A 72,089-nucleotide genomic window follows, 5' to 3' on the forward strand; every position below is an offset into this window, starting at 1 on the left:
CACACACACTCACTCACACACACACATACATCTGTTTTTGTGAATTGTAGGGACTCTCAATAGGCGTAATGGTTTTTATACTGTACAAACCGTATTTTCTATCGCCCTACACCTAAACCTACCCCTTACAGGAAACTTTCTGCATTTTTACTTTTTCAAAAAAACCTCATTCTGTATGATTTATAAGCCTTTTGAAATATGGGGACATGGGGAAATGTCCTCATAAGTCACCTTCTCCTTGTAATATCTGTCATACCCATGTTATTATACAAATTTTTGTCCTCATATGTCACAAAAAAACGCACACACACACACACACACATGCACACACACACTCAAACACTGAACCAATACTGTGTCAGCTCAGTGTAAGTATGTTTGTGTGTGAGAGTACTTGTGTGTGCATATGAGTGTGTGTGTGCGTGTGTGTGTGCCTGCATGTGTGCGAGCGTGTGTGTGTGAGTGAGTGTGTGTGCGTGCATGTGTGTGAGCGTGTGTGTGTGTGAGTGAGTGAGTGTGTGTGAGTGTGCGTGCGTGTGTGTGAGTGAGTGAGAGTGTGTGCATGTGTGTGAGCGTGTGTGTGTGTGTGTGTGTGTGTGCGTGTGTGTGAGTGAGTGAGAGGGTGTGCGTGTGTGCATGTGTGTGTGTGTGTGTGTGTGCGGCTGGAGTTGTTCCCGTCATGAGGTCACAGTGATGTCATCGTCTCAGCTGGACGTGTCATTATAGGCTGGTCTTTCACAGTTTCCGTGCAGAGCTGAAGTCTTGGGACGGTCACTGATGACAGACGAGATCAGATCCATCATGTGCTTTAATGCTGTCTGTGCTGTAATTACAGCTGCTGCTGCACATGTGTTTCAGGAGGCTGCTGGACACTGTTTTATTTATTGCACTAGATGTTAGTTTATAAGTGAACTGCATAGTGATCATCTATAATGTCATCAGGTAATGATTTGGAACACGAACAGAAACTACTTTAGAGTTTAAATTAATAATAATGTTCACAGTTCACAACGTTGCTTAATGGTTACGTGACATGCAAGTAAACCAGTAAATAAATTTATTAATAAAAAAATAAATAGAATTGTTTTTTAATATATTTTTAAATAAAATATATTTTTAGTACATATTTTATTTTGATTTGATTTTTTTTCATTATTAGATGTTACAGACCTGTTTGAGAAACCCTGAAGAATGAATATAACTGTGCTATACTTAGCACACACATTTTAAAAGAACATCCATCAGTGTTGATGCTGAAAGTGTTTATCCATCTGTGTGTGTGTGTGTGTTTTAGGCTGCAGTGGTCAGATGTCTGATGTCTGCTGGAGGAAATGATCCAGACTGGAGCAGAACCAGAACCAGTCAAACACAAGGTACAGACAATTACACACACACACACACACACACACACAGGGGCGTCATGCACTCATTATTTTTGAGGGGGCACGAGTTGGAGGGGGTCGTCATGTGACACACAGCAGCCTCAACAGCATATGCTTTATTTAGTTTTTTCCTTTTTATTCGAAACATTCCCAAATGCATTAACTATATCATGAAATATCTTGATTCTCACCTTTATAGATTGTTAGTTGATCCAGTGGTCGATGGTCCACAAAGTAACCTAATGATGTACATCTAATAACTATGCATAAAAACTTGTCTGTTTACTTAATTAACAGATATGGGTGTCATGCCATAATATATTTTAATACGACTGACTTTATATTTAATGTGAATTTAACATTGAAAGTTAATGTGAATAAAAACATAAAATTAGGCTACTAATCATAACACTTTCATTGTACAGAAAGAGAGCAAAGAACATTTTTACATTTTGGAAGCTGCATTCAAAATGACGCCTCTGCACACACACACACACACACACACACACACACACACACACACACACACACAGACTTTCTTTCATCTAACTTAGTAACTAAGTTTTAAAACACTTGTGTGATTAACTTTTAATCACGTGTGATTAAAATGTCAGGTTTCTACAATGTGACATTAATGAAAATATGGTCAGTCCTGTCTTACTGTCGTTAAGGGTTATAAACAGATGGGAAAAACCTCTACGATGTCAAAATAAAAGTCCTGCAGCCTATAGAGAGCTGTTGCTGTCTGATATAGTCACTGATGATCAAACAGTAGCCTATTAATGTTAGTGTTACTATGGCAAACTTTTAACATTTTTTATAATTAAATTTTAAATTAATTATGTCACACTTCCCGTCATTCATGACTCCAGTAGCCTCATGGGACAGTAAAGTATCCATCAGCAGAGCTAGTGGGCCATCCGGTTTGTTTTATACAGTCCTCACACACACACAAAAGAACACACACACACACACACACACACACACACTGTACAGTAGTGAAGACATTCAGACGCAGCTCTGTCTGTGTGTGTTGTGATGGAGGAGCTCTGCTCACGTTCAGCATGTGCAGAAAACCTGCACATCTCCAGACATTTGTTATCCAGCAGCCTCAGCGGGATGAGCGCCAAACAGTGACACTGACACACTCTCACACACACTCTCTCTCACACATACACACACACACACACACACTGGTGCTCAGGGCTCGCAGTGATCTGAACACTCAGATAAGTTCTGTGCTGCAGCGGGACAGGAGTTTCTCAGTGCATCTGCCTGTGAACACGACATGATCTTCACGTGAGTCTCTTGTGTGTGTGTGTGTGTGTGTGTGTGTGTGTGAGTGTACTTTGGTCTGAACTCTTGTGTTGTTGTTTTACTCTGAAATCTGAAAAGTGTAATTTTACAGGGATGGGCATGGGATGTGTATATGAATTGTATATAATGCAAGAAATCTAAGATCTTATGAATGTTTTTTGTGTCTTGCTGTGGCTCTAAAGTGAGTTTGCCTGTGAAGCACCTGTTGCGGTTAATGCTTGTAGTAATGATGATGATGATGGCGTGTGTGTGTGATGCATCATGCTGAAGCTCTGCTGGAGTCTCATATTTAACACCTTCTGTTCGTCCCTCCGTCTGTCTGTCTGTCTGTCTGTCTGTCTTTCTGTCTGTCTGTCTGTCTGTCTGTCTTTCTGTCTGTCTGTCTGTCTTTCTGTTTGTTTTTCCGTCTCTCTGTCTGTCTCTCCATCTCTCTTTCTGTCCGTCCGTCTGTTTGTATGTCTGTCCGTCTGTCTGTCTCTCCGTCTCTCTGTGTGTCTCTCCGTCTCTCTAACTGTCTCTCCATCTCTCTTTCTGTCTTTCCGTCTGTACGACTGTCTGTCTCTCCATCTCTCTGTCTGTCCGTCCGTCTGTTTGTACGTCTGTCTGTCCATCTGTCTGTCTGTCTGTCTCTCCATCTCTCTGTCTGTCCGTCCGTCTGTTTGTACGTCTGTCTGTCCATCTGTCTGTCTCTCTGTCTCTCCGTCTGTCTCTCCATCTCTCTTGTCTGTCTGTCCATCTGTTTGTACGTCTGTCCATCCGTCTGTCTGTCTGTCTCTCCATCTCTCTGTCTGTCCATCTGTCTGTCTCTCTGTCTCTCCGTCTGTCTCTCCATCGCTCTGTCTGTCTCTCCATCTCTCTGTCTGTCTATCTTGCCGTCCTTCTCTCCGTCTGTCTTTCTGTGGAGAGACAGCGCTCTGTTTTCCATGAGAATGCAGGAATGCTGCTGTCCTGCAGGCAGAAGCTGCTCACTTTGCTTGTGATTTCCTGTAGTGTGACAGAGCTGTGGGAGAGTGTGTGTGTGTGTGTGTGTGTGTTTGTGTGTGTGTGTGTGTGTGTGTGTGTAGGTGTGTTTGTGTTTGTCTGTGTGTGTGTGTGTGTGTGTGTGTGTGAGTGTGTGTACCTACCTAACCATATATAACTGAGCTAAACATAGCAGAACCTCCCCTTTTTATAAGGCTCCGAAAACGTAAATAAAGGTTTTTTGAAAAATGTGAAAATGTGACTTGTAATGTATGTGTGAATATATTACCAGTTGAAAGTTTGAAATAATTGACGTTGTTTACTGTTTTTGAAAGAAGTCTCTTCTGCTCACCAAGGCTACAGTAATATTGTGAAATATTATTATTGCTGATTTGCTGCCCAAGAAATATTTCTGATTATTATTGTGCTGTCCAATAGTTTTTGTGGAAACTGTGATACACTACCATTCAAAATTTATTTATTTACTTTTATATTTTATTAAAGTTCTATTTTGACCCCTATAGTAGGTGTTGTTTTTTTGTACATCATTAATATTTGAAGGAGGGGGCACAACAATACAATTCTGCTTAGGGCACACATTTGGTCAGCAGTGGCCCTGCTTGGGTGTGTGTGTGTTAGTGTGTGTGTGTGTGTGTGTGTGTGTGAATCTGTTCTTGAGTGTGTGTGTGTGTGTGTGTGTATTAGGGCGTCTCTCCTGTGTTCACTGATTTCATCACACTGTAAAGTGTCTCACTGTAACTTCCTCATAGTAACTGATGTTACTCAAGAGTATCTGAGGAACACAAACTGAACACACACACTGAACACACACACACTTGTTCTGAGCTGTTAGGGGCTTCAGTTAGTTCTACTAGTTAAAAAAGCGGCGTGTGTGTGTGTGTGGTGTCAGTCACTATGATCAGGTTGGGTTGTTTGACCCTCGTGTTTGCAGTGCATTATGGGTGTGTGACAGATGAGCACACCCCCGAGGAGAGTGTGTGAGGTCAGAGGTCAGATCTTCATCCGTCTGTCTGTAACACACATCTGTATCCTGACTGTCTGTCTCACAGCACCTGTCTGTCTCTCCGTCTCACACAGTCCAGAAAAACATCATTGTTTCAGTTCAGCTTATCTCTGCTCTCCCAAATATCCTGTTTCTTCGAGCTGCGCGTCCAGAACCAATAGAAAGCTCTTCCTGCTGGGGGCTGACTTCACTTCCAGCTTTAGCACAATCTCATCCGCTCTGACCCGTGCTCGGCAGAACCTCGTAACCACACACACACAAGTGGCGTGAGGACGGCCCGTCCTGCTCCAGCATGGCCAGCACCATCAAGGTAAGAGCGGCTCCTCACACACTCGTTAGTGGAGATCCAAACGAGCGCTGAGAGCTCCTTCACCTGTCTCTGCTCATCTTCTGAGAGTTTGTGTGGAATTTCGCTGTTTGTGGAGATTATTCGGTCAAATCTGTGGCTGGTTGCATGAACTGCTTTGACTATTCGTACAACTTAATGAACTGGTCATAACTTTTACAATGTTTATGTGGGTCTTACAAAGTCTTAATTCACTCTTTTCACCGATTAAGACCTTAAAAGGTCTTATATCAGAGCAGAAAGTCTTAAAGTCGTGGCATGAAATGATGCAAGTACCGGAAAAAATTTCTGTCTAGCTTTCCAGTAGCAAATATCAAAACAATCTTAAATCAAGACACATTTACTGGAGATGCATAAAAACAGTCTTCTTCTGAGAAACTGAACAAAATCAAGTGAGTTTATGATTTAAAACAAGAACAATATCTGTCAGTGGGGAACGAAAACTCGTTTTCACTTTGAATTAAGTCGATTTTTCTGAGCCTTTTGGAAATTTGTTCTTGTTTTAATCATAAACTCCTTCATTTTGATAAATTTCTCAGAGAACAAGACTAAATATCTTCATTTTGCATCTTGATTTAAGGATCTTTAGACATCTGCACTGGAAAACAAGACTGAAATACTGAGGAAGAGCAGGTTTTCTTTTAGGGTTTGTTCAAAAGCTAAAAGCTATTTCCATATTCTAGTGTTTGAGCAGAGCTATTCAGTCTAAAAGCTTTATTTGTTTTTGGGAAGTGAATTACAAAGTAATGGAGGTCTGTTGTAAGTTGTATTTTAAAACTTTGAAGTGTTGCAAATACAAGACATTTAGATTTAGAGACCATATTGATGTAATGTGTTCCCTTCAATTTATTCTTTACTTGGTCTTGAAAAGTTTACCTTCATCAACCCTGTTTTATTCACTTAGATTGGCCAGATTTGAGAACGAAAAATTGCTGAAATGTCATTAGTTTTTTTTACATTTCACTGATTCTTGAGACATGGTACAAAACATGTCCAGCAATTGTTAATTGCAGCTGCTAATAGGTTTAAAAATGTATATATTTTCAAATTCAAAATTAAAATTTTTTGAGATGCACGTGTGTTAACACAATTATCCCCTTCAATTTAATTTGATCATTATTATATCAAATCTATATCACTTATTCTTCTCACTACATCTAAAACAATGTGTCCACAGAGAAGGGTTCAATCATGCATATGCTATAAAATGGATACAAAAGACAACACTTAATATCTCATATCAAAGCAAGGTTGTTTTTCAGTGACACGTGTATGTTTTATAAGGTTTCAAAGTTGTGTCCCCACTTTTTGTCAACACCGTCAGACCGTAATAAAATCAGGGAATATCAGGGGCAGCTGTCCCTCCAAACAAACCTTATTCCACATCCAACCTCTGCAGAGTACATCAGTGTCAGACAGGCTCTGGGCAGTTTTATAGTTGTAGAATGTTTTAAATCCTAATGTTAATATTTCCTGTCACATGATATGTCAACACCATCATTATGTCTTGTTTTCTGTAAAATAATATCAAAATTTTGTTAGTTTTTCCCTAAAACAAGCAAAAATAGCTGCCAATGGGGAAATAAATAAATTTTGTTTAGCCTGTGAATTAAGATTATTTTTCTTACCCCATTGGTGGATATTTTTGCTTGTTTTAAGCAAAAACTATAAAATTTTTTGATAATTACTTCTTTTTTTTTTTTTTTTTAGAAAACAAGACTTAATATAAATTCAAGAATTTTTAGATATTTATACTAGAAAACAAGGCAAAAATACAAAGCAAGAGAATATTTTTTTGCAGTGTAGAGTTAAACAACTAATTGTTTTATTTGTTCTAGTGCTTTCAAACGATTAATCGCGATTAATCAAAATCATTCAAAATAAAAGTTTTTGTTTACATAATATATATATATGTGTATATTTATTATGTATATATAAATACAAACACATGCATGTATATATTTAAGAAAAATATGTTATATATATATATATATATATATATAAAATATATTTATATATATATAAAATAATATAAATGTAAATATTTTCAAAATATATACTGTATGTGTGTATTTACATAATATACACAGTACACACACATATATTGTGTAAACAAGAACTTTTATTTTGGATGCGATTAATCGTGATTAATCGCTTATTTGTTCATATAACTGTTTTTAAAACTGTTACTATAGCAGATGCACAGCAGACATACTGTTCTGAGATGAGAGAAAATAGATCATTGCTGTTCCAAAGATGCATCAAAATACTTAAATGTCAATCTTTCATAAAAAATAACATACTCACCGTTTGTTGTTTTTGTTTTAATACAGTAACCGATTGATTCAATGTATTAGATATTTAAAATGACTACAAATTGAGGTTTTTGTCACCACCGTCAGATGAATATTTGGATATTTCATTGATGTTTTATATTTGTTGAGGAATTGTTGGTCACGTGTGAAAGTGTAATCTGTCTGCTAACATGAGAATGTGTTTTGAAATATTAAAAACATCTTGATTGCTGTTAAAGATAAAGTTGAAATTACATTGCACAGTCCAAGATATAAAACACATTTTGATAAAAAATAGAAAAGTTGGGAGGTTGCATCAAAGCATAGCTCAGTAGCTAAATACATATAAGATACATAAATGTAGTTTCATTTGTACAAGGATATATTTTTAAAATTTGCACCCTGTTTTGTCTCGCTTCTTAAGAATCTGTGATTTATAATTGTATAATCTCAACATTTAAGAACATTTTGAGTCCTTTTTATTATTATTTAGGGATATTAACAATATAATAGAGGAGGATCGAAATTCTTCATTAGGTATTAAAATATATTTTAATGTGCATTACAGCTGTGGTTATTATCGTTTGCAATGGATTATTAAATCTGTAACTTCCAAAGTACATACTATATCAACCTAATGTTGGTGTAAAATGAGCCCTTAGTGTTTGTTTTCTTTTCTTTTTGTACATTGTAAGTGTTACAGACACGGTATGCACATATGTCAGTCTTGAAAGTGTTTCGAGGAAATTTAATAAAAACAATGGTAACACTTTAGAATAAGGTTCCATTTATTAACATTAGTTAATGTATTAACTAACATGAACAATGCATTTATTACACTATTAAACTTTGTTAATGTTAGTTAATGAAAATACAGTTGTTCATTGTTTACTCATGTTAGTTCACACTACATTAACTAATGTTAACAAACACAACTTGTGAATTTAATAATGCATCAGTAAATGCTGAAATTAATATTAACTAAGATTAATAAATGCTGTAGAAGTATTGTTCATTCTTAGTTCATGTTTACTAATGTTGTTAACTAATGTTAATAAATGGAACCTTATTCTAAAGTGTTCCAAAATAATATTACAAGAAAAAAATGGTTATTAATTAAATGGTGGACTGTCTCTTTAAGATCCACTGGGTCAGAATCACACGCTCTCGCTTGTAAACACGCGTGTTTGACTGTAGAGGAGATGTTTCAACATGGAGTCCGTGGAGAGATGATGAGGAGATGATTCACACAGATGTGCTGTGAATGTGAAACTCATCTCTGCTTTGTCTCTGTTTCTCAGGTTTTATTAGAAAGTCAGATTTCAGTATCTATCTGAGTCAAAACAACAGACAGTTCTGTGACCAAACTCTTCTGTCGGTTCACATACGGTGAACACTGTAACTCCATCACACTCATCTTTCCCTTCTGTTTATAATATTATACTGATTCATTCAGAACATTTATTAAGTCATTTCTCACAGAAATAATGACTGAGTTCGAACAGGTTTCCTAATGACTCTTGCCGTCTGTCAGTCAAGTGGATAGTCCCGCCCCCAACCAGCGTTATTTTTTGTTGTGATTTTATCTATGCATGTCTATATAATTTTGTATTCATTTTTATTTCAGTTTTAGCATCAAGCATCGTTAAAATATTTTTTTTCCCAACACATTTTCAAAACTTTGTCGCTTTTTTTCAAAACTTCACACACAAATCCAAGAATTTCACACACAAAATGCCTCATTTCTAAATATCTCAAAATATCACATCTTAAAAGCAAACATTTGTCTTATATTGCATAGTATTATATTTTTGAATATATTATTCAAAAGCTAAAGCTCTTGTTTCATGAGCTCCTGTGTACATTTCTGTACAAGATTGAAAGTGATTGCCAGAGATGTTGAAAAATTCACTGTAAACACGAAAGCAAGATTGAAAGCAATTTTTTTTTTTGCTGTAAGCAGTTGTGGTTGTGAATACAGTATTACACAGTATGAAAGAAAACAAATACTTCAAGCATGTGTAGTGATCGGCTGGTGTTCAGTGAAGCACATGTGAGGAGTTAGTGATGAATGAGTGTGCCATTTGGATTGGTTGTGTTTGGAAAAGGAAAGTGTCAGCTTTCAGAAATTGTGTGGCAAGTAAAGATTTTGTGTGCAAGCAGTTGAAAAAAAAACTTTAAATGAAAATGAGAAATGCTGCCTTGATAAATAGCTGAAATAAAAAAAAACTGCAATACTCTCTTATTTAGAATTTGGTCTTGTTTTCTAGTATAAACATCTAAAAATGATTGAATCAAGATGCATTTACTGTACAAGTAAAATGACTAAGATATGTCTTGTTTTCTGTAAAAAAAAAATGTTTTTTTTTTTGAAAACTCGACTTACTTGTCGAGTAAATGCATCTTGATTCAAGAAAGTTTAGATATTTATACTAGAAAACAAGACCAAAATACTTGGCATTTCAAGTGAGGAACATGTTTTTTATGGTTTTAGTTTTAGTTAAACCAGCTGCAAACTCTCGTCAGCGGTTGAGGGTTTGAACATCGTGAACAATCACACACTTCATCTCTACAGAGGGTGGAGTGTAGGAATGGAAAGAGTGTTTGAGTAGTGTTGCTCAGAGCTTAATGTCGTGTCGCTCCTGCGGCGTTAACGATGGGCGTCTTCCTCCCTCCATTAGAGGCCCTCACGAATGCAGACGGATGGGCTTTTTCCTCTTTTCCATCCCCAGCCCCTGTTATCCCGTGCTGTCAGGAATGCAGGAAATGGTGGCAGAGCACTTCCTGTCTGTGGCTGCATGTGTGAATGACCCAAATGCTCATTGAGCTTCACGTAAACCCATACAAGTCTGCTTTTATTCTTTATAACGTCTCTTTCGTTCACTTTTCTGCTGTTTCTTTCCTTGCCGGTGTTCTTTGGCAGAGGTGTGCAGATTGTCAATCACTGCAGTGCTTCCCTCTGATTGGCTGAGAGCGTGTGGTGGGTGGGACATTGTGTGTGTTCTTGCCGTGTTTTATGATGGAACGCAGGAGCTTGTGTTATTAAGGAGAATCTGGTGGATGAAGCTGATGTTGATTGTGTGTTGGTGGAGGAGGGCTGAGTGTGTTTCTCTCTCAGGTGAAGGTTGCTTTGACCCGTTTGCTCACTAATGGGCTTCACAGCTCTGTTATCAGCGCCCTGCAGATTCATCTGGTTTCCTACATCATTTCCTTTTCCTCCTGCTAATCCCAGAGCTGCTGCGCTCTCTGTCCTCATGATAGTCTCCCTGTTTCTGTGTTTGAATTCAGCTGTAATGTTTAACCCTAAGCTACTGTATCATGTTTGATCATGAATTTCTAAGGTCTCTAAATGATCAACGTGATCAATCTCCTCATGTCTTCTGGTGTCTGATTGATAGTTTAGAGGTTTTTATCCAGTAAAAGCTCCTTTAGTGTAATTGTACACACGTTCAGCTTCTGCTGTCAAATCTTGACTGATTTTGATCAAGTAAACATCACAATAACTGCAGTAATATCTCCAGATGAACACTTACTGGACTGAAGCAGCTCAGCTTTACTTGATTCTTCATCAGTCATTTCTAGAGAAATCAGTGCGTCTCAAATCTGATCATCAGGATCTTTTGAGGAGCGTTTGTTTCCAGAAGCTTTACTTTTGAATTGCATTATATGTTTGGATCATTTCAATCTCATCTTACTGAGACATATTACTGGAGATATAGAGCAATGACTGATATTTAGATCATTTTATGTCATTTTATCTGCTGCACTGTTATAAACATCTCATTGATTTACATCACAAGCAACAGAATTTCATCATATTAGAGGATAATCATATGATTATCAGCATCTGCAGCAAATTCATATTTGTGCTCAGTTTGAGTCTCTGAATAAAATTGTGCACTTTTTTCTTCATATTCTCCCTGTATCAGACTATATGAGCCATAAAAACCTGATGGAGCAAATAATAACACATATGCACATTTTTCTTTTAAGTGTTTCAGCAAAAGGTTCCATTTCAAGTAGTTTTTTCTGATGATTATTTCATGTCAGGCTTGACAGGGTTAATAATGTGGCAGACATGTCACATTTAAAGACACATACGGTTAGTTTAAAGTGTGTTTTTCTATCTTTGTGAGGGTCAAATGTTCAATGTGTTCACAAATATAGTGGAACATCAAACACTTGAGGAGCTGCTGAGTTGTCTCAGTGTCTCGTGATTGCTAGAGTTTAGTTTGGGTTAGTGATGGTTAGTTAGGTGCTGATGGAGGACAGTAGTTATCAAACTTTAGTTCTCACAGCATCTCTATAGTGACCAAATGCAACCAAATATGATTTGCTGTGTTTTTTAAAGTTTCCATTAAAAGAACTGTGTTTTCTAAATGCATGTTATAGATCTTAATGTGATTCATGCACATTTTCCTTTTTTTAATCTAATGTTTAATGGAAAAAATGTCCATGTCCAGCCTTCTCTCCGCTGATGTATGCTGGTCTTGTCCAATCATTTATAGTGGTTTGTGTAAACCCCACCCCTTTCCTGTAATCAGTTACTGTAATTTAATTACATTTCCCTTGAAAAAGTCAAGTAAGGGATTACTCTTATTTTTTCTGTAATTTAATTACAGTTACTTCTTATGTAATTGAACTTAATACTGTGTACTATAGACTGTAGAACATATATATATATATATATATATATATATATATATATATATATATAATACAATAGTGGATTTAACATCAGAATTTAAAGTCTAGGCTTTTATGTACCCTTCTTTTAAACACTTTGGTGAGTTCATAAGAATATTGGTAACACTTGTTGGTTGGTAATTACTTATTGGTCATTAACATGAATATTACTGTTATATTGTCTGTTTATTATTAGCACATATTAATGTCCTAGTCTGCAAGACATTATCCTTAATCCTACCCAATTCTTAAATTACTTTACTAAATATTAATAAGCAGTAATTAGGAGTATTTTGAGGTAACAGTAATTGTTAATAGTTAGTTAATAGTGGAAATTGGACCCTAATCTAAAATGTGACCAGAATATTTATGTAGTTACTTAAAAAAATTAGGCTAATCAGACTGTCAGCCCAAATCCGCAAATTTTGTGCAAATCCGATTGAAATCCGATCATATTTAGATAGTCTGAATGGCAATGAACTACATGAAATCCGTTTCGAGCTACATTCGTATGAGGTTTGGAATCCTATTCAAATCGCATTTCCATAGAAACCAATGCACATTCCGTAAAAACGAAAGAGCGCTTATGGACACACAAATCGGATATGAACAGTTTCGATATGCTGTGTGGACAGTCAGTTATTCAAATCAGATTCCATCCGGATACGCACAAAATCAGATTTGGGCTGACAGTCTGAACGAGGCTTTAAAAGAAGAGACGCCATGTCTATCCTTGTATCATTCATTTGTCGCGGTTGATATAGGATTTAGAACAGATTAATTTGTAGAGTAATCTAATTACACTGTTGAAGATGTAATTAATTACTTTTTTAGTATAATTTACCCAACACTGCTTATAATCCACTACAAGCTCACATTCAGACTCGCTTCCATTTTTGACAGCCACGCCCACATCTCAACATCCAATCAAAAACTGACGGATATAACCAAGCCCCCCGGTCTACATTTCTGTTCTTTTTGACAGTAATTGTACAAACTCTCAGCTCAGAAACGCAAACTCTTTCTGTGTGTGTGTCCTGTAGGAGGCGCTGTCGGTGGTGAGTGGGGATCAGTCTTTATTCGAGTGTTCGTACGGAGAGTCTCATACTAAGACGGACATGACGGCCTCCGCCGCCGGTGAATACGGCCCGAGCAAACTCAGTCCCAGAGTGCATCAGCAGGACTGGCTGGCTCCGCCCACCGGACGCATCACGGTCAAGCTGGAGTACGGCGCCGGAGCACAGGTGAACGGATCCAGGTGAGATGCAGCTCCACAGCAGCAGAGAGTTTAGACCAGGGCTAACTTTCTATTGGCGAAAGAGTAGCGGCTAACTTGGATCACGTGTGCCTTAACTCTTTCCCCGCCAGCGCATGCATACATATGAGATCGGTCGTTTCTGCGTCTTCCTCGTCTGTGTTTTTGATCGGCACTTTCTAAACTCATTCAGGAGATGTGTAATAGCGCCCCCTAGCGTCTACCATTGAAAACACAGAAAATTCTGTGTTTGGTGGGGAAAGAGTTAATAACCAATCACATTACAGCCTTGACGTCATTGAATTTCAGCGATTGAGTGTCGCACAATTTGAGTTTACGGATCATATAGGCATAAAAAAAGTCAAAAAGTCAGTGACTTCTCTTTTAAAACAGCATTTTTGTCATGGTAAACTCTAAAAATAGTTCAATCCAAAAGTATTGTTTAGTGTAAAACATGTTGAAGATTAGCAGATAAGAGCTGTTTCCTCTAAAAAGCGTAGTGAAGTGTAGTGAAGCCTCTCCTCCATTGACATCCATTAAAAAATAACAGCCTCTGGTCTCCTTTCCGTTAGCATTAGCTGTTACGCTTTTTTTTGCTAAAGGTTGCAGGCTTACCTTCTAGTGGCTTTGGGGATAATCACTGGCACGTGACCAATAGGGAAAACTGCATATCACTGTACATTTTGAACTAGTCATTTCTCAGTCACATGTACAAATATATGTGCGAGTGTGCAATATTGACTAATGTGCAAAATACAAATATTATTTTCATCATGAAGCGTCAGTTTTATGTTGAAAGAGAGCAAGGTAAGATGTAAGGTGCAAATAATTTAATATTAGTCAACTGTTTTACGATAGAAATAACTGATACACTGCAAAAACAAATTTGTCTTGTCTAATATAAATATCTAAAAATGCTTGAATCAAGATGCATTTACTGTACAATTAAAATGATTTAAGATAATATGTTAATCTTGTTTCTGTAATAAACAAAAATCAGAATTTTGATCATTTTTCTTTGAAAACAAGACTTAATTTTACTTGTCAAGTAAATGCATCTTGATTCAAGAATGTTTAGATATTTATACTAGAAAACAAGACTAAAATATTAAGTAAGAAAATCATTTTTTGCAGTGTAGCTATATCCAGTGATGCAAACTACTTGACTTTTTTCTCAATTATGGCCATTTTGAGAGAGAAAGAGAGATGAAAGCTGCGTGTTTGAATTTTCTGTGTCTGCGTCTTTCTCTACAAACAATGCAAAGTTAGTTATTTAAAAAAATATGTCAATATATACAGTCAGGTCCATAAATATTGGGACATCGACACAATTCTAACATTTTTGGCTCTATACACCACCACAATGGATTTCAAATGAAACGAACAAGATGTGCTTTAACTGCAGACTGTCAGCTTTAATTTGAGGGTATTTACATCCAAATCAGGTGAACGGTGTAGGAATTACAACAGTTTGCATATGTGCCTCCCACTTGTTAAGGGACCAAAAGTAATGGGACAATTGGCTTCTCAGCTGTTCCATGGCCAGCTGTGTGTTATTCAATCATTATCCCAATTACAATGAGCAGATAAAAGGTCCAGAGTTCATTTCAAGTGTGCTATTTGCATTTGGAATCTGTTGCTGTCAACTGTCAAGATGAGATCCAAAGAGCTGTCACTAGGCAAGCCATCATTAGGCTGAAACAACAAAACAAACCCATCAGAGAGATAGCAAAAACATTAGGCGTGGCCAAAACAACTGTTTGGAACATTCTTAAAAAGAAGGAACGCACCGGTGAGCTCAGCAACACCAAAAGACCCGGAAGACCACGGAAAACAACTGTGGTGGATGACCGAAGAATTCTTTCCCTGGTGAAGAAAACACCCTTCACAACAGTTGGCCAGATCAAGAACACTCTCCAGGAGGTAGGTGTATGTGTGTCAAAGTCAACAATCAAGAGAAGACTTCACCAGAGTGAATACAGAGGGTTCACCACAAGATGTAAACCATTGGTGAGCCTCAAAAACAGGAAGGCCAGATTAGAGTTTGCCAAACGACATCTAAAAAAGCCTTCACAGTTCTGGAACAACATCCTATGGACAGATGAGACCAAGATCAACTTTTACCAGAGTGATGGGAAGAGGAGAGTATGGAGAAGGAAAGGAACTGCTCATGATCCTAAGCATACCACCTCATCAGTGAAGCATGGTGGTGGTAGTGTCATGGCGTGGGCATGTATGGCTGCCAGTGGAACTGGTTCTCTTGTATTTATTGATGATGTGACTGCTGACAAAAGCAGCAGGATGAATTCTGAAGTGTTTCGGGCAATATTATCTGCTCATATTCAGCCAAATGCTTCAGAACTCACTGGATGGCGCTTCACAGTGCAGATGGACAAGTAAGTCGTGACGTATTGTCAAGTATGGTGACCCATACTCGAAATTGGTGCTCTGCGTTTAACCCATCCAAGTGCACACACACAGCAGTGAGTAGTGAACAAATGCACACACACACACACACACACCGTGAACACACACCCGGAGCAGTGGGCAGCCATGCTGCGGCGCCCGGGGAGCAATTGGGGGTTCGGTGCCTTGCTCAAGGGCACCTCAGTCGTGGTATTAATGACCCAAAGCATACTGCAAAAGCAACCAAAGAGTTTTTGAAGGGAAAGAAGTGGACTGTTATGCAATGGCCAAGTCAATCACCTGACCTGAATCCGATTGAGCATGCATTTCACTTGCTGAAGACAAAACTGAAGGGAAAATGCCCCAAGAACAAGCAGGAACTGAAGACGGTTGCAGTAGAGGCCTGGCAGAGCATCACCAGGGATGAAACCCAGCGTCTGGTGATGTCTATGCGTTCCAGACTTCAGGCTGTAATTGACTGCAAAGGATTTGCAACCAAGTATTAAAAAGTGAAAGTTTGATTTATGATTATTATTCTGTCCCATTACTTTTGGTCCCTTAACAAGTGGGAGGCACATATGCAAACTGTTGTAATTCCTACACCGTTCACCTGATTTGGATGTAAATACCCTCAAATTAAAGCTGACAGTCTGCAGTTAAAGCACATCTTGTTCGTTTCATTTGAAATCCATTGTGGTGGTGTATAGAGCCAAAAATGTTAGAATTGTGTCGATGTCCCAATATTAATGGACCTGACTGTAAATATAATGTAGTGATTCAATCGCGAGGCAGACAATTTTCTGAGCTCCTGAATGTTTCTGTGTGTGTGCAGCACAATATCTGATCTCTGGCAATTTAGAAAAAATGCCTCAGAAAATATTTGTATGATAATCAAATACAGATTTTCATCTGAACATTTTAAGATGTTTATGTACAACATGCTTTGAAAGTGGAGTGTAATGGCACAGTGGTTAACCAGAAAAATGGAAAATGGCACTTCATGCCCAAAAGTTTGCTGAGCTCTGGTTTAGACAGACACACAGAAGCGGCTCTGGATCACAGACACACAGAAGCATGTGGCCGTGTGGCGTCTCTCCACTATCAGATTGATTCGGTGGAAAGATGATGATCCAGTGATCTTCTGCCCAGGCTGTTAAACCCAGTCAAACAGTCATTGATCATCATCCTGTTCCTCACCAGATGGAAACCACCCTCAGTTTTCTCAACAAATAAGAGAAAATGAACTGTTTTAGTGTCATTGAGATACTGTTATAGTTTCTATTATTTAAAAAAAAAATTTTTTTTTTAGATTTTTAGTTTCCTTCTTTTAACTGTAGTTAAACTAAGTAGTTTTTGGTATTTTTGTCACTTTTTTATTAGTGTATTTGTAGCTTTTATTAATTTTATTTCAGTTTTAGATAAATGAAATGTTGCTTTGGCAACTATCTACAATATGTTTTTTTATATTTTATTTTATTTTATTTACGATAATATTTATTAGTATCATTGAGATACTGTTATAGTTTTCATATATATTTTTATTTAGTTTTTTTTATATTTTCCATTTCATTTAAAACTTTTTTTTTTAAATAGTTTTGAATGGCTATATAATTTATATATATATTATATATAATTTAATAATAATTTTACTTGAATATTAAATTTTTTCAGGTAACATTTGTTAGTATTGTTGAGATATATTATTTTTGTGTACTACTATACTATATTAGTTTTTTGTTTAATATTTATTTCATTTCAAATATTTATGTATAGTTGTAGTTTTAGTGCTAATAACCCTGTTGAATGAAGGTAATGTAAAACAAGCGCAAGCTGCAGGAATCTGATCAGATGTGTGTGCTGTGTCTGAGCTTCTCCTGCATCAGCAGCGCTGGCCGTGTTTTACAGATGCGTGTGAGTTTAGCGGCTCTTTCCGTCTCCATGAGCCCAACAGTTGGTCGACACATGAGCGAACGCGTCTGAAGCCTCTGGGCTGTTGATGTGGAGTTGATGGCACATTCCAGCAGAATCCCTCACATCTGTGTCCTCGTGTGAGAGTCACAAGCGAAGAGTGAAGAAACGCTCTGGACAGATTCAGTGTTCAGCTCCTCCAATCTTCACTTGCTGTTTTTGTTTCAGCTAATTCAGTGTAACAAAGACTCGGTTTGGGGTCAGTAAGCTGTGTTTGAAAGTCTCTTCTGCTCTTTTTTTTGTGGAAACCGTGATGCATTTTATTTTTCAGGATTCACAGATGAATAGAAAGTATAAAAGAACAGCATTTATTTGAAATAGAAATCTTTTGGAACATTAGAAATGTCTTTACTGGCACTTTTTTTTATCAGTTTAATGCATCTTGGCTGAATAAAAGTATTAATTTCTTAGACATATCCTACTGACCCAAAACTTTTGAATGGTAGTTTATACTTGCTTTACAGTTTGAGAATCTCTCACTGAATTTCATGAATTCTGAGGATTCTGAAGAGCAAAATACTTGAACCCTGAGTTCAGATTGTTGTTCTTGCAAGTACTGATATTTCCTTCAGGAGATGCACATCTGACCTCTGTGTGTGTGTGTGTGTGTGTGAGAGTGTGTGTGAGAGAGTGTGAGAGTGTGTGTGTGTGAGAGAGTGTGTGTGTGTGTGAGAGTGTGTGAGAGTGTGTGTGTGTGTGAGAGTGTGTGTGTGTGTGTGTGAGAGTGTGTGTGTGTGTGTGAGAGTGAGTGTGTGTGTGAGTGAGTGAGAGAGTGAGTGTGTGTGTGTGTGGGTGTGCGCGCACGTTTTTGTGACAAATGAGGACATAAATTTGTATAATCACACAGGTATGACAGGTATTGCAAGGTGAAGGGGACTTTTCAGGACATTGCCCCATGTCCCCACTTTTCAAAATGCTTATAAATCATGTGTGTGTGTGTGTGTGTACGTACTTGTTTATGCTACATTCTAAGGACCAAATGTCCCCACAAGGATAGTGCAACCTGAAATTTTTGACATTGGGAAAAAAAGATTAAAAATAATAAATAATGTTTATCTGAAAGTGCAAGAATGCAAACAAGTTTTCTGTAAGGATTGGATTAGGGGATAGAAATATTGTTTGGTCAGAGTAAAAGTAATAGAATTCTATGGAAAGTCCCCACAATTCACAGAAACAAACGTGTGTGTGTGTGTGTGTGCAGAGCCTCTCCTGATGTGTGTGCTGCGGTGAAGGGGAAGGTTTCTCCAGGGATGTACAGCAGCTTTATGGAGGACAAACACGTGGTGCCGCCCAACATGACCACCAGCGAGCGCAGAGTGATCGTCCCTGCAGGTGACTCTTGTGTTTGTGTGATTGATCACTGATGACGACAGACAGCTCTCGAGTCACAGATTCTGTGTAACTTCCTGCTGCGCTGCTGATACTCACCAACAACATCCTGTTTTCCCCGCTCATGCGGCAGGACAATAGACGCGTGTGCTTACACTGATTCACAGCTACTGCCAGACCATTCGCTGATTCATTAGTCAGTGCTTTTATCTACTAGTGGATTTATGAGTAAAGTACAGTATGAACTGGAATTGGAATTAAAGCAACAGTTCACCCAAAAATGATCATTCTGTTATCATTTACTCTCCCTCATGTTGTTCCAAACCTGTGTGAATTGCTTTCAAAAGAAGATATTGCTGGTAGCCATTAACCTCCATAGTAGGGGGAAAATACTATGAGAGTCAATGGGTACCATCAAGTTTTTGTTTCCCAGCAGTCTTCAAACTATCTTTTGTGTTCAACAGAAGAAAGAAAGTCTTACAGGTTTGGAATAACATGAAAGGAGAGTAAATGATGAACTATCACTTTAAAATGACAGGAAGACGAATTTAATGACACAAAAATGTATAAATAAATAAAAACGTAATTCGACCAGTAAGAAAAAGCTGTCCTGAAATATTTTAAGATGAAATGAATGTTGTAATTATTATATATTATATTTGTATTTTATTTAAAAATGGAAATGTTTTATCTATATTAAGGCTGTCAGTCAATAAAAAAAACTAATCTCGATTAATTGTGATTATTTTCACCTAACATTAAAGTTTTTAAATATACTTCTATATTGCAATAATTTCACATGCAATCTTCAAATTAAATCAAATTCAAATTTTATTTGTCACATACATATACATACGTAGTACGACATGTAGTGAAATGAATTAATGTAGAAACAACATAAAGACAGTATATATATATATATATATATATATATATATATATATATATTTTTTTTTTTTTTTATTTATTTATTTTTTATTTTTTTTATTGTTTAGTGGCATCATTAACGACTGAAGGCGAGTATCACTGATACCAGTATTACAGATGTCCCTATGAAATAAATAAATTAAATGAATTTAACTTAAAACAATCTTCACATAAGCCCATTATAATAAATGTTATATTTACCTGTGCTCTTCAGCAAATAGGAAATATACAGAAAATCTTATCAAAAAAAGTGATCAAAAACTAAATTCTAAATTAAATATAGATGTTATAAATATAGATCTTTTTAGTTTTGTTCTTTGATGAACAGACATCACAGCTGCTGGTCATTAGTTTATTTGGCTGCTGTTATTTTAAGAGCTGCTGCTGCTCAACATGACGAGGATCTGACACGCATCGTATCGTCTCATAACCTTTTATTTATTATTGTGCTTTAATATAAAATTGTATACAGCGCACCGGCGCATTTGTGCATGCAACTGAAGAGCATGCGCTACAAGCACAGTATAAACATATGACACATGACCTAACAACCTCTCATCTGACCGCAGTTCTCTGTTGAACGCTCGTTTAACTCATGCCTGGCGATGAAGTGAATTGTAGTGCGCGTCTGAAAAGTCTCCCGTTTGATATGATCATAAAGACATTCTGCATCTAAATAAACACAATTCTTGTCAAGAAAAAAGGGACAGAAGCAGCAGTTGTGAGTGGTGTGGCCAACCCTATCTTACTTAGTCTTGTTTTCTAGTATAAATATCTAAACATTCTTGAATCAAGATTACTGGACAAGTAAAATTATTCAAGAATTCAAGAAATTCTAATTTTTTTTAGTTTTTCCTTAAAGCAAGCAAAAATATCTGGCAGTGGGGTAAGAAAAATAATCCTAATTCAAAGGCTAAACAAGATGATTTGGAGTAACTGCATTAAATATTTTTTTGGAAAAAAATTTAAAATTTTATTGCATGCGCTAATTTTGACAGCACTAATCTATATGATAATAAATAACAGCGGTGAGTGTAAAGCGAGTGCTGTCTGCAGATCCGAGCCTGTGGTCGGCGGAGCACGTGCGTCAGTGGCTGGAATGGGCCGTGAAGGAGTACGGGCTTCCCGAGGTGGACCTGTCTCTCTTCCACAGCATCGATGGGAAGGAGCTCTGCAAGATGAGCAAAGACGACGTCCAGCGTCTGACCAGCAGCTACACGGCCGACATCCTGCTGTCTCACCTGCACTACCTCAGAGAGAGTGAGTGAGATCAAATCATCGGCTCATCACGCCGCTTCATAACGCTCAGATCACTGACCTCACAGTCACATGACTCACTGCACATTTAACATGCATTAATAATTCTTCTCCCATTGTCTGTCTGAATACTGGATTGTGATTGGCTGGCAGGCATGCATTAAAACCGTTGAATACACAGGTAGTTCCATGTCAGTTTAATCACCGTTCTATATTAATGCGCTGCTTTCATTGACACACACAGAGAGAGAGAGAGAGAGAGATCGCGCTGCACACCTAGAAACATTCAGGAGCACAAAAACTTGTAATTCACACACACAGCTGTCATATCTCTCTCTCTCGATCGATTGATAATTAATTTTAAAAAATGTGATCTTACTGCACTATTTCATCTCTGTGTCTGATTTGAAGTGGGCAAAATGCTAGCACTAACGAGCTGTAACTGATCAAAATAACCGTCTGGTCAAATATTGTGCTGAAAATCATTCACACCGTTAACTTGTCAGTGTTCACGAATGACCATGGTATAAGCGTGATAATGCACAGCAAGCCGTGTTATAGCTGGGCGAGTCTTTTATACACTGCAAAAAATTATTTTCTTCCTTAGTATTTTTGTCTTGTTTTCTAGTATAGATATCTAAACATTCTTGAATCAAGATGCTTGACAAGTAAAATGATTTAAGATATTAAGTCTTGTTTTCTAAAAAAAAAGTGTCTTAGTTTTTGCTTAAAACAAGCAAAAATATCTGCCAATGGGGTTAGAAAAATCATGTTAATTCAAAGGCTAAACAAGATCATTTTTCTTGCCCCTTTGGCAGATGCTTGTTTTAAGGAAAACTAACAAGATTTTGATATTTATACTAGAAAACAAGACAAAATTACTAAGAGAATATGTTTTTGCAGTGTACCTGTCCAGGTCATGCTTCCCCCTAAAATCAAATGAGAAAACTATTTGATCATTTTAATAGTATTTTAATATTAAAATTAAATTCTAATTATTGAAAGTATATCATTTTGAAATAAATGATATTTTGGATGATTTTTTTTTGGATATATTGACACAGAAACACATTCAGCTTCAATTCTTATTGCATGTACAGTGTTTATATTATATCATTGTTGAACTGATTTAAATAAACATGATGAGAATGAGATTTCTGTGCATTACAGTAACTAGAGTTTGATATAAATGTATCACACAATGTAAAACATCTTCATGGTTTAAATGTCAAATATTATCATTTATTTCTTGTTGATGAAGTTGAGATCAGTTTGAGTTCTTAGATATGCATGAGATGGGAGAGAGACAGACGATCCTGTCTGCGGCTCAAACACTGTTTTTATCTGCCTGTCTGCCGTCACACACACACACACACGCTCATGTGCACACACAGCATGCATGCGTCCTTCTGTCTGTCTGTCTGTCTTCATCCGTCTCTCTCTTTCAGTCAGCATCATGTCACAGGATGTTTGAGTTGTTTGATTCTCTTTATTTTTCACGTGTCATGGATGTTTTGTTTCTCAGCTCCACTTCCTCACTTGACTTCAGATGATGTTGACAAAGCCTTGCAAAACTCCCCGCGGTTAATGCATGCGCGCAATACAGGTAAGCAGCCCTGTGGCCCCGCCCCTGACTCCGCCCTGGCCCCGCCCACACCGCTTACACACACACACACACTGTCTGAAGTGCATGCGGCGCAGCGGTTCCCCAGCTCTTCTGCATGTGCTGCTGATGCTGAATGAGATCAGACGTCGCTCACGCTCATCTGTGTCTCAGGAGGAGCCAGCTTCATCTTCCCAAACACCCCCGTCTACCCTCCAGACGGCAGCAGAGGAGCGGGCAGAGCAGACTTGAGTTTCGACGGCCGGCGCTCTGGATGGACTCAGCCGGCGTCTGCAGCTAAAGGTCGGTCAGAAGCCCATGTGCTGCACACGATACGCCGCTGATGCTCACGATTAACCTGAATGTGTGTCTTCATTAGTTTCTCAGAGTCCTGCTGCCATCATGAGCAAAACTGAAGAGCAGAGAGCTCAGTTAGGTGAGGAGCATCATGGGAACTGCACTCACAAACTGACTTTAGTTTCACACTGCAAAAATTATTATCTTACTTTTGTCTTGTTTTCTAGTATAAATATTGAATCAAGATGAATTTACTGTACAAGTAAAATTATTTAAGTCTTGTTTCTGTAAAAAAGTATAAAAATTTTGTTAGTTTTTCCTTAAAACAAGCAAACATATCTGCCAATGGGGCAAGACAAATGATCTTGTTTAGCCTTTGAATTAAGATTATTTTTCTTACCTCATTGGCAGATATGTTTGCTTGTTTTAAGCAAAAACTAACAACATTTTTATACTTTTTTAGACTTAATATCTTAAATCATTTTACTAGTCAAGTAAATGCATCTTGATTCGAGAATGTTTAGATATTTATACTAGAAAACAAGACAAAAATACTAAGTAAGACAATAATTTTTTGCCGTGTATATTCTCTGTTTCCATTTTAATTTTAGAGTTTTTGTCTGTATTGTTTTAATAATTTCTATTTTAGTACATCAAGTCAAACTAAATGAAAATGGGAAATGTATTAATAAATAAATCTGATTTCTTTCCCAGCTGTTTACAGTCACATGTACATAATCACTATGAATTATTTTCACAGCTTGTAGGTTGCTTTGGATAAAAATGTCTGCTAAATGAATAAATGTAGCTTATTGAGCTTAATAACTCTTTTTAACATCATGCACATCCTGCACTTTTTTCCCTCATTCATGCATGTTTATCACACTAAATAGCAGGGGTCATTAGGGAATTATAAAAAATCAATTATTTTGTTGATTTTGCGTTGTACCGCGATCACAAAGAACTGCCCTCCAGTTCAAAATCATAAATGATAAATCTGTATGAAGTTTTGAGTTCTGATCTGAGCTGAGGTCAGTTTAGAGAGAGATCGTATATCATGTCTTGATGTTAGTGCTGTCAAACGATTAATCGTGTCCAAAATAAAAGTTTGTTTACATAATAAATGTGTTTTTATTATGTATATACAATGGTGGCAAAGCTCCTGAGAAACTCTGCTCAAGTGCACCGAGGGCATAACTCAAAGGATGCTCACACCAAATGCTGATTTAATTTAGTTTCTAGAAGTTAACTGATCTATTTATGACATTATTTTTGACAGCATTCTCATTTTACTGCATTATTACACAAGTGTCTAAAACCTTTAACAGCACTGTAGCTTTGCAGGAGGTTTCTTGAAGCGTCTTGGAGACAAAGTTCTTCTGGATTTAGTCTGTCTCAGTTTGTTCTGTTTCTTCATGTCATGATTATTACAATTAATGGCCAAATAAATGTAAACTGATATTTCCTACTGATACACTACAGCAAAAGATAGAAATACCTGACTTAACACCGCTCTTTAGCTGCTGAAAATACTAGTCTTCTAATCATTTTGGCCTCCACTGTATAAATACACACATGCATGTGTATATTTAAGAAAAATGTTATGTTTATTATATATTTATATAATTTATATCATATATACATGTAAATAATTTCAAAATATATACTGTATGTGTGTGTATTTATAGATACATAAAAATATACACAGTTCACACACACATATATTATGTAAACAAATCCTTTTATTGGGATGCGATTAATCGTTTGACAGCATTACTTTATTTTATTCAAATAAAGCATAAATCAGCTGAAATGCATCACTAGGATGGTCTCTCATGTTTGTTTGTCATCTTCTTCTTAGATCCGTATCAGATTTTAGGGCCGACAAGCAGCAGGCTGGCGAATCCAGGTGAGAGTCAAAGTTGTCAAGTGTAAATTTATTAGTTTAAGTGCTTTTCAAGCATTGTTTTAAGCATCATTACAAAAAATTATGCTGTTAATATTTTTAATATCTTCATGCATTATAGTTGCAATTATCAGATTAGAGCTGGACAATAATAGTGTTACATTTTGTTACAATATAAGCAATCAAGCAGGTGAGATACACTATATAGTACATATTGTTTTACGTGAGCGTACTGTATGTATGTACTTACATATCCAAATTTATATAAACAGCTGTTTGATAAATAGGGTTGCCAAGCAATTGATTTCCTTTAATCTAGTTAATTACATGATGGGCCAATTACTTTATCACATCAGTTTGGGCTGAGAAATTACCCCCCAAAAGATAATTTATTCATTATTGTGTTAAATGAGAAAAGCACTGAATAGACAATACAAAGAAGTAGCTTTAGAAAGAAATGTATTGATTCAACAGAAAAAAAAAAAAATTGAATTTTGAAATATATATTTTTTTTTATGAAAAGAGACTATAAATAAGAAACTAAAAGTGCCAGTAGGTGGCGGCAAGAGACTGTTTTAGCTGATTTGTCCAAATGGCTTAAATGAAGCAATGAAGTAAGCAGCTCTTCATGAACGAGTCACTGAAGCACCGACTCACTCGATTCAGTCAAAAACATGGATTCATTCAGTAATAAATCACTGCTGTGTGTTGATCAGAGATGCTCAGCCGTTCTGCTGTGGCTTTGATTTGCAAAATTGACCAAAAACAGACAATGTTGACAAAAACGTGTCTAAAATACAACACAATATGAACTTCTTGTTTACTAAACAGTTGTATGAATCAATGTCACGTTTGCAGTCATGCACTCTTTGTTATTGTCCTCTTGCAGTATTGACCAACTATTCTCCTGATTGACTCTGTAAAGCTGCTTTGACAATCTGTTTTGTATAAAGCGCTGTAGAAATAAAGGTGTCTTGACTTGATATTGAGGCAAAGCAGCACATTGCCATATTACATATTGCATTGTCATTTTGCATATTACATTTAAAAATGAATTTTGCTACCCATATGCTTCCATAACTGTTAGGATTTACTAAAGACGCGCAGTGAAGAATTAGCGCTGAAAAGATGTGGACAGTTAGTTTTGTGCTTGAGCTTATTGAATATGCATTTGTAGGAGTTTCCCTTTCAGATGTAAAATTTATGGGAGGAGAGTATTAAAATGAACACGCAACGCGATTTACTAACATCTGCGCTCGTCAAATTACTGGTATTTGCGCTGTTATTTAACGCCTAAAAAAGCAGGCGCTAATCTGCGTTGCTCACAGTAGATTGCGCTGGTCATTATGGAACTGCTGTGTCTGTGTTCTTTAATGCACTGCAAAAAATTATTCTCTTAGTATTTTTGTCTTGTATTCTAAATATCTACAAATTCTTAAATCAAGATGAATTTACTGTAGAAGTAAATTGACTTCAGATATTATGTCTTGTTTTCTGTAAAAAAAAAAAAAAATACTTAGTTTTTCCTCAAAGCAAGAAAAATAATCTTGTTTAGCCTTTGAATTAAAATGATTTTTCTTATCCCATTTACAGATATTTTTGCTCGTTTTAAGGAAAAACTACAAAAATTGTTTTTTTTTTTTGTTGAGAAAACAAGACTTAATATCTTAAATTTAAAAATTTCTTTAAAAAAAACTAACACTAGCTTCTCTGTTATTTTCCTATTCTATCTGTTTTCTTTTTATTTATTATACAATTTACAAAAAGCAAAAAAGGCATCTAACACTAGCTTGCTCTATTTTTTCTATTCAATCAGTTTTCTTTTTATTTACTATATAAAAATAATTAAAAAAAACTTGCTACGTGTACTGCGTTAAGCTAACTGAGACTTTTAATAGCACTTGCATATCATTGCTTTTTGTCACGCAACGGCAAAGGAAGCGCCGCGAAAAGACGAAGTCAGGGTCCAAGTGCAGGGAAGGTGCTTTCAATTGAAACAAAAGGCCAACACAGCATAAAAAACCAAAACAGTAACGGACTGGGATACAAAAACGGCAACACAGTGCATGTATCCCAGACCTGAGCAAAAACTAGAACTACAACACTGCAACACATTTACAAATAACATTTAACGCAACCAGGCAGAGTGGTAGGAGAGGAGAGACTATATAGTCTGTGGCAATGGGGAACAGCTGCGGCTGTAATGAGTGTAATTGAATGATGCGGCAGGTGTGTGTGATGTGGCAGGTGTGTGTGATGTGGCAGGTGTATGTAATTACGGGAGATGAGTCCGGGAGGATGGGAGATGGCGGCCTCCTGTGGCGACAGGGAGAAGCGCAGGACCCGGACTCGTGACACTTTTCTGTTCATTTTGATTGCTTTCATTGTCCTCGTTTGTCACTTTGGAAAAGCATCTGCTCAATGACTAAATGTAAATGTAAATCATTTTACTTGTCAAGTAAATGCATCTTGATTCAAGAATGTTTAGATAATTACACTAGAAAACAAGTAAAAACATTTTTTGCAGTGTGTGCACATTGAATCACATGCAGAATTTTCCCCTCCCATCTGTGCTTTTATGGTTTTTTTATGGTTCATCTAACGCTAATTTGCCATTTAATAAATCTGGCCCTAAATGGACAGCTCAAGTGGTAATATAGTTGATAGTTGATATGTGTGTGTGTGTTTCAGGTTCTGGTCAGATCCAGCTGTGGCAGTTCCTCCTGGAGCTTCTGTCCGACAGCTCCAACTCATCCTGCATCACGTGGGAAGGAACCAACGGCGAGTTCAAGATGACGGATCCAGACGAGGTGGCGCGGCGCTGGGGCGAGAGGAAGAGCAAGCCCAACATGAACTACGACAAGCTGAGCCGAGCCCTGCGCTACTACTACGACAAGAACATCATGACCAAAGTGCACGGCAAGCGCTACGCCTACAAGTTCGACTTCCACGGCATCGCGCAGGCCCTGCAGCCGCATCCGCCCGACTCCTCCATCTACAAGTACCCAGCCGAGCTGTCCTACATGAGCTCGTACCCGCACCCGCAGAAGATGAGCTTCATGTCTCCACACACTCAGGCCATGAATGTTGCCTCGTCCGGTTTCTTCAGTGGCCCGGGTCCATACTGGAATGCTCCGGCGGCGGCGGGAATCTACAGCGGACCGCGACACCCCGCCGCGCACATGCCCTCACATCTGGGCTCCTACTACTAGATGTCTCAAACATCTCAAGAAGACACCAGACTGGAGAGAGCAAACCGTCCGGCGCAGCCAGAAAAAACATAAAGGAGACGTCTGTGATCCACTTGCAGATCTAGGAGTTTAGCGGGAATGTGGAAGTGTAAACGGGGCTGTTAATGAGCCGCTGCATTAGGGCTACACGATAAATCGCGATTAGGCAAAAGCTGCGATAGTCATGCGTATCTTGTCAGTGAAGCACGGTTCTGTGATCAGTAGTAAATCTCCACCCGAAGGCCAGAGAAACTCCAAATACACTGCAAAAAATTGTCTTAGTATTTTTGTCTTGTTTTCAAGTATAAATATAAAAAAATTCTTGAATCAAGAATGAATTTATTGTACAAGTAAAATGACTTAAGATATTATGTCTTGTTTTCTGTTTTTCCTTAAAGCAAAAATATCTGCCAATGGGGCAATAAAAATCATCTTGTTTAGCCTTTGAATTAAGATGAAGGAATTAAGCAAAAATGTACAAAATTTTGATAATTTTTGGAGAAAACGAGACTTAATATCTTAATTTTACTTGTCAAGTAAATACATCTGGATTCAAGAATATTTAGATATTTATACTAGAAAACAAGTCAAAAATATTGAGTAAGAGAATCATTTTTGCAGTGTATGCCCCGCAGAAGAAATCCAGGAAATCCCTATAGCTGTATCTGAATAAACAGAAGATTTAACTGCTTTCATTGATTCAACGTGACTAATAAACACACGACTATGACAATATATGAGTTTTTATTATAATTATTATATAATAATGCAATGCTTATTGACATTTATCACTGCTTAGAATACCATTAAATATTGCGTGCCTTATTCTGTGTAAGAAGCCACATCATCTCACAGAAGGATTTATTTCAAACACTCTGATGTTATGAAGTGAGTTTGGAGTAAAAACATGTTATTAAATGTGGTATTTTCACCTGCTTTCAGATAGAGCAGCATTTACTACACAGAGCCGTAGTTTACTGAGAAGCTACGCAAACAGCTGTCATTATCACAGAACGATTTCTTCAATTTCATTATTGCATTATTAAATCATCTGTGATAATAAAAAATTTTGCGTAGCTTCTCAGTGAACTACAGCTCTGTGTAGTTAATGCTGCTCCATCTGAAAGCACGCGATGGAGATTTAGCTACTACAGATCACAGAACCGGCTTTTCTGACGAGATGCGCATGAATATCGCATTCGATTAATCGTGCAGCCCTACGCTGCATGAGCAAGTACTTATTCGTCTATAAGTTCACATGTGCCTTATTGTACAAACATATCAGAGAGAGTTCAGAAGGTCTGAGAGAGAAGGTGAGAGGAAGAGGAAGACAGATGAGACAGGACTGAGGTATGTGAGATGATGAAGAATTGCAGCCGTTCACATGAAGGACGATAACGCAGAGATGCACGATAATGGTTTAATGGTTAACCACGATTATTGTGCTCAAAAAATATAATCACTTCATTTCAGCAGATTTAGTCGCAGCAAACAGCGCAAACTGCTGCGTGAAGGAAGACAGACTGGCTGTATTGAGCTATTATTTGAGCAGAATATCTAAATAGAGATCGCTGAACTCTTGTGTGCTGTCAAGCCGTCACCGCCTTTTCCATAACTTAGAGACAGCACATGTGCATGGTTGCCAGGTTGGGAATACATTAAATTAAACACCAGGGTTGCCAAATCTGCACTGTTTGGACAGAAACTGTGGGAAAAAACATGACTGGCCTAGTTCTGATCATCAATTAGGTTTGTTTTTCCCCCACAGACCTGGCAATCTTGTAAACCACTGGGAAGAAAATGTATCGATTTCAGAGAAAACTTTTGATTGACTTTAAAAACTTGATATCTGGCAACCGCAACCATGAATGCTTGTAAAGGCTTGTTACCAATGCAAGATAACAGCAATGTCAAATAAAAATGAATCGCTTACCAAAGAAATAAGCAGCAGGCAAATATTGCAGACAATTAATTAAGAGAAGCTGAAATGATGATCATGATTAAAATACGATTCATCTTGCAGCCCTGCAATATTAATAAAGATATAGTTTCAAAAAAATAACAATGCTAAAACTATAACGATAACGACACAAATGAACAATATTGTTGGAATCACTTTCAGAGGGATTTTTTCCAGCTGATGAACGATTTAACACATTGTCAGAATCCACTCAACCTTAAAGAGCTGCAGTGTAATAAACAGAAGCAGAAACAGAATAATAAACAGAAGATTATCGTGCATTGGTGTGGACGCTAATATAGTTATTGTTCTTGATGTGAACAGGCCTCTTGCCATATTTATCAGTATTATGTCGTTCGTATGGCATCAGAGATTGATATTTGCCTTAAAAACGACACATCTTTGTAGAAAACTGGAATCTTTCAGATGTTTTAATGACCTCAAACCTTTAAAGACGAGGTGCATTTATATGAACCAGTGCCTTACAGAGAGAAACAGATTTACCAAAGATTTACCAGTATTTGTATTATTATTAATTATTATGATGATGATCTGATTCACAAACGCTGTGCGTTTGTTAGATTGAAGTATACAATTCAGTGTATTAATTCTTTTTATATAATTGATATATAACTTATGCATTTAAACACTACGAGTTGATCTCAGCCAGCCAAACAGACATTTAACCAGAGACGTAGAGAAACGGAGCGAAGAGTGACACACTGGCGTGATTCTCTGTACAGTGAACACGTGTGTGTTGCTTTGACGCTGGACTGGCACGGCACACGGGCTCAAACCGACTGAACCCAGATCAGATCAGTTCGGTCACAAGCCCTGATGCTCTGAGATTGTTGACAAAGGGAAGAAAACATATATTTGGATAAATTATATGTTTTTCTACTGAATCATTTTAATAAACTATTTTCAACAACAGTGTGCTTAATGTTTTGAGTAAAGAATCGCCCTCATTGTCTGATGGAGCTTTATAAACAGACCAGAGACTGTTGTCACAACACAGACACTCTCTCTCCGACACACACACATTCACACACGCTCAGACACTCTCTTTGACACACTCACACACACACACACACACGCACACATTCACACACACACACACACTCTCTGACACGCTCACACACACATTCACAAACATTCTCAGACACTCTTTCTGACACACACACACTCAGAAACTCTCTGATACACTCACACACACACAGGTTTACTTTGCTGTTTAAATAGGGACATCCCATAGGCGTAATGGTTTTTATACTGAACAAATCGTATTTTCTATCGCCCTACACCTAAACCTACCCCTCACAGGAAACATTCTGCATTTTTACTTTCTCAAAAAAACTCATTCTGTATGATTTATAAGCCTTTTGAAATGTGGGGACACTGAAAATGTCCTCATAAATCACCTTCTCGTTGTAATACCTATGTCATACCATGTCATTATACAAATTTATGTCCTCATAAATCACAAAAACACACACACTCAGACTCTCTGACACACACACACACACATACAGATGTCATCTAAGCGTCTCTGTTGCCACAACAGTCTTGAACTCTACAATCAAGACAATGTATCTTTCACTGCAGAGTTTGTTGAATTTAAAACATTTTATAAATGTGTTACATATTTATATCTGGAGAAACATGAATCAGATATTTTTCCTAAAACAATTAAAAATGTATGAAATGGATTGAAATATACAGAAAACCAAAAAACAATCCAGAATTGATTGGATGGTGAAAGTGCACAATAAATAAGAGCAATGGATGGTCGAGTAAGTCACTATATTGATTTATTTAAATAATGTTACTGATGAATCAATCCCAATAAGACCAGAACATGAAATAACTACATACAGTAATTTTGATTTGAAGTGTACACTACTGTTCAGAAGTCTCTTCTGCTAGTATTTTATTTGATCAAAAATACAGAAAAAAAGAGTAAAATATTACTATTTAAATTAGCTGTCTTCTATGTGAATATATAATAAAATGTAAGTTCTTTCTGTGATCAAAACTGAATTGATACGCTACCTTAAAAAAATAAAAGAAAGAAATTAATCCTTTTATTGAGCAAGGATGCATTACATTGATCAAAAGTGTTGAGAAGTGTTCTAAATGTTTCTCAAAAGTGTTTGAGGTTTCTAAAATTCAGCTTTGATCACAGCAATCAGTCACTGATGAATGATTACCAATAAGACCAGGATCAAGAATAAAGTAAATCGAGTGGTTTTGATCTGCAGTGTTTTGACTGTTGAATGCTGTTCCATTCTGCTGTATTCCAGTGCTCCACGTTTCCAGATCTGGCCCGCGGTCGGAATGCTCTTCCAGCATGATTTAGGCTGGTTTTCAGCACATTCTTGACTCCCGTCTGGTCTCTTCACTCCCGTCTGTACTCCTCCTCCAGCTGGAGCTTCTCGGTGTTGCTGTGGATCATCGGCAGTTCGCTGCAGGCCTGCACCTTGTCGAAGCAGCTAAAGTCTGTGGCCAGTCTCCCGCCGGCCGTGTGGGTCAGCACGGGTCTGAACTCGCAGCCCCACAGGATCTCCTGCGGCAGGTAAGATGTGCGGCTCTGGCAGCTGGCGGCTGTGGACTCCATGGTGCCGTTGAGCGTCACCAGCAGCTCCAAGTCTTGTTTGGGCAGGTTCTCGGCCGTGAGGCTCCTCAGCGGGCTTCGCTCATCCAGCACGTGATAGAAGGTGAGCGGCAGAAGCAGGAACGGACACTCGCCACTGGAGTCCAGTTGGAAGTCCACGGCAGTCTGATGCACGAGGCTCTTCTCGCCTTCAAGATAAAAAATACAGTGATACAAATTTGTCTTACACTGTAAAAAAATTATTTTCTTACTTAGTATTTTTGTCTCGTTTTCTAGTATAAATATCTAAACATTCTTGAATCAATATATTTAAAATACATTTATTTCATACTAAATATAGTTCAAATCTATTAACATATTTACTGACATAAAAGTTATAATTAAACTATATTTGGAGTACTACTTGTGCACAATCCACATTTCTTAATATTAAGCCTAAAATGTGTTTTAATGTCACTATTAATAAGGATTCTATGATCTTTGAATAATATTGTTCTTTTAATGCAAGATATTTAAAGTGTACCTGAAGTAAACTTGCAATAGTTCCACTTTAGCACAATGAAATATACTTCAGTATATCTTTAGTTGGATGTCAGTACAAATAAAGTGCATTAAGTACAAAATGAGTTGTTCCACTTTAGCAGACTTTAAGTATACCAGTTTAGTACTTAAAGGGTTAGTTCACCCCAAAATGAAAATTCTGTCATTAATTACTCACCCTCATGTTGTTCCAAACCCGTAAGACCTCTGTTCATCTTCAGAACACAAATTAAAATGTTTTTGATGAAATTGGAGAGCTATCTGACAAAAAAAAGTATTCTCGTAGCGTCGCAAAACTGAAGTTGAGCCACTGATGTCACATGGATTGTTTTACCGATGTATTTACTATGTTTCTGGACCTGGGAACATTTCAGTGGCGTTGCTGTCTATGGAGGGTCTGAGAGCTCTCCGATTTAATCAAAAACATCTTAATTTGTGTTCCGAAGATGAACGAAGGTCTTACGGGTTTGGAACGACATGAGGGTGAGTAATTAATGACAGAATTTTCATTTTGGCGTGAACAGTTTAGGGTTTTTCTGAAGAACAGCAGGTAGTTTAACTGTTCAGGACAAACAAGGGACTCAGTCATGAACAACTATCACTGAACAAAAAAACACAGCTGTGGATCATTCAGGTAACAAAGGGAGTTAATTGGTTTGCTGACGCCCCAAACAATCACCTGACTTCCCGAAACCTCCATATATTGGGCTGCCTCATACTGTACTGTTTGTCTCTTTCTCTCTAACCCACCCTTCCCTCCCTTTCTTGTCCATTCAGCCAACCTTATCCCACATTCTCTTCTTTCAGGTTGTATGGGGGGTCCTAATTGTCTGGCCTAAATATATGATCGAGACGGTACCCCCACCCTGAGTCTTTCTGAGCCATCAATTCTAGATGCCCTGATCAACCTGACCATTATCCCATTCCCTCTACCCCTTCATCCTCTTTCTACTCTTCCTCAACACTCTGTTCACCTCACTATTTCATAGCTCGTTTGTGGCGTGGTCCTAGCTAGTGAACACAGTATTAAAAATCAAGTGTATGTAAACTTTTGAACAGGGTCATTTTCATACATTCAACTATTGGGTTTTCTCTTGTGGACTATCTTTTATGTAAAATATCTTATTCAGATCAGTACTGAATAAACAATAACATGATTTTGTATGGTAAAATAATTTTTGATATCAACTGTAGAAAATAAAATAGGTGATAACACAGAGCCCTGTGGAACCCCTGAATTCACAATAATACAGTTAGATTTAAAACCTTCTTGCGTGATGTGGCTGGACAGCAGTTTCCCTGAGAGCTGACACTGAATCAGGAGGCTGTTCCTCATGTTGGCCACGCGCACCATCAGACACCGAACCCCGCCGCGATCGCACACCACCACCGAGCGGCTGAACCTGATGCTTCCCGCACGCTTCTTGGGTCTAGCCAGCTTGGCCAGAAACGCGCCGGTCACGAAGATCTCGGCCAGCCCTGTGATGACCAGCTGCAGCACGAGCGTCACAATGGCCAGAGGACACTCTTCGGAGATGTGCCGGAAGCCGTAGCCGATGGTGGTCTGGGTCTCCAGCGAGAACAGGTAGGCGCCGGTCAGCGTGTCCACGTTGAACACGCACGGTGTGTGATTGGACGACGGGTCGGCATGGAAGTCGCCGTTCCTCAGGCCGATTAGGTAGAAGACGACTCCGAACACGAACCACGTGGTGATGAAGGTGGAGGTGAACAGTGTGATCTTGTAGCGCCACTTCATGTCCACCACCGTGGTCCAGATGTCGTGCAGGAAGAGCTTAACCATCCCTTCTACATTATCGATCTTCACGTTACTGCGGCCGTCTTTGGACACCATGCGCCGCACGTGATCTGTCATGCTGAAGGAGGAGGAGAGATGCGAAAATCAGCCTTCACCATCTCTCAACTACAACAACCAAGATTTATGCGGGCCTTAAAAAGTCTTAATTCTCGCTTCCTCAAATGACGGCATTAAAATGTCTTAAATTCCTCAGTATTTCTGTCTTGTTTTCCTGTACAAACATCTAAACATCAAACAAGACTTAATCAAGACATGCCATTTTACATCTCCAGTAAATCTTTAGATGTTTGCAGTTCCACTAAAAAACAAGACAGAAATGCCAATATGAAAGTCCGTTGCTCACTGGCTCTGAATACACATGTTGCTGCATCCCAAATTTGCCTACTTATACTACGCCCTTAAAGTATGTTCTCTTTTGGTGAAGAAAAAGTAGTAAAAGAGTAGGCAAGCTTTGGGACATACTATCATGTCACACAAGTGCGTCTTTAACGGACCGCTCAGTCTCATTGGTTACACGCAGCCTATCACTGTAAACTGGTCTGTCAGTCATCTTATCACGGTTAACATCCTCCACATTTCATTTCATTGAACTTCCTACCGTATTGGAGAGAAAATAAGTAGCTCGTTGATCAGCCAGCTGCAGGTCTTTCATACAGAGAAATCATATTTTCTGCATAATAATACATTTAAAAGTTAACTACCAAACAGATGTTTATAAAAGTTCACATTGCTTTTGCAGATGAAATATAACACGGATAACAATAAATAAATATTTTTTACTAGGTTAAATTTTGATGATTAGTAACTCAAACCCCTTTTTGTAAACCTCTCCACCTAACGGTCGATCGTGTGCATCCACCACGTTTGTAGTTTTTCTAACGCATTTTATTTGTTCTGGACCGAATCCTTCACAAAAAGTACAATGGATTGTGGGCAATTTTAGCCATTAGAATGTGCACGGATCCACACTTCAAAAATCGACCTGAAATAGTAGACCATCCGGGGACTTTTGGCATACTCTTTTCAACATACCATGCTTTGGGACACACTTATTCAAATCTCACATACTATTTAGGATGGATAGTATGAACACTGGGATGCAGGGATACAGACAAACCATGGGTCACAGGAGGGGTGGGATGTTGACCAGTACTCACTTGGGATGGGTGTCATCAAGCGTCTCAATCAATGAGAGCATTTGGGGTGGGTCTAATGCTGCGTTCACGCCATATCGTAATTACCGTAATTTCGAGATGACACATGACGTTCTACTCGGAGCTGTTCACATCCTCAGACTCAGAATTATGCTTTTCTATGGCAACACTATCAACACCTAAGCAGAGCCTGCGGTGGTCAGGTGGTGCAGCGGTCACGTGGTACAAGTCATAGCTCTCAGAAAACTCCCAGTTCAAACACAAGTTATAATTACGAGCTCTACGAGGATGTGAATGCTTTTTACAAGTTGGCATCTCGTAATTACGGGAGTTCCGATATAGCATGAATGCACCTTTAGACTGCAGGAGCACTCCCAATAAAATGATGTAGGCTAGTAAGCATCAACATTAACAAACCACTGTTTACTGTTATTTTTAACAGAAAAGAATACAACGTGTTCGTAATCATGACTTCATAAGTGGGAAATAGGAAGTTTCCGATATCACGTGAAGACAGTAGAGAAGTGCTCTCGCTCAGCACAGTGGAGTGCATCATTTTGTGAACTTTATGGTTTATTATTTTGAGTAATTTGGAACGCGGTAACACACGGTCCTCTCACAATATTGCTTTACAGATCTATCACTCTTGCTGCTCAAAATGCTGCACATATAAGTTCCAAGCTCCGGCACGGTTAGCGCTCGCACTCGCTGATACATATATTTGAACCACGCTCTGGCCCACCTCTTCCAACCGAGCCATGGACAGCTAAACGAAGGACACGGCCCGGAGTGATCACACTAGTCAAATGAACCAGGGTTTGGGAGTCAAATGAACCAGGCTTTGGGGGTCAAATGAACCAGGCTTTGGGGGTCAAATGAACCAGGCTTTGGGGGTCAAATGAACCAGGCTTTGGGGGTCAAACACGCTCGGGCACGGTTAAGATTGCCTAGTGTGACTACACCCTAATTCTCCCACATCCAGCACACATGAGTCTCTACCCGCCCGCACTCGCCCATCAAGTGTTGTCCCATGCCGCACTCTGTTGCTTTGGGTCCCGCGATAGTGCAGGTCTCTACTCGGAAGGTGCCTGTTATAATGTTATGATCGAGGCTCTGGGGCCCGTTCTTCATACGTCGCTAACTCAGTTAGCTGGATTTGGTTATTGATGATTTGGCATGATCTTGGATTGGTTGCTGTCGTAGCATAAAGTAAATTTTTTTGCATATGTTAGCGTACGCGTACAGTTGTATGCACAGCCCCAGTAGCCCCTCACTGCAGAACAAAGATCCAGGGGGCGGGGCTGGATCCACATCTAGGGGGTGGAGATGGGTAGGTTTAGGTATATGTAAGGTGGGAGGAGTTGGATCTGGATTCAACCTCGCCCCCTGGATCTTGTGTTCTGTAGTAAGAACCATCTCCACAGCCCTGCAAAGTATCCTTCATTTGACTCGTACGCGTACACAGATGTTCGACGCATGCGCTTTGTGCCAAATTGCAATACCTCTCCTGGCCCAATGGGGCCAGTGTTTGCGCAATCTCTCGCCATGAGTTAAAACCCATATAAATATCTTTGTATTCTTTCATGCTACAGTTGTACAAATGAGGATGTTTTCTAACATCTTCGCACTATGTAGGCCTCCATTGTCGCTGCAGCTAACCCGCATTCTGGTTTGTTCTGTTTACGCAGTTTTTCTTTGGCTACCTTGTGAATCGATACCCCCACGGCAGGGTTGCCACCTTCCAGATAAACTAATTACTGCAAGAGTAAAATGCGCACGTGTGACCTGCGCATACAAAGTATACTTTGGGCTTTTGGCCTTAAACCTGCTGGGAAGGCGGCTTATTTTATTTAAACAGGATAAGATTGCATCTTTTTAGGTGGAATTGATACTTAAAAATCTGTCCCAGCCACAGCTAATTTATTACAAGAGTACCCTACTGATCCAGGGAAAAGAATTTAAAATAATAATAATATAAAAATTTATTTGAAAATAATGATGTGTAGTATATAATACTAAAGACACCGTTTTACTCATGGAAAGTTCTATTTGTGATAAAATAATTACTTATTAGTTTTGCTATACAGTTCATCTGTGTCGTGCATTAATTTGAGTGATGACAGCTATTATGGGAGTGGCCTGATGAAGCGCAGATGCAGACAACTTGATCTTGACCCTTAAGAAACTTTGATTAATGCTGTCACGTAACAAATCTTCTTAAAAGATACAATTAAATGAATTGCTAATTACAACATTGAGATAAAAATGTAAAGCCTGTGCAAATACTAGAATCATGAATATAAATAGTTGGGAATCATGTAAAAAAAAAAGTTGAAATAAAATAAAAACAGTGCACATTTCATTGATCTATTATAAACATTTATGTAGGTTTATTTGCTTGGCTGTTTCCTTATAAAGGTCCAGAAATTCGTCAAGTTTTTGTGTCAGATGTCTTTAAGGCTATATGATGTCATTATGTTGCTGTTTTGCGAGAATGCACACTGATCTTAGACAAATTAATATAGATTTTAATCTAGTCCACAAATTCATTTGAAGAACCAAATTAGCCAGAGATCAGTTATCACGATTAGAAGATGTGGAGTCTTTCAAATCTTCTCATGTATTAATCGACGTACCAAGAATGGGCCCCTGGACTCTGAGCATAACTTGTTTTTCTATAACAAACTATAAAATATTTTCTGTAAAAACATTAATGCCCTGGCATTGGCAAATAGCTTTGGTTTTATATTTAATTTGATTACATTAATGTTATAAATTGAGATTTACAAGAAATATTTTAACTGCTACTATATAAAGGGAATACTGCTGTAAAAAAAGCACCTTATTTGTTTAAAGTGCACTTTTGTTCATATAGCAGTACTTTTAAATGGAAAAATTGCACAATACACTACTTTTGAATGCATTATTGAATTTTGTGCATAACAATGTGATTAATCACGATTAAAAATGTAATCCTTGCCCAGTACTATATTCAAATATATTTATATACATTTCAAAAAAGAACAAAAATGTTTTTGATAAAATATGTTTACATAACTAGATTTTTACCAATATACGTCTTAGCAATTTTCGAAAATATAAATGTATTTTATTTTCTTAAAATATATTTTGCCCTCCATAGTTTTTCAATCCTAGAGGGCAGAAGGTATAGTAAAATATATTTTTGTATTCTAGTGGTTGAGATCAAAGCTATTCAGACCTTAAGATTTTTATTATTATTAAAATTATTTTCAGTTAAAAGTAATACATTTACATTTATCCCTTCAATTTTCTTTACTTGGTCTTAAATGTTCCTTCAGAAACCCTGACGAAGCAATCAAACTAGACAAACAAACATGGCACTAGCAACACCAAGGTCATAGGTTCGATTCCTTGGGAAAGCCAGATTTGATCAAATATACCTTGAATCCAATTTAGATAAGTGTTTAACGATTGTGTAAATGTAAAATAAATGAGATCTGCATCACTTCATCAGGCTGCATGTCAGAGAATTCAATCACAGTTCTCCTTCAGGTCCTCCTCATCACATTCTGAGACTCTTTTGGACTCTGACAGACGGGGAAGCATTAGACTTTCTTTCTCTTTGCACTTGAAACCTTGAGACCGGGTTAAACTCTCTGTCCGGTTGTTGTTGTGAGTCGAGTTAATCAGCAGTCCTTCAGAGTTGTAAATTAACTGAGCAGCTCAAGTTCACATGCACATGTTCATACAGGCATATATGAGCAAATTTAGAAGTGACTTTGATGTCTTATAAGATGCAGTGAGAGTTTCTACTGCTCTTTTAGGCGTCCGCTGCTCTGCCCGTCTCAGGTGTGAAGATCTTACCTGTAATCTGAAGCTCTGGACGAATGTCTCGCTCCTCTCTTGTCCTTGTGTTTGTGTACGAATGATATTGAGGAGAGTTAATAAGACTCTAAAGGAGGAAATTACAGTGAAACGCTGCACCGGTCGAGCCGGTTCTCTCTCAAACTCCTCCTCCTGCCCATTACAGACCATCACGACGCTCACTGAGCTGTTTCTTATGTTTCTGACTGTTGTGAGTCCAAACACTGATGGCCCTCAAACACACTGATCCTTCAGTTTATCACACATCAGTACGTGCTTACACTCATTTTATTCAGCTGCATATTGAACAGATGAAGATTGATGCTGAATGATGTCAGTATGACATAATGAATAATGACATTTCACTAGGTGTTTCTACCACCTGTAACTCAATATTTGATGCTCATTGTCCACTGTCTTTAGTAATTCTGGCATTTTCATGCTTGCACTGTAGTCAAATAAATACAGATCCAGTATATTTACAGTTTGATTAACTGTAAAATGATTGCATTTAATTAGCCATGTTCCTGCATCAATTCAAAATCACAATCAGTTGCACTGCATGCAGATATTTATGCGTTAAAAGGTCCTAGCTTACATCATTTTCACAACTGTTTTATGAAGTTTTCGTCTACTGAAAGATTTTGTCAGAAACACATTTCATCAGCTGGACAATATTGGAAACAACATTACAACCCTGCTGAAAAACAGCTCAAACCAGCCTAACCTTGGTCATCCAGCCTGATCATAGCTGGTTAGCAGGCTGGTTTTAGAGAGGTTTTGACCCAGTGTTTAGTTGGTAAAGTTCTGATCTGATCTGCTGGGAAAAAGATCATCACAGAAATTCTAATGGTTTCCACTAAAAGGACCATTACAAACATAACAAACCATCAAAAGTTAAACATTACATAAGGGTTTCCAGTAGCCGTGTTTCTAAACTGTTGCACGGGTTGTGTTTTTTTCATTAATTGTCTGAAATGTGGGCTATTGAAACATTTGACTTTCTACCGATGATAAACTTAAGATTGTGAGTTTGTGAGGAACGGGTCTTCGACATAAAAACATTTCAGAATGCCACAAGAGGACCGCTGGTCATCTGACAAGAACCAACCAATCAGCTTCACCCTTTCCTTAACAACACTGAAAGCTCAAGATTGAGGAACAGCTGATCTAGCTGCACATTACCCTGTTTTATCTATCAAGTAGAAGAGCTGCAAGCAATTTATGGTGCTGGATTGCTCAATGCTGTAAAAATATATCGTAAATATAAACCATTGAGTATAAAATGTATTTGAAACCAAAAGGCCTGAGATTGATGACACGTAGTTGATGTTACGGTACATAAAATGTATTTATTTGATACCAAACCCCTGCGAACACGGACGGGTATCTCAAGATTCAAAGTTTATTATAAGCCCAGAGGACAATTTTTGGTGCAGCATCAAGTTTGTTGACGTATCATGCAAACACAACATTCTGACATCCTACAAATTTAAAAGAATGTCTATACCGGTTACTTTTAAGTTTAGGCACACTATAAAGTATACCAGAAGGAATTCATGGAACAGTGGATGAGTACAATCTGCAACAACAGCTTTAGCTTTCTGTAAGACAAACCAATCAGAGCTATTTGATAACCCAGTCTGCTTAATGCCAAGCATAACAATGCCATTCAATGAATTTCAATGTTTAACATTTACGTTACAGCATATAGAGAAGCAAAGCACCGATTCAATATAAGATTTATAATACATGGTCATAAGAGTCCTACTTATATTAAAAGTAGAGAGCCTCCAAAGACAGTGTAACCGTTTGCATACTGCTTCAACATGAGTATCAAAACGTAATTTATTATCAATGATAAGCCCAAGGTACTGCTGACGCGTTCCACAATTTGACCTTTTACACAAGTTGGCTGAGGAGACAAAAGGACTAAAATCAATGACCATATCTTTGGTCTTTTTTATGTTTACTTGCAAGGCGGCACTGTCGCTCCATGTCATAAAATCATTCACCACTGGACCTTGACAATTCTCATCCCCAGTCAACAAACTAACAATCACAGTATCATCAGCAAATTTTAAAATGGATCTGTCTGTGTGTCTACTCACACAATTAGTATATAAAATGTAGAGCAAGGGTGAGAGAACACATCCCTGGATGTAATAAGGGTATCTGAAAAGGTACTGTTTACTCTTACTCTCTGCATTCTATCACTTAAAAAATCTAATAAGCACAAATTCTAATTTAAACTCTGAAATTAATTTCTTTACTAAAACATGGGGCTGAATATAGTATTAAAAGCTGACAATAAATCTACAAAGAGCAATCTAAATGAACTTTGCATGAATAGAGAATGTATTTATTTGACACAGACAGCCTGCGATTGCTGACAGGTGTTTATGAATATAACATATATTTGAAACCAAACGCCTGAGATTGCTGAGACACAGTTGATGTTAAGTACAAAAATATAAAGTATTTAGCAGTTGATTTCAGATCCAAATCTTTAGAACGAATAGATCTAAATAAAACTTTTAGTGCATAAATTAGGGCAAAGAAAGAACCCGTCCTGACAAAACCTGTTTAAATAGGCCTCAACTTTTTCGCAAATTGCGCAAACCCAAGCCATTAATACGAATTGATGTTGTGGACATTTTTTTAAATGTAGACTTGATAATTACACAGTTAAATATTACAAGTGACACAAATATTTCACTGACCCTCACAATATTAATAACAAACAAACAAAAAAATTAATAAAGATAACAATAGAGATATAAATAAATCACATGGGATCATAATACTGAAACAATATCTTAAGGTTATATATTTACAAATGTGAAAAGCACTAAAACTGGTTCATGTGTAATTATCTTTTCTGTCCAACAGGTGGCAGCAAGTAGCTAAAGACGGCCTCCTAATTAGAAAATGATACACAGGTAACGGTGGCCCTCCATCTCACTTGTGTGTTAAAATGACTACATTTTAAAAAACAATATAGGGACACAAAAATACAAAAGACAGTCTCTCATGCTACATCTAGACAGAGTGAGTTTTTCTCAGCTGCATAATTAAAATGTCTGCATAACTCATAAAACAGGTCCCTGAAGTGTTCACCAGCCAAACATACATTTTAGAGAAAGCAGCTTATGTGGTTAGCTTTTCTTGCTGAATTTTTTATTTTTTGACATACTCAATATCCTTTATGCACAAACGCTTGCACAGAGAGGAAGACGTATTGAATTACAAAACTAGAAGAGGCATTAAGCATGCAAATGAGTGCGCTATAAGATATGACAAGCATTATACATGCTGAATTTAAAGTTAAACAGCGCTTGACCTCAAGACAAGGGTGTAATATACAGTAGATGTCTTTGGAAAGTAGCCTACAAGTTTAGCATATGCATGCACATTATAATGACACCCACTGAATCTATTAAGCCTATAAAACCAATACTTCATCACATTTGATATGTGAATTTCTAAAGCCTCTACATTACCAACATGATTTTTCTTAGTAAGGTTTTTTCAATTTTCTTTTACAAATGACGTTTGGAGGCGTTGTAAAGATACACTGTGTCATTCTTTAATAATTAAATGAACAAATTCCTCTCAGTCACACTTAATCTGCAAACAATCTGTCCATGTTTTAATTAGCAGTCTGATACATTTATGTAGAGTAAGCCTACTCGAGTTGAGAGACAAGCATCTGCCCTTTACAAACTCTCTCAAAACACAGAGGGATTATTCTGCGCTGCAACAAATGATCAGATTTATTTCCATTATGCATATTTGATTGTCGGTTGTCCTGTCTAGACTGATTTCTGGATGAATCCCAGAACAGAACAGACAAACAGAGATCTTGCCAGAAGCAGTTATTGCGCTGATAATGCTAATGTGCTTCTATATAGAGTCTGAAGAGACGAGAGGAAATCTGGCCAGGCATAAACTCTCAGATTTGACTGGAATCTCAGTCATTTGCCCCTTGTGTTAACATGATTTAAAACACAGAAAACTGAGATTTAATTGCAACAATAGACTCATTTCTATTACCAACTGCTTAGAGCAAAAACAAAACTTTAATGCAAATATTCCCTTCAGAAAATATTAATATAAGCTTAACTATCTAAATAGTGTTGAAAGGAAGAATGAATGCATCTCAAGTCACAATACACTGAAAATATTATGCCATTCATGATGTAAGCATAACCTAAATGAAAATGATGATTTACTCAAACTCAATAGTATGGCTATATTCAGAACAATAATTAACTATACTACACTATTTCTGCAGTATATTGTATCTATACTGTACTATGCAATTTTCTGTATGCACAAATTATGGCTGTATCCCACGATTCATCATACTCGTCAGGATTTTCCATTTCCAGTATGACAAATAAACTTTTTTTGGGGGGGGGGGGGGGGGGGCATTATTTGTAGTGCAAATACAAACTGAGAGCAAAAACTTTCACACAAACATTGAACTGTATTATGGTTTTGATGACCATAATGCAGATGGTTTCTGGACATTCGAGGTAGAACAAGAGAAATATGATCATGTCATCACATTACGATGGGCAGCAGCTGTTTTGCATTCAGAGTTCAGGCAGCAGGAAAACCTGCCACACAAACTGTAAACAAGTTAATTAAAACAAATCAAGCAGTGCACAGTTTGAAATAAAAGGAGGTTTATAACACAACCGCATGCACAATGGTCCATGAATATGTGCGTCATCAAACGTTACGCTCGGTTTGAAAGAAGCTCCTTAAGATTGCTTGACTCCACGGGGTTTTGCTTGTACAAATTTAAGTTTAAAGAGACAGGCCCGAAGCAATCATCCAGAGTGATCATGGAAAGAACACTGCGGCCAGTGTCCTCCTGTGTTGTTATCAAAAAGAGACTGGAAAGCTGTGGAATGACCATAAATAGAGATAATGGTGAATTGTGTGGTGCCAGACTCTTACTAGTTCACAAATCCCCTGTTGAAGACCCCTGTGCAAAAAAATGTATTTAGTATATTAACATGGAAGCTTATTTCCACCACGCAATGAAAAAAGTTGTTCTGAATTCTGAATTTTTAGAAAATGTTGCAGGTGGCAAAAAAAAAAAATCTTTTTTTTTTAAACAAATTTTATATCTTTTACTTTTTGTTTGTCACAATTCAGACTTTTTTTTTCTTTCAATTCTAAGTTTGTATCTCACAGTTGTGAGCTATAAGCTTGCAACTGCAATAAATTGCAAACTTTAGATTTTTTTTTTATCTCCGATATAAACTTGCATTTGTCACAAATATAAACTTGCATTGCAAAAGTCACTATTACCTTTGTTTTTTTTATTGCTTACAGTATGGCCTCAAAGCAAACATATATGTACTAAACATCTCCGGGTCTTTCGGATTTCACAGGGTCTTTATTACACAGAAATGTGAAGTCTTTTGCCTTCTTTCTTGCAATTATGAGTTTATATCTTTGTGAGAAATAAGTCAGAATTGTGAGATACAGTAAAAAGTCACACATGGCAGAAAATTTCCGCAAACAGCAGGAAAAAGTGTCTGAAACAAGCTTGTTTTTTCTTGCAATTTATAACTCACATAAACTTGCAATTGAGAAAAACGTCAGTATTGTGAGCCTTTTCTTCTTAGAATTGCAAGTTAACTTCTCATAATTCAGTTCTTTTCTCTTGTCTCACCATTCTAACTTTTTTTCCCCTCACAGTTCTTGAGTTTATTGGGGGAAAAAAGTCACAATTATTTATTTATTTTTTAAAATTATTATTCCAAAGAGTATGGCCTCAAAGCAAACAGATATGGACTAAACATCTCTGATTTTGATTTCACAGGGTCTTTAATACACCGAAATGTGAAGTTTTCTTATAAACACTTTCTGAAAATCAATCGCATCCTATTGAAATGACAGTAATTACTGCAGGCAGGACGGGAAATGCAATGCTAATCAGTTTGGTGGGCATGGATCCAGCCCTGAGGGGCGCCACGGCTCGCTCCCGCCGCTGAGATGAGAATAATGTTTAGTGTAATGCTGTTTGCATGGGTGCCTGGGAAAAAAAACAAAAACATTGCTTGTTAATAATTTGATTCCAGGAAAAGTAAGCCTTCACCAAACAATAACACTCACAAATTATTCATTTACTTGACTCAGAGTGTAAAGCACATTTCAGCATAAATATTAATAATGTGCCATGGTGAGGTGCTCATTTCCTCTTGTAGATGGTTGTATTTACAATAAACTCATAATTAGTCAAATAAAAGGCTTGAAGGATTTTGAAAACCATGGAAAACGACAGATCGTTTGTCATTTACCCTAAACAGTGAACACAGTTCATATGAGAAGCGTGAGAGAAAAGCTACATTAGTTTAGAAATAAGAGAAAAGGTTGGCAGTGAAGATGACATGCACAGAATATGAACAAGAATTTTTTTTTTTATTAATTTTTTTTTTTTTTTTGTCATTAAACGTTTTTATTTTTATATTGTTTCCATTTTAATTTTAGTTGAGGTTTTAGTCATTCTGTTCTGTGATTCTAATAAAAATTACAGATTTTTTTTATATATTTCTATACATTTCCATTTTAATTATTATTATTTTTATTTAGTTTGAATTTTAGTACACAAAGTTAAACTAAATGAAAATAGGAAATGTTGCTGTTAGCTTTAGTGTAAAATACATTTTAGCTGATAAATGCTGAAAATGTTAAGTGCATTTATCAGCTAAAATACATCACCATCAGTCTTTCTCTTTCAAGAAAATGGATCAAAAATATTCATGGCTTTTCTTTGCATGCAAAATCTTTTTGTTCAATCCTATGCCTATTTCTTTAGTATTAGCAAGCAGCAAATCATGATTAAAAACAGGCCGAGCTCTTCAATATGCTGCTCCAATCTCCTGTTTCAATATGAAATTAATCACCTATAAAATTAGTTTAAGCTAGAACTTGATGTTAAGTTGATAAAGTTGGGCAGCTGGAGTCCTCAGTGAGTTCATTCAGGTCTGTCAGATAACAAGAGATAAATCATTCTGAGCTGAGGTGTATGAAAGCACTACCTTAAAGTTTTCACCATCGGAAACACTGCATGAAATATTGTCAAAACAACAACATTTCATCAGAGTTAATATTCCACTTAATGCCAACTTCACCTGAATCACACGTCTCATTAGCACTGTTACTAAGCAACAACTTAAGCACATAGAAAAGATGATAATACATACCACCCGGTACTTTGATATATACACTACTGTGCAAAATGAGTATGATTTAGTTTTTAAAAATGAATCCATTTATTCAGCAAGGATGCATTAAATTGGTCAAAAGTGACAGTAAATGCATTTATAATGTTGCAAAATATTTCTTTTTCAAATAATGCTGTATCATTGTTTCCACAACAATATTAAAGAGCACAACTGCATGTTTTCAACATTAATTATGATATTCAGAAATGTTTCTTGAACGTAGAGTAATGGCTTTGCATCACAGGAATAAATTACACTGAAAATATTATGTTCTAACTTAATTTTTTTGATCAAATAAATGCAATAATGAGCATATGGACTTCTTCCAAAATATTAACCCCAAACTTGAACAGTACTGGACCTCGAGAGTACAATCACCGTAAAAAATCAATTAAAACAATAATTAAATAATAATTTAAAATCTAAATGCATGAAACGTATAACAATAAAAACATTTAATCCTTAGATTCTCAATCCAAATTTGGATTCTGTTTGCATACCTCAATTCAAGTTCAAATGAATTTTAATTAGGCACTCTCACATCAATTTGTAATGGCACACAACCCTGAATTCATGAGATAAAATTTGAATATTCAATATCTGAATGTCTAATTTTCAAGAAAGCAAACAAATAAGGTTCTTCAAAAAGTAAAACTTACAAACTAGTATTTAAAAACCACATATTGATCTGAATATTGAGGCAGTGTCCACATCAGCATCTTTGATGATTATGATCAGTTAATATTTAATTGTTAGTAGAATTGCTTTTCCCTGTGCAACATTCCCTTGGTTACTTCCGATTAGAAACCATCACACCAGTTCACTCAATAAGATCAAGAAAAGCAAAGCACTTAAGAATAACAAAGACAAGCAATTGGCTCTATGACTGAAATATCCCTCTCTCAGCTTCAGCATTAACTCCTCCTTCCCCTGAATGCTCATTTCAGTCTAATCCTGTTCATCTCTTCCAAGATGAGACTGGCTCCTGAGGAACCGCAAATCGATAGAAGAGTTCTCGGGGGGGGCAGAAGATTAATGTGGGAATCACAGGCTTTTGGAAGATGGTTAAGTAGAACACACTCCCCACAGGAAATCACTCAGATCTTAATTAGCTTTTAATGTGACGGAGACTGACACAAGGCCACGCTGAGAGAGGAGCGACGCACATGGACGGAGCTCAAATGTGCCATGAGACCAACTTACCCGACTGCTAAGAAGCTAGTACGTTTTTTTAAAGGGGTCCTATTATACTTTTTCACTTTTTGAATGTTAGTCAGTGTGTAGTGTGTATGTTTGGGCATAAAACGATCTACAAAGTTACAAATCTCAAACTCCACTACAAAAGGAGATATTTCGTTTAAAAAAAAAATCCCTTTTCAAGAACTACAACGAACAGCACGTTTGGACTACAAAGTTGTTTTCCTGTATTTGTGACATCACAAAAATAAATCCCGCCTACTAAAATTCAAATGGTTGGCGGGTGGAGAGAACGCTTGGTTGAGCACTGCACGTTTCAAAATCAAAACCCGGTGCTGGTGTTTTATATCGTTGTATTTCTGATGGAAACCAACTGTTTTCACAAAATTTTGGATGTCATTTTCATTTCATCTTGCATGTAATGTCTGATAAAATGGAGCTCTGTACAGCGTTGCCGGGGAAACCTCGCTCTCTCCCGCTCCAACAGCACCTCCCACTGGCACAGAATTAATTTGCATATATATGCCGCCACAAATAGTGTGGGACTATGGTATAAATAAATTCAACTGTATAACAGTTTCACTGCAATTTATGTTATAATGTTAGAATTAAAGAACAATAAACATATTACCATTGCACTTATCTGTACATAGTAAATGCAGTTATTTTTAAGCTGTTGTTTACATCCCATCTAAAACGTGATTTAGCCAAAAAAACAAAAAAAACAAAATACAATAACATTACGACTTTAATATGTCTTGCAATATCCATGCGTGCAAAGGTTCTGCGCGATCCTCTTGCTCAATATTCTTTGGGTCTGAATTAATATGGCAATATTGATGAACTTGCTACAAATGCCATCTAAGCTGTTCACCAATCACAGCGCACAGTGACAGCTAACCAATCACAATACAAAGTTTTTCGGAAGGCGGGCCTTCATCAAACCCAGAGCTAACTGAGTCGTTTGTGTCAGGCTGGGGAGAGAGGTATTGTAATAATGTAAATTATGTGAAAAATAATGTGATTTTTGAACCACCAAGCATGAGAGCATGTTCTAATACACCCCTAAAACAAAATCAAGACTTTGTAAAAGAGCATAATAGGACCCCTTTATAGAAATAGCACGCACAAGAACTGAAATATTGTCATGATTCACTCACCAATGTTGCTCCAAATCCATTTGAAGATCTTCTGTGGAACACAGTTGCGGTGGCGGCTCATTTTCATTGTAATGAATAGGGACCGAGTCTTTAAATAGAAAGCATAAGTGCATTACATTAGCAACATTTCAGTGAAATTTCATAGGCCCATTGTGTTATCAATGGTGGTGAATGAAATTTTTTCACTGGGTGAGAACATGTGTAGTGTGAGAGGGGTATGGCTTGTCAGACATAGCAACCAGGGACGGATTAACGCACGGGCCTACCAGACACGTGCCCAGGGCACTGGACCAGAGGCCCAGCCTAAATACGCTACTCCTGTAACGCGATTTCAACCGTGCCCCCTCAGATTTTTGAGGCAAGTGGATTTTGAATGACAAAAATAGACGAATACATTGTTTTTAAATATTTGATAAACAATCACACCGGTGTGATTAGATCGTTCAGTGCGGCACATCATTAGCTGCTAAATACAAATCTGCTCTCCCTCCACCACGGAGCCAGAGACAGCCGCGTTTTTAGCTTGACAGCACTGCACATTATTACCAATCACACATGATTCTGTACAATGGCCAATAAGAGGCATTCAGATGAGTCATCGCTGAAACCGGTAGCTACTTTCATCTGTGGCCCACCCAATGAGAAGTTGGTAATTTTCCAAATGGATGTAATTTATTAAACGATAATAATAAACGTCTTATTTCACTGTAACTTTAAATATTTATTAAAAATATTAAAAGCTTGTGTTCATGGTCAGTTGCGGGTCGTTTCTTAGTTTTCCCTCTTCACGCTCGTCAAAGTGATGATTCGTCCGACCCACAATTAATGTTATGTTTACGACGTAAGGATATAACAGTAAAATGATGTGTCAGTTTCAGGTTATTTTAGACCAGGTGAGTCATGTTATTATACAAGCAGGTCCAATTTTTAAGCACCGCTAATGCTGTTAGCCATCGCATAAGCGCACCTTTTCAGTATATCCTTAATATAAAGTTATTACCAAACATGGCAGTTAAAGTGATGCTTTGAGATCCCAACAACATGAATCACGCTCCCTGGATGCCCGTTTAGCATAGAGATTAATTAAATGAGAACAATTCCCTCCTTGTTGTGAGCTCTTAATATAATGAATACTGTAAAACTCTCAAGTGTACCTCGTCTGCTCTAAAGCAACTAAATAATAGGCCTAGTTTGGGCATTTTATAGTACTTTGAGCCTTATAAATAGGTAAATTTAAGACATTTTAAGACTGAGTAAAGCAAATTTAAGTAATAAACTGAGGAAAATAATCTCTAAATAGGGAGAACACAATTCAAAGACTGAAAATATGACTTCCTGCCAATCTCTATTACTTTTTAAGTCATTTGACAAGAAAATAGCTTGAACACCTCTGCTCCCAACCACTAGAACATAAATAATTTCTACTGTACTCTCTGATCACACTGCACAGACAGCGATGTTCTTCCTTAGCATATCTGTCTTGTTTTCCAATGCAAATGGCCATTTACTTGAGAAGCAAAATGCATTAGTCTTATTTTCTGTGTAACTGATCAAAACGAAGCAAGTTTGTTAAAAAAAAAACAAATATCCACCAATTGACTTATATCTTGTAACACCAATGTAACTTTATTCAAAGGGGAAAGATTTCATTTTCAGATATTTGTTCATTTTATTTAAACTCATTTAATTTCTCATAAACAGCCTCATATCTTAATTTTGCATCTCAAGTAAATTTGATGCATGGATATTTAGATATAAGATGAGAAAAAATACTATTAAAATGAATTTTTTTTTAATACATGCAGCATTTAAATGCCACGACTTTGTCAATTTAAGACCTTCTGCTCTGATTTAATGCCGTTTTAAGGCCTTAATTTGTGGAGGGGTGGATTAAGACTCTTTAAGGCCTTCAGAAACCCTGTGAGAGATTTAAGTGAGATATGCTGGTACTGATGCATACAGCAACCAGCTATAGCCAAGAACTACTGAAATGGTAGGATTTCTCTCAAAGCTCATAAATAAATACCTGTTGCTATTAGATATTGATAAAGCCATACACAATTAACTTTAGTGCATGTGAAATACCTGCAATGTCACAATAACAACTCATTTGTTTTTTCCTAGGCTGCTCATTTTCTTCTCACACCTCCACAACCTGGACCCGAAACAGATGGACATCTTGACCAATCGTACTAACAAAACATAATTGGCTTTTTCCTCCCACACGTCGCTTTCATTTTAGCTAGTGGTGAATGCATCTCAACCTAGAAACAACTAAAAGACTAATCATGCTTAATTTGCGAACTTCCATTTTCCAGCTATCTTGAGTAGGCTATCTCCCTCTCCAATTATCGCTCTGTCAGAGCCAACATGTAAACAGAAAGATGGAGGTGGATGAACTCTCTCAGCTATCTGTGAAGACGTGTTGTAGTACCTTTCATCAGTTTTAGCGTTCGCAGCTGCTGCTGCTGACCACCACCATTCATCCGTTTATTAGAAATTTAATATCATCTGATTGCATTTTCAATATGATCATGAAATATAAAACAACATATGATGTAGTTTGATGGCCTGTCAAGACAACAAATCCTTCTGTGCCTTTCATTTTTCCGTATTGATTTTATTGACGTGGCTGCTAACCTCTCAGACTTGTGTACTTTTCTTAGATTTATTAATTTTGTTTTACTAGAGATTAGTGCTAAGATTATTCCACACTAGGTGGACTAAAAGACTTGAATAACTTGCCAAAATGGCAATATCTCACTATGCCGCGAGGAAGACTTGCTGTGAAATAATAATTTCTTTACATTATGCGGGTCACGGTCTAACTGAGATGTTTAATATGGAGCAGATTACCGGTTCGGGGACAGGTGTTAACCTTAGCAGGCCGTCTCCGGTGTGAGAGGAGGCAGAGTTGAGACCCAAGCAGCGTGCCGTCTGAATACATGAATAAAATGCAGCAAACATCAAGGCCTCGGGAACTCATGCTTTTGACGGAGTCAAACAACAGTTCATAAACTGCTTTTGGCAACACAGTGAATTGACAATGTTGACATGGGTAGATGAGACATTGACAGATGTCACAACAATTTAACGTAAAGGATTGGCCTGCAATGTTGGGAAGTCACTAAAAGTAGCTACTAATGCTGAACTACATATTTATAGTTTCCATCAATGAAAAGTGTAGATTTTCCATTAATAAACTGCTTTTACCAACAACTAGTGGTGAAGCACAAAAAATAAAATAAATCGTGTACCATTTTATTGCCACTGAGAAAAATCAAGAAAAAAAAAGATTTTTCAGTTCATTCAGACGTTCATTTAAATAAATAATTCACTGACTCAAGTCTTTGTATTTTCTCAATAGTTAATAAAATATGTTAAATGCTTATATTTATCTGAGTAAATATTTAAATCTTTGTTACTGAATCTGTTCATTCACACTGTTCAAGTAAATAAATGATTCACTGATTCATTCAAGTCGCTGTCTTTTTAATAATTACTTAAATGCTGAAGATTTGTGAAATAATTAGTTAACAGCATTTGCTTTTCTGTTTATCTGAACAAATGATTTATGTCTTAATTAAATACATCTGTTCATCTGAATTAGATCATTCACCCTGTTCATGTAAATAAATAAATCACCAATTCAGTCCTCTTAACAATATTCAATATTTGTGTAAAATAATTAGTTAAATGCTTCTTTTTAATCGAATCAGTTCATTCTGTCCACTGAATCAGTTCATTGTTCATCAGTTCACACTGTTCATGTAAATAAATTCGACCCTGGACCACAAAACCAGTCTTAAGTTTAAATTTTTAGAATGAAAAAAACTGATAAATAATCTTTGCATTGATGTATGGTTTGTTAGAATATGACAATATTTGACAATCTGGAATCTGAGGGTACAAAATATTGAGAAAATCACCTTTAAAGTTGTTCAAATGCAATGCATATTACTAATCAAAAATGAAGTTTTGATATATTTACAGTAGGAAATGTACAAAATATCTTCATGGAACATGATCTTAATATCCTAATGATTTTTGGCATAAAAGAAAAATGGATCATTTTGACCCATACAATGTATTGTCTATTGCTACAAATATAGCTGTGCTATGACTGCTTCTGTGCTGCAGGGACATAAATGATTCACTGATTCTTTTAAGTCTCAGTGTCATCTTAAACATTGAATGATTAGTAAAATAATTAGGTAAATGCATGTTAAATCACTAGATTTATTATCGCCTTTAAATAACTAATTTCAACATAGTTTGCTTTGCCAGCAGCTTGTAGTGCAGAATCTTCTTTTCAAAAGCTTGTCTGTTTTTGGACTGAAGTACTTCAAAGTATCTTTCCTAACACTGTCAACCTGATATGAACTTTCAGCTCATGCAGCAGCGAGAGAACGGCTGGTAAACTAGTGCTATGGAAACAAGAGACTCATGCAGCTGGTCACAGCGTGATCTACATCGCCTCTCTTTAACTATGCAGGGATTCTGTTTATAATCACAACGTGGACACCAGAACTCAAACATTCACATGAATCTGTCCTGAGACTGACTGCTGGCAGTAAATCCAGTTTTCAGACAAAGGCAGAAAAATTCAATAAAAAAAAGAAACAGAAGATGACAAAGAGGGACAGGAAGAGACGGATATGAAAAGGGGAGATGAAAGTTTTTCTATTATTCCTTTCTAAGACAACAGGAAAGATTTTGGCAGCAGTTTCGGAGGATGTCTACAAAGAAATGACAAAATGTTATTGCCTGAGGCTCAACACATTAAAGGATCAGTTCCCTCTAAATAATACTCCTGTCATCATTTACTCTCATGTCATTACAAATCTGTTTGATTTTCTAGAACAATTTGCAAATGTTACCTGACTGTTACTACTGTTAACTAAAAATATTCAAATTAGTGCTGTCAAACAATTAATCGTGATTAATCGCATCCAAAATAAAAGTTTTTGTTTACATAAGGTATGTATGTGCACTATGTATATTTATTATGTATATGTGACCCTGCACCACAAAACCAGTCATAAGGGTTAATTTGTACGAAATTGAGATTTATACATCATCTGAAGCGGAATAAATAATATTTCCATTGATGTATGGTTTGTTATGATCGGACAATATTAGGCTGAGATACAACTATTTGAAAATCTGGAATCTGAGGGTGCAAAAAAATCTAAATATTGAGAAAATCTCCTTTAAAGTTGTTCAAATGAAGTTCTTAGCAATGCATATTACTAATCAAAAATTAAGTTTTGATATATTTACAGTAGGAAATTTACAAAATATCTTCATGGAACATGATCTTTATTAATATCCTAATGATTTTTGGCATAAAAAAAATAATTGTGACCCATACAATGTATTGTTGGCTATTGCTACAAATATCCCGGCGATTTAAGACTGCTTTTGTGCTCCAGGGTCACATATATAAATACACACACATGCATGTATATATTTCAGAGAAATATGTTATTTTTATATATTAAATATATTTATTTATAATCTAAATTATATGAATGTAAATATAGACATGTAAATACATGTAATATATATTCTATGGGTGTGTATTTATATATAAGTAATAAATATACACAGAACACGCATATATTATGCAAACAAAAACTTATTTTGGATGCGATTAATCGCTTGACAGCACTAATTCAAATGTATTCAAAATAAACTTTAATTTAATTGAAATAAAGCTGAAATAAACTGAAATATATTAAATGCAAAATTGTAAAATTAGAAATGCTGCCTGAAAACTAACTGAAATCAAATAAGAATACCAAAATTATTACAACTAAAACTGAAATAAAAATACAACTAAATCAGAAAATCATAAAATTACTAAACCAAAAGTTCAAATGAAAAAGGAGAATATAAAAATAAAACCTATTAACTAACGATTAAAACCCCATTAATCCTATTCATTTTTATTGTATGGAAAAGAGCAGCTTGAACTCCACAAAAGAAAGAAAGCCATATGGAATGACTTGAGGATGATGACAACATTTGCACCAAAGCAAGGATGTTCTGAACAACCTACGTTTTGGTCTGTTCTTCACACAAAACCATCATATGCCCTCTGCAGACTTGGAATATGTTGCCCAATTCATATAGAAGAATACTTTTTTGTCACTGTGTGAAAAAGAGCAAGCAAGAGATTATTTTGTGTCCCAAAAAGAAAGAAGAAGAAGAAAGTAATCTAAGTCATATGTAATGAAATGAGGATGAATAACTAATGACAGAATTTAGATTCTGAGGGAACTATTCCTTTAAGAGAGTCATTACGATGTTATTACCACCAAGAGAACACAGTGATATATGCCACATGCTATAGAAGATCTCCACATACTTCAGAAAAACCTCATGGGTTCATTTGTTACAGTTTATGAAGCAATTTGGGAACTGGCTGATGCCTAGTGAGGTGTAAACTGCTATTATCGCTCTCGAATTAACTCATATTTCCAAGACAGAGTCACAAATCACTCCACACTTCCTGTGATTGCTGGTTTCGTGCATGAGTTTAAACATTTCACCCAATCTGTGCAAATTAGATCGTGGCACACTGCCTTTTAAAAAGCAAATCTTTTCCATGACCTATTACCCATCTACGTACAGTACCTCTGACATATGAATTCATCATTTAGAGATTTTCCTCCTCCCCAAGCCATTCCTCTCCCACTTCCAGCAGATGTCCATTTCTCATCTTCCTCCTCCAGCATGTAATCTGTTCTTGACTGATTCCTTCCATCTCATCCCGGGATCGTTATCTTTGACAAAAACACGGCCCCTTAAAATAACAGTCGACCTGACAATGCTTCTAATGACAAGCCACTTATCCCAGCTGCTTAGCAACCTACTACAAGATTAAAGGAAATATCTCAGACAAAATCGCATTATATGATTATTTTATAGCATGCCTTCCCACTTACCATTTTATCAGCTTCTTAAAACACCATTTCAGTAGTTATGCAGAGAACTGAGCTCTTTCTGATGAGGCCAGGTCTCTAAAGAAGCCTCCACTGATTGACCGTCGGATGTCTATGAGTGATTGAGCTCAATTACAGCATCTTCTTTTCTCTGAAGACCATCTCTGCTACCTTCGGAGAGAAGAACAGAGACCATGTGTGAACTGGAGAGCCAATTAACAGAGTCGGCATGAAACTGAAGGCTTGACAACCTGAGTGTATTCAGATGCGAACGATCCCTGGTGTTAGAAACACCGCCTCTGTCTTCTACAGCTCTACAGATCTAATTGCTATTGCTGCCGGCAAGATGACTGGTCAAGACCCTTTATGGATGTGAGAAGCATTGAGGAAAAGATGAAAAATATAAAGGGGAAAAAAAAGTAAAAAAAACAAACAAACAAAAAAAAACTTTTAAATCTATCTTATCTACCTATCCATCCATCCATCCATCATTCCTATCTATATCTATCTGTCTGTCTGTCTGTCTACATATCATATGTAAAAACAACGCCAACAAATTCCGCATCATATACACGCCAAAGTCCATTTTTGCATATCAATACCACAAGTTTTTATTTTTATTTGGCGTATTATTTATACCCACTTTCATGAGATCGGGTTGTATAATTAATACTGTAACACTGTACTAGAGTATGGCATTGTTAACAGCAGGTCATTTTGCTCTTCAAATGCTGTGCAATCCCATAATGCTTTGTAAAAAACTCCCATCCAAGATGCCAGACAAGCCCAGAAAAATGTTGATTATAAATACACTAAATCCAATACTCAGTGCTGGGCAACGATTAATCGTATCCAAAATATATAATAAATGTGTGTGTACTGTGTATATTTATTATGTATATATAAAAGACACACACATACAGTATTTAGAAAATATTTACATGTATATATTTATATACAAATATATTTAATATATAAACATTTTTCTTAAATATATACATGCAAGTATGTGTATTTATATATACAGTACATAATACATTTACCCAGTACACACACATATATTATTAAACACAATATATTTTTAATAATATATTACATATATTATTAAACAAAATCTTTTATTTTGGATGCAAATTAATCGCGATTAATCGTTGCCCAGCACTAAAAATAAAGCAATAAAAAAAAAGTTACATATTTAAATAAATTGTTTGAAATAATTAAAAAGGGAAACAAATGTTTTAAATAATTAAAAAAAGTAAATAAATCCATTTAAATAGTTAAAAAAGAAAAAAATATCCATGAATGTGATCAGAAAAATAATCTTTTCCTTTGAATGAAGTTTGTTTTTTACTCCACTCACAGATATTTGAAATTAATTTTCACATTATTTGGTACAACTTTCAGAAAACAAGACATTGTCCTTAAATGTGTCTTAATTTAAGAATATTTAGATTTATTTGTAATGGAAAACAAGACAAAAATATGAAATAAGAAAATCATTTTTTGAGGTGTTAAGGCACATACAGTAAAGTCTTAACAACAAAAACACCGAACATCTCTAACAATGCCCATGATATCACAACAACACACTGGGTGAGTTTTCTCAATGGGAACCTGTCAGAAAAATATAAACAGTAAAACATAAATATCAACCTACAACAATTATACATAAATGTAAATGGTAGCATACAAAAATATCAACATATTAATATATAATTTGGGGCAAACTCATATACTGTATATACACTGCTCCTGGTGTGTTCACGCACGGTGTGTGTGTGTGTGTGTGTGTGTGCATGTTTATGTGGTTTATGAGGACACAAATTTGTATAATGACATGGGTATGACAGAGGTATTAAAATATGAAGGTGGTTTATGAGGACACTGCCTATGTCCTCGTAATTCAAAAGGCTTAAAAAACATACTAAATGGTGTTTTTTTGAAAATCTAAAAATGCACAAAGTCTCCTGTGAGGGCTAAGTTTAGGTGTAGGGTTGGTGTAGGGCAATAGCACACACAGTTTGTTCAGAATAAAAACCATTACGCCTATGGAGAGTCCCCATAAACCACAAAAACCAACATGTGTGTGTGTGTGTGTGTGTGTGTGTGTGCACTTGGATGGAGGAAATGCAAAGCACAAATTCTGAGTATGGGACACCATACTTGGCCACAAGCCCTTTCCTCGTTCCCTCATACTCCTTAAAATGGATACAAGATTCAAGATTTTTATTTGTCACATACACAATTATACAGAGCATAACCAGCAGTGAAATGCAATACTATGTAAACTGGGACACACGGTCTATTTCCAGACAAACTAGACAAACCTTGACCCCTAGAGCCAGACAAGCACCGCATCAGAAACTACCAGCATAAACCAAACAGCACAGAATTTATGCTGGTCATTACAGCAGGGGCTGTACTGTAAATATAATATTACAAATATATAAAATTGTAATAAAATAATTGAAAAAAACTCTATATATTAAACTAATGACCGTAAAATATATTAATTTGAACATAATTCAAGTTATGAAGATTTATTAATAGTATTACAATTTTTACATTTAATATATATTTACAAAATTTCCAAAAAATAATATTAAATAAAAGTAAAATATTTTAAAACAATTTAAATATAATTCATATTTTGACTACTTATAAAATATATATATTTTTTTAACTAAATCTATAAAGAAATGTAAAGTAATTATGCTCCCTTAAGGATGTTGTTATCAATCCTAGCGCACACTTTAATTAGAAAGACAAATGGAATTGGGACAGAGTATTCAGTGGTTTCTCTAGGGATTATTAAATCTGATTCATGCTACAGGCTCTATACTCCAGACACTATCTACTGTACCCTCCCAAACTTTCCATGAGATTTCATCTGGAACGTTTTGTTCTCACAAATTAGCTGACGCTTGCATTATACAAGAAAACGCATAAAGAAATAAAATATTCCTAGACTGGAAGTTGCCATCATAGGTCTTAATACTCGGTCAATATATTTCTAACACCTACTGAATGCATTTTAGATGCCCGAGACCAAATTAATCATTTGCAATTCACTTTTAACAGCAAAATAAAGGAACTGCAGAGCTCAGACAAATATTTCCATAAGATATGCTCAAAGGATTGAACATTCAGTCCTTCTCAATGAAAGCTGTGCGGAGGAAAATAAAACAGATATTCTAGAAGCCCAATTAAATTTGTCTGTGATTTCGATATGTAACGAGGCGCAGTCTTCACCGCTCCCCTCCGTCAATACAGCGTGAGTTCAGCATCATTCGGCCAGTAAACCACTGTTTCATGCATTGGCAATCCAATAACACATATATAAACCAGCATGATGGAACACAGCCACGCAAGACAGCACAAAACTACAGCAAAGAAAATATTATCCTTCACTATCCTTTCCAATTTTGTATGTGCATCAGCAAGTCAGTGACATCAATGGTTTATTACATCTTAAAAACATATATAGCCAAATGCAGGAAAATGACATTATGACAGTCAGCGGAGATGGTCTTTGGGCTTAGATGGTGTATTGATGGATAAATGACACATGCTGCTAACCAGAAAAACCTTGACCCCCAAGAGCTAGACAAACACCAATCAGAAATTACCGGCATAAACCAAACAGCATGGAAGTTTTTTTTTTTTATTTCAGCAGGGACTGTATTGTAAATATAAATATGACTTAAAATTATAAAATGATAATACAAAATAAAAACATAACAGTAAAATATATTACAATAATTTGTTTGATAATTCATTTGATATTACAATTATTATTATTTAAATGTTTACATATTTTTTTAAATATTTAATACATACTATATTTACAAAATTGTTCCATCTGAAAATTATAATAATTATTATTAATAATGAGACTAATATATATATATATATATATATATATATATATATATATATATATATATATATATATATATATATATATATATATATATATATATATATATATATATATATAAAATAATATAAATAATTTAAATATATAATTAATATTAATGAAAACATTTCTTATGTTATTTATTTGTTTATATTAAATATTTATTGTATTTATTACATATTATATTTACAATATTGTTCCATCTGAAAACTATTATTATTATTATTATTATTATTATCAACATTACATTAAATAAAATAATTTAAATATTTAATTTATATTAAGAGTGGAAGTACATTTTAAATAGTTTACATTTAATATATAATTTATTTAATACATATTATATTTATAATATAGTCCTCCTATCTGAAAATTATTATTATTAGTAGTAGTAGTAACAACAACAACAACAACAACAGTATTTTAAAATAATTAAATAAAATAATTAAAATATATAATTTATATTAAGAGTTCAAGAATTCAACGATTTGAAACTTTAATGCTGAAGAGCAGAAACAAACGTTTCCAACGAAGGCTATCAAACGATATAACGTTACTAACTTTAAGACACGACGAAGACTACTACTGAACTCAAGGCTTATAAAGAACACACACTAATGAGGAAACAAGATGATTAATACAAGACAGATGAAAGGAATAAACGATGATTAACTAGTGACAGGAAACAGACCAAATAAGGACAAACAGAAACCAAACCGTGACAGTTCGGAAGAAAGTTTTTGCAATTCCCCGGCTTCTGTGTACAACAAGATAAAAGTTTTGCTTATCTTGTTTCCACAGTGCATTTGCAGGTTATGCAACCTCATCTTCTTCTTTTTTTTAATTATTAAGCCTGGAGATGTTTGATGGACTTGTTTTTTAAGTCAAGTCAAGTCAAGTCTGCTTTATTGTCAATTCTTCCACATGTACGGCTCATACATACAGAGAATTGAAATTGCATTACTCTCAGACCCTTGGTGCATACAGTTTAACATTAAACACGTTCAGATACAGATAAATACAGTTTAAACATATGTACATACAACTATACAGCTATACAAATGAGGATATTGTGTGCAAAACCAGTTAAATAAAAACAACACTGTAGATATATTTGTAGTGCAAAAGAGCTTATCAGTCTGAGGACATTGTAGAAAATAAAAAAGAGAGATAGATAAAGTGCATAAGGCACATGGCAGAATAGATGGAGTGTAAACCAGTTGAATGTACAAAAAGAAAACTGTGCAGATTTGTTTTGGTTTTGTTTTGTTATGAGTGTAGTGCAAGAAGAGCTTATCAGTCTGTTAAAGTGACAAGTCAAAGTGACTGTTCGGATAGATTTTTGTCAGACTATCCGAAGAGGTAATTTGCAGTCAATGTTGGATGATCAGCCAATGCTGCACAAGTGACAGGTGCCGGTCACAGTTTGTTGGTCGGTGGGGGGGGTGTCACAGAGTCAGAGTTCCTAGTGTGTTGCTGTGTTAAATGGGGGTGAAAGAGGGGAGGGGGGGGCAAGGACGGGAGGGAGTTCAGCTTCCTGACAGCCTGATGTATGAAGCTGTCCTTCAGTCTGCTGGTCCTCGCCTGGAGACTCCGCAGTCTCCTCCCTGATGGCAGCAGACTGAAGAAGCTGTGTGTCGGGTGGGTGGGTGGGATCGCCTGCAATGCGGAGGGCTTTGCGGGTGAGACGGGTGCTGTAGATGTCCTGGAGGGAGGGGAGAGAGACACCAACGATCTTCTCAGCTGCTCTCACTATTCGTTGAAGTGACTTGCGGCAGGATGCGTTGCAAGCGCCATACCACACAGTGATGCAGCTGGTTAGGATGCTCTCGATGGTGCCTCTGTAGAAGGTGCACATGATGGGGGCCGGGGCTTCTCCCAATGACTTCTCCCAAGGGTGCCCTTAGACTACACTGGTAATTAAGAGAATATTAAATTTAGGTGGTTTTCAGTCTAAACAGCATTCTAGTACTCTTTGCTCCTGAGCTGGAGTGATATTTCACATTGGGCATAAAAAAAACATCTCATAACAGTGCAGTAATTTTTGATTACCATCAATCTAACAGCAACTGCTGCTCTTATCAAACCTGTCTTATATACACTGTAAAAATTATTAAAGATTAATGGAGTAAGGTACATTTTACAAAAAAATAATTTCAGTTCTTCTACTTCCGAATTTCACGTTTAATTGAATGTACTTATTATACAAAACGTTTGTGTCCTTGTCTTATTGGTGAGAAATGTAGAATAAAACGAAAAGACTGTTTCATGTGAGTGCGGATCATGGTTTTGCATTATAAGTGATTTAATAGATTAACGAACCTAAACGAAAGATCAAGCGACGAAAGAACGTGGTGCAAAGAACTTTAATTGACTGTACTTGCCATTTCTTTGAATGAAAGTCATTATCTGACAAGAGCTGATAAAAATGTAAATAACTTGAATGCAATGTAAGTCGCTTTGGATAAAAGCATCTGCTAAATGCATAAATGTAAATGTATCTTGTCAAGCGAAAAGCTGCATGCCTGTAAGATATAAATCAAGATGTTAAAACTATGTTCAAACATATTCCATAAAATTGCATTCTACAGTGAAAAACATGATCTCTTCTGAATCAGGAGAGAACTATGCACAGATCAAGCACCTTTACAAGAGAAAACTGGATGAAGTGTTATTTTGGATCATGGACAGGCTTATTGGGCAAAAGCGAGAGTTTGGTAAAAATGTCTTAAACATGTCCCTTTTTGCTTCACAAGATGTTAATCGATGAACTGGAGTTGTGTGGATTACTTGTGGATCATTTTGATGTTTTATCAGCTTTGGACTCTCATGAGAGTGAGTAAACTTATTTTTGGGTGAATTATTCCTGTAATGGACCCTTAAGTTTTATAGTGGTGAACGGTCAACAAATGTATAATTTTGCTTTTCCATTTGCTCCAAAAATAAAATAAAATCTACAGCATTTCTATGACTTTCCAAAAGATCTAGAGAAATTATTACTGTGGTCAGGCTCTGCCGTTGCATTAGAAACACCTACGCTAACCTTAACTAGATTTCTGTAATTTAAGTAAATAACACAGAGTAGCCTATAGTGTTATATACATTTTTAAAGCAACTATATGTAAGTTTTTTACCTTAAATAGCACTTTCAAAATCATTTGACCTCTAAAAAGGCGAAACGTCTGCTGTTTGGCGTGCATATGATAAGCATCTACCCCACAAATACCCATCGCGTAGCATATACACGCCAAAGTCAAATTTTGCCTATCAATACCACAAGTTTTAGTTTTATTTGGCGTACTATTTATGCACACCTTCATGAGATCGGGTTGGTTGAGTGGGTACAAAATTCCGCGAAAACGGCGGATTGCTTTACGGCAGTTTCAAAGCCACGTGTACAAGACGTCCGCTGTAATTACGACAGTGATGTATTTACACTTATTCCACTCACTTAACCGTAGGGGGCTCCAAAGTTACAAAAATGCACAAAACTACATACAGTTGCTTTAAAATGAATAAAAACATTGCTAGATTTATGATGTTAGTAGGTGTAGAAACAGGTCAAAAGTGAATAATCATAATCACATTCAGAGAAAGCTGGACGAATTGTAACAAGAATCAAATTTTGGAACGTCTATTCAATGCTGCAAAGCCTTTGATTATCATATGCAATTAAATCATCACCATATGATTAATTAATCAGCATGTAATTTATTTGCTTAAAATGTTTAATTAACCATGTTTATGTGTGCGTCAGATCTTTTATCTGAAGAGCGTAGATGCAGGTTCTCAGCGGGGTCATGTGGGTTCAGTCTGTGGGTCAGGCCTCACTCTCTCTCGGTCTCTCTGTCCAGCACTAATAGCCCCTGCTCGTGTGCGCTCTGAACCATAGCTCTGCGCCTGCCCTGCTAAAGACAGCCATGCATTATGGAGCATGAACCACCGAATCAGGTCACGGCCCGCTGCTCAGGGGTGCTGTCAAAAATGCAATATGAGATATTGTAATGCAGATGTGAGATATTTTCCAAAGCCTTCTGCGATACCGGCTGCATTAAAAGAGCTCAGGATTCTGTGATAGTTTCATATATGGGACATAAAATGAGTCAGTTGAGGTATTGTGGGTAAACACACTGGACAATGGATGAACATTTTGTTGTGTACGTTCGTTTGCTTTGGATAAGTGCATTCACTTCAAATTCAAAAACATTTCAAAGCACACAATAGACTGAAAAATAAAGAATCACAAATGTGAAGTGGAAATGTTGCTGGTCCTCGGGCACCGTGTTATCATTAAATTAAACTGGGTTATGATTTCACCCAGGCGCACTAAATACAGAGATGCTAATATGTTTCCCTGCATCTTCGCTCTGACCAAAAAAAACAACTTTATTTCCATGTTGGCACTTGAGAGCTGCAGGAAACGCTATTTTTCTGCCCAAAATTAATTAATAATGAACACAATTAGCATATTTTAAATAAGACTCCTTGTTGACTTAATCAGACGGAGTCATCCTGACAGCTGTCTTCAAAAAACATCTGTAGTGTGCGCTGAATGCCAAAATAATTGTTTGCTCAATTAGCTCAATCCTCGGAGCAACAAGTCTGGGCTCTTCATTTGTACAGCTCAAGCAGCTCATTTAAACGCCTGAATCTTCTCGAAAAACCCTCGCTCACTTCACTCATTAGCTATAGCTGCTGATTTGTGTAAGAAAATCAGTATGTTCTGAATCGTTTCAATCAGCATTGGGAAATAAACTAAAAGGATTACTATACCTAGTTTTTCAGTAGCTTTTCCCAACAGTTTTGTATCATGATAAAGTGCTGAAATTTACTAAATAGCTTCATGGAACATGATCTTTATTTAATATCCTAATGATTTTTGGCATAAAAGAAAAATGTATAATTTTGACCCATTCAATGTATGGGCTGTGTGCTACTGATGACTGCTTTTGTGTTCCAGGGTCACATACACACATGACATCAGCCTAATTACATTTCTTTATACTAACTTTTGTTGTATTTTGAACATTTTTTAGTGTTAATTTGTCTGTATTTTGGCCAAAAGTCATGGTACAAACAGTTTTTTGTTACTCGAGATGTTAACTGATGGACTGGAGTCGTTTGGATTATTGTGTTTTTATCAGTTGATTGGACTCTCATTCTGATGGCACCCATTCACTGCAATATATATATATATTCAATGTAGCATAGCTACTTTTTACATTTTCTACTATTGATTAGATCTCCCTATATCTGTATGTCTAGTCATAAAAAAAACAAAAAACAAAAACACTTCAGTCTTCTCCAATCCTGCCACAAGCTTGTGTAACAAGACTGCAGTCTGTTTTATTTAATGCTGTTTCATCCTCTTTTGCTCCGAGATACATACACACACACACACACACACACACACACACACACACACACACACACACACACACACACACACACACATACATACACGCAGCAAGCTGGGAATTCAGAATATGTTGCATATCACGTGTGATGAAGCTCGTGTGTGTTGTTTTGTACAGGACAGATGAGTTTCTGCACTGTGTGGTCTATATGTAATGTACAGTACACACATTCATCTCTGTCATATAGTTTCAGTGCACATTAGACCAACAGCGTGTCTGAATCAGTCAGATAACAGTGGAATGGCACACACATTCTGAGCACATCGATTCTATGTTGGTAATACATAAAGACACATAACATACTGCAGAAGTGGCTCTGAATTGCACATTTCAAAAACATGTTTAAAGGAAACATCATAATTAAAACGTCAGATACATGGAAACAACGTAATAGATTCGGCAAGAGAAGGTTGTTGCTGAGAAAGAGTTTTATGTGAGAGTCAAGAATTACCTAATTTGTAAATCTATTTAATTTCCTTTAGTGTTCAGTGTAAAATACTGTAGACACAGTAATATTGTGAAATATTATTGCAATTTATTATTACAATCTATTTCCTATTTTAATATATTTTAAAATGTAATTTATTACTGAATTTTCAGCATCATTAGTCCAGTTTTCAGTGTGAAGATTTATTGAAACATTTATTATCGTCATCATCATCATCCATATTGTTGTTGTTGAGCTGCTTCATATGTTTGTGGAAACTATGATTTGTTTTTTTTCCAAGAATCTTTGATGAATTGAACAGTATTTATAAAAATAAATAAATAAATAAATAAATAAATATATATATATATAAATATATATATATATATATATATATATATATATATATATATTTTTTTTTTTTTTTTTTTTTTTTTTTTTTTTTTTTCTATAATAAATATTATGACCCAAACCTTTAGTGCATGTTTTCATATTTCCTTCAATTATGATTAAACATGTTAACTACATGGAAATTCTGAGATCATTTCCTCACCCTGGTAACACTTTATAATAACTGCAAGCTATGAATCATTAGGTCAGCATTAGTAAATAGTCAGTTCATCCTTTATAAAGCATTGTCCCAACATTAATATGCAGTTTATAAATACAGCTATAAATGCCCTTTTCTTGATTTATAATCATATCTATTACAAAGGAGATTTAAAGTCTCAGTTATCTTCCTAACAGACTAAATAAACAAACACAACACAGAGGGTGTTACATGTTGGGTTTTCTGTGACTGTTCCATGTCGGGTTTTCTGTTTTCCCCTGTGTCCTAGTTCAGTTTAATTAGTCATTGTGTATACCTGTCCTTCCCAATTACCTGCCCCTTTATAAGTTCCTGTGTTTGTCAGTCTCACTGTCGGTTATTGTTTCTACTTGATGTGTGTGCACTCCTGTGTCTGTATCTGCTCCTGGATCTCTGATTAAAAGAGAAGGTAATTGTTTATACTTGTCGTGTGTTCGTTGTTCCGCATAGCACCGTAACATAATAACCGACCAAAACAGCAAGTTTGCGGCGTTTTTCCCCTGTTTTATTTTCCCGGTTTTTGCCAAGTTTTTTATTTTTTATTATGGATCCCGGTGTCCTCGTCCTCCTGTTGGAACAGGGGGATCGCTCTCTCGAGGACCACACAGAGGATTTTTTATTCCTGGCCAACTTAACACACTTCCCGGACTACTGCCTCTGCTCGTTCTACGAAGCTGGACTGAACAACACCACACGTGGGCAGTTGTCCGGGGACGGTCCTCGAGAGAGCCTCGCCGCCTTTATCGAGTGGGTGCTGGTGTCTTGCAAATCGCAACTCACCGTGGACCTCGCAGAGAATGACACCAGCCCCACTCGGGACCCAGCGCCCAGTCCACTACCACCCCGCAGCGCGGAGCTGCCCGAGCCCACCGCAGACGGAGAGCCAGAGCCTGCCGCGGTCGTTGAGCCATCGCCATCAGGAGCGACAGAGCTGCCGATCGTCCCGGAGCCCGAGCCCCAAACGTCTGACCAGGTGCGAGAGCCGGCAGTGCATCCGACGGTGGAGAAAGTTGTGGAGATCGCGGGGGCGATGGAACGCCCCGCCCACGGCGCCACCGCTGAGGGTGAGCATGAATTGGACCTGGGTAACCTCATTGACTTCCACTCTGACACGATCATCCCTAAGCCAGCTCCTGTATTGAACTTCTGGGAAATTATCCCACCCGACCTCCCTCTCCCACCGCCTCTCATTGATCTGGTTCCTACTCCAACACCCTCATCACTGGAGTTCGTCAGCCCCTCTGCTCACCCTCAGCTCACCATCTGTGGCGTGGGCTCGCCGCTGGTCTGCCGATCTCCAGCTCTGTTGGCGTTGAGTCTGGAGGATCCCTCGTCTCCGCCCTCAGCCTCCGAGACCCAGACTCCGCCTCAGTCCGGCGACCCTGCGGCTCCACCATGCCTTCAAGCTCCCTCGGCTCCACCGGATCCCGTCTGTCCACCAGCTCCACCGGGCTCCCTCGTCCTTCCGGCTCCGCATTGGTCAGTCGTCCCCCTACCTGCACCTCAGGACTACTCTCCTTGGGCTGCGCCCCGTCCCTTCGTCCCTCCGGCTCCGTTGGGCTCCTCCTTCCCTCCTGCTCCACCTATGTCCTCTGTCGCTCCGGCTCCGCCGCGGCCTTCCGGATCTCCGCCTGCGCCGAGGTCGCCGAAGACATCTGCTCCGCCTTGGACCTCCGGATCTTCGGCGTCACCCTGGCTCTTCGGCTCTCCGTCTCCACCTCGGGCTCCACCTCCACCTGCTCCGCCGCCGTTGGTCGGCCCCATGGAGTCGGCGGTCCCTCCTCCGCCATGGCTCCTCCCTCCGTCGGCTCCCCCGTGGGCCACCATCTGGACTGTGGCCTGGGTCGTCATCTGGCTCCTCCTGTTCCTGGCTCCCCCTTGGCTCCTCCCACCCTCCACTCCCCCATGGACTTATTGTTTGGACTCTCTGATGTTTATTCCCTGCCACCCTCCGGTTCCACATCCTCCTCCAGATCCCCCACCCGCCCTCCGCAGTTGTTACGTTACGGCGTGAGGCCACGCCTTGCCGGGAGGGGGCGATATGTTACATGTTGGGTTTTCTGTGACTGTTCCATGTCGGGTTTTCTGTTTTCCCCTGTGTCCTAGTTCAGTTTAATTAGTCATTGTGTATACCTGTCCTTCCCAATTACCTGCCCCTTTATAAGTTCCTGTGTTTGTCAGTCTCACTGTCGGTTATTGTTTCTACTTGATGTGTGTGCACTCCTGTGTCTGTATCTGCTCCTGGATCTCTGATTAAAAGAGAAGGTAATTGTTTATACTTGTCGTGTGTTCGTTGTTCCGCACAGCACCGTAACAGAGGGATACAGAAATATTTGTACAACTGTGCACTTTTTTATTAAATTTGATCAAGTGTACAGTTTCATTTTTTGCATCTTGAAATAAATATTTCTGTGTTCTGTATCCCTCTGTGTTGTGTTTGTTTATCTTTTCTGTTTGGAAGATAAATGAGTCTTTAAATCTCCTTTATAAATGCTTTAAGATATAAATATTCCTCACTTTAGATGAGCTCACAAAAACAGATATCTGGCATCTACTAAATGTTTTATAACTATACCTGACTTAATCATGAATTACAGCAGGGATCTGTGTTAATAAGCATTTATTAACACACTGAGCAACTATTATCATGTGTCTAAATAATAAGATTTATAAATGTACATTTAAATATTTTATTAATCATTTACTTTCTAAATGATCATACGAACCACTGACAACTCCTAAATAACTGGTTTGTAAATAACGTAATAATTTAGAAATGATAAATTGATCATTAATAAAGTATGAAAATACAATTATTAAACATTATAGATTTGCTCAAGAACAAAACATTTATAGCTGTATTTATAAACTGCTTACTAATGCCTATTAATTTTGGAACAATGCTTTATATAAAGGATGAACTGACTATTTACTAATGTTTAAGTAATGATTCATAGTGAGCCTTCAAACTTCAAAAAGGCAAAAAACAATAACATATCATAAAAGCAGTCCATATGAATTCTTACGAAGATGAAAATTGTGCAATTTCATTTGACACCAGAAGTAATAAATGGCATGATTTGTAAACAAATCATTCTTTTGAAACCAGTTTTGTCAATGAATCTTAACCGAGTTCATTCATCCATGCACAAACTAGTCTGATTTCAGCAATTGTATTTCCTTTAGTGTGAAGTTTTGCTTCAGTTAACACTGAAATATAACATTTCACACACTGAGAGCCAGTGCTGCCTGATTCCTCACTAATGAGTAAAAAAATTAATGATCTAATATTGGGATTCCTGTGCTTTCTCTAGACTAACAACAGCGATGTCAAGGTGAGACCTGTGCATGGCTCTTTCATTATACAAAAATCAGATATCACCTGAAGTCCTTTATATTCATCGTGACTATGAGAATATTTGAGCATCTATCGAGATGAATATCAAATGTGAAACTCAATGAGGTGGCCCTCAAGCTTGTGTGCTTTAAGGGCCATTTCATTTTCTGTCTTCAGCTCAACGTCTTCATTAAGCGAATGGAGCAAACGGCGCTTGGAACTAATGATACAGATGTCTGATGAACAGTTGCTGAAGTTCAGCAGTGGTTGTCACCTTCACAGCGCTCCTGATCTTCATTTACATTCACGTATGATCCGACCGGCCCCTCTCCTCTCTCCCCCGCCGCTTTGATGACTGACAGCCCTGCTGCGAAATAAAAGAGAAACCCATTTAGACATTTTCTTCGAGGAGTAGATCGATTGAACCCTCTCCTTCAAAAGACCCTTCCTCTCTTGAAAGTCAAGGGAAGCCTACAGCACGGATGGCTTTACTCCGAGCAGGAGATGAGGCATACTGAATCATAATGGCCTCCAAATAATGAACGATACCATGAACAAATGCTCAGCAGAGCTTTCTCCAAACACGTCGATGGGACATTGATGCGCGTGTGCTTTTCCCAGCAGGTCATTAGCTTTACTCTAGATGAAAGACAAGATCATTACATGAGATGCTGACAAAAGTTTCAGAACAGAAATGGGAACCTGACCAAAACACAAAGAGGCCACATATCACACCCTAAAATCAGAAGAAAAATAAATGTGAGAGATTGTTTTAAATAAGTGTTAATAAGTTCCAGGCTTTTATTTTTATGTTTCTCCTAGACCCTAGACCTGGGACGTAACATAAAAATAAAGGTCTTTACACTGGACTCTTGTGATCTTTGATTTTTTTCATTTTTCTCTAGTTAGCCTCAATGACAATCTGCACACACAAGAGGAAGCAAGTGAACTTCAGGATTGGGCGAAGGCCAAAATAATAAACAAAAACAGTCAAGACTACCTTTTACCCCAAAAAAAAAAAATCTTAATACCCTAGAAATAAAAAGTTCAAACAAAAATACAAGGACTGAACTAACTCCCTGACTATCCAAATAACAGGAGAAAACGAATATTACCAAAGGAAAGTGGCACCCAACCCCTACAGCTTCCGTGCAGAAGTGAAGTAGTATTTACAACAACGGGTGAAAATATTCAGCCACGTCAACGGAAAGAAAACAATCGAATGAAAACTTTACCAAAAACAACAACGAAACACGGGGGAAAGTGAACAGAAAGGAAAAGGTCAAACAGAGTTCACAATATCAACACAAAAAAAAATCACTATACAGAGTTTCTTACTTTTCTTAACAACCAACACAATTTTAGCCAGCCACCAAAACACCCCCCCCCCCCCCCCAACATCTAGATCCGCATCGCTGCATTTTTCTGAAAGATGCGCAGTTCCAGAGAGAAAGAGACACCACATACGTCTCAACGTAACAATAGGGAACACATTCACTATTAACTATGACTTTTCCCTCAATAAATTCCTAATTTGCTGCTTATTAATAGTTAGTAAGGTAGTTGTGTAGGATTAGGAATATAGAATAAAATCATGTAGAATAAGACATTAATATGTGCTTAATTACTACTAATAAATGGCTAAAATTCTAGTAATATGCATGCTAATAAGCAACTAGTTAAGAGATCCTAAAATAAAGTGTTATATGATAAGTATGAATACACA

At 37.0% G+C, this 72,089-nt stretch overlaps 2 protein-coding genes across 3 annotated transcripts; one reads left to right on the forward strand and one right to left on the reverse strand.

The window, feature by feature from the left end:
- Nucleotides 1-4,904: 4,904 nt before the first annotated feature.
- On the forward strand, nt 4,905-31,079 carry LOC306865911 (transcriptional regulator Erg-like). 2 transcript variants are annotated; one of them, XM_079410760.1, is made up of 9 exons: nt 4,905-4,993; nt 13,053-13,267; nt 18,840-18,970; nt 20,951-21,154; nt 22,677-22,757; nt 22,929-23,057; nt 23,134-23,190; nt 24,913-24,960; nt 27,649-31,079. In XM_079410760.1, the coding sequence occupies exons 1-9, from the start codon at nt 4,976-4,978 to the stop codon at nt 28,167-28,169; spliced, it is 1,404 nt and encodes a 467-aa protein (XP_079266886.1). In that variant the 5' UTR covers nt 4,905-4,975; the 3' UTR covers nt 28,170-31,079. The 2 variants fall into 2 exon arrangements, with proteins under 2 accessions (XP_079266886.1, XP_079266887.1); XM_079410761.1 differs by lacking the exon at nt 22,677-22,757 and having other exon boundaries at nt 4,919-4,993; nt 27,649-31,073.
- Nucleotides 31,080-31,760: 681 nt separating this feature from the next.
- Nucleotides 31,761-40,174, reverse strand: kcnj15 (potassium inwardly rectifying channel subfamily J member 15). Its single transcript, XM_079410354.1, has 3 exons — nt 40,118-40,174; nt 34,568-35,175; nt 31,761-32,949 (listed from the first exon to the last, which is right to left on the reverse strand). Exons 2-3 carry the CDS (start codon nt 35,172-35,174, stop codon nt 32,546-32,548), a joined length of 1,011 nt encoding a protein of 336 aa, XP_079266480.1. The 5' UTR covers nt 35,175; nt 40,118-40,174; the 3' UTR covers nt 31,761-32,545.
- Nucleotides 40,175-72,089: the final 31,915 nt, after the last annotated feature.

This window comes from Barbus barbus (assembly GCF_936440315.1).
Source record: "Barbus barbus genome assembly, chromosome: 47".
Lineage (NCBI taxonomy): Eukaryota > Metazoa > Chordata > Actinopteri > Cypriniformes > Cyprinidae > Barbus > Barbus barbus.

Excerpts from the sequence above, each read along its gene's own strand:
- LOC306865911 (XM_079410760.1), top strand. Across the intron at positions 23,058-23,133 it reads GCCGGCGTCTGCAGCTAAAG|TTTCTCAGAGTCCTGCTGCC; the intron begins GTCGGTCAGAAG and ends TGTCTTCATTAG. Across the intron at positions 23,191-24,912 it reads AGAGCAGAGAGCTCAGTTAG|ATCCGTATCAGATTTTAGGG; the intron begins GTGAGGAGCATC and ends TCTTCTTCTTAG.
- kcnj15 (XM_079410354.1), bottom strand. The coding sequence starts at position 35,174 with ATGACAGATCACGTGCGGCGCATGGTGTCCAAAGACGGCCGCAGTAAC. Across the intron at positions 32,950-34,567 it reads CAGCCACATCACGCAAGAAG|GCGAGAAGAGCCTCGTGCAT; the intron begins GTTTTAAATCTA and ends TTTATCTTGAAG.